The sequence below is a fragment of the Quercus lobata genome, chromosome 3 (genome assembly GCF_001633185.2).
Source record: "Quercus lobata isolate SW786 chromosome 3, ValleyOak3.0 Primary Assembly, whole genome shotgun sequence".
NCBI lineage: Eukaryota > Viridiplantae > Streptophyta > Magnoliopsida > Fagales > Fagaceae > Quercus > Quercus lobata.
Window position 1 is genome coordinate 34745167 of NC_044906.1, and position 72089 is coordinate 34817255.

Consider the following 72089-nt stretch of genomic DNA (forward strand, 5'->3'; position numbering starts at 1 on the left):
TGTTTTTAAAAATGATATAGGTATAAATAGAGTAAAAAACTAATCATATTAGAGCATATGGACTTCAAATCATTCTGCAAGTTATTTATGAAAAGACATCATTTATGATCAAAGTTAGTATGGAAGTTACTACTCATAAAATTTCATTTACAAAGAAGAAAAAAACAATGTTAGGACTACAAAAATTTGCACATCTTTTATCACAACTTGCCATATGGTGAGTTGTAAGTGATAGAGGTGTGAAACCACAAGGATCTACCATATTTTCTCCGACACTCAAAACTTGCCACGTGGAGAGTTACGTTCTGGTCAAAATAGGGTCGTCCAAAGGTTACTCTTGAGCAATGGAGCTTTTTGCAGAAGATCTTTAGGATCAAGTTGGCAGAGAGGACATGGCAAAATTTTATTGCTTTGGACACCATTCATTGGTACTGTGAAGGTCCTAAGCCTACTGCTACCGCTCATTGCTACAACAAACAAGCACACAAACATAAGTCCATCACTCACACTTTTTCCTTCAATTTCTAGTATTTTATCTAACTTCTTCTTTCTGTCTCGATGCAGAAATGGAAGATGGTAAGAGGAGAGCCTACATCCATCAGCAGGCTACTATATGAGTGAAGAAGCAAAAGGAGAAGGGCATGCCCCCAAAAGGGACGAGTCTGGTTAACCCGTTCTCTAAGAGGAAAAAGTCAGATAAGATTAACCGTCCTCCTAAAAAGCCTAAGGTAGTGACGAGGTCAACCGTTAAAGAGACCCCTAATTCAAACAAGCTGCCTCCTCCACCCCAACTTGGGAAGGGAAAAGGTGTGATGACGGGTCAGGGTCCCATCACTGAAAAGCACCCCATCCTCCTCCATGAAGACTCACGATATGTAATCAAGCAACTTTCATCCATCATTAAAGATGATGATTACGAGGACTTGGGCAATCATGCAACCGAGGCCATAGGGGAGATGGGTCTTTTTAGTTTGACACAGGTATGAATATCTGTCCTTCTCTCCCTTCCGTCTTGTTGTTACCCCTTTTTTCTAACCTTTGTTTTTAATTCTTGTAGGGGGTGCTCATGATGAAGGGTCTAATGGACCGTTGCATGTCCCCGGAGACGATGATGGGTCGTCTAAGGGAGAAGGCAGAGACCACACAGACGAAGCTTCGTGAGCTTCATGCCTAGAGGGAGGTCCAACTCCGAAAGTTTGATATGAGGAAGAAGTCTCTGGAGGAGTCAGAGAAGCAAGTCGAGGCATTAGGGAACATACTTAAGGACAAGAAGGATGAGATCTCCAAGTTAAAGAAGCAGCTCTATTGGGCCAAGAAGGACGCGATAAATGAATATCGTAACTCCAATGCCCTTTTATACGAGCTAGGTAGTTCCTTTGCCAACGGCTTCGATGATTGTCTCTGTCAAGTCAAAGCCTCCTTCCCGGATCTAGACCGTCCTAAATTTCTATTGACGCCTAAGCCCAGACTCCAACCCGCTTTACCGACCCCGAAGGCATCGATGAGTTATTTATGAACGACACCACTCCCGACCCTCAAGGTGACGGAGAGACTACTCCTTATGATGATAAGGTCAAATCCGTCGAGGATGAGACCCATCCTCTTAAGAAGGGTTAGATGGCTAAAGAGAAGGACAGAGAAACCCCTGTTTATCAATAGTAGATTTATTCGAATGTTTCTATTATCTTTTTTTTTTTTTTTTAATTCCTGGGAGAAAAATATTTATTCCTACCATCACCCATTGCTTTTTGGGCTTTTAGATATAAACATTCACCCTTCATGGGCTTTTTATCAACTGTCTTCATATCCGTCGCTTATATTTTTGTTTATATATCTGAAAATGTTTTTTTGGCTATGGGTTGTTTCTTATCTTTGAGATATATGTTTTCCCGTCCACCTTGGGACCAGTTTTTATGTTACAATGCTCCCATCCCTTTGAGGATCAATTGAATTCTTGGGATACTTGGGTGTACTCATCCACTTTGGACTTGGTACTTTGAAAGTATCCTTGGAACTAGCCTGTCCTCCTAAGGACTTTGTAATGAGCCCGTCTTCTCAGGGACTTGGCATTTTCAAAGCATCCCTTAGGATAAACCCATCCCCTCAAAGACATAATAATTTCAAATCATCTCTTAGGATGAATCCATCCCCTCAGGGACTTAATAATTTCAAATCACCCCTAGGGATGAATTCGTCCATTAAATGACTTTATAATTTCAAAACACCCCTTAGGATGAATCCTTCCACTTATGGACTTAGTAATTTAATGACACCCTTTGGGGCGAACCTGTCCTCTTAAGGACTTGTTAATTTGGAGGCATCCCTTAGGATGGACCCGTCCACTTATGGACTTTGTAATTTAATGGCACCCTTTGGGGTGAATCCGTCCATTTATGGACTTAATCACAGATGTATTTTCGTAGAGACATATACATACACAAGTCATATCTAAATAACTCTTCTTATTGTGATAAATGTGTGCACAAGTAAAAAATTGTTCTTGAAAGAATAAAAAACTGCCCTTTGGGCTTAAAAAGTACTATAAATAGTAAAAAATAACTAAAATGAAGTAATATGGAAATAAAGAGTGTTGTTGTTCAGGCCGTCATCTACTGGTAGTATCTTTTCAAGTGCTCTGTGTCCCATGGGTGGTGCAACTTCTGCCCGTCTAGCGTCTCCAGGTGGTAAGTGTCTTTCCTCTGCCATAAAGTGATTATGTACGGTCTTTCCCAATTAGGTCCCAGCTTTCCTTGTGAGGGATCTTTCGTGGCACCGGTGACCTTCCTTAGGATAAGGCCTCCAACTTGGAAATCTCTGCATCTAACTCTGGAGTTGTAATGCTTGGCCATGAGATCCTGGTACCGCACTAACCTCTATTCAACTGTTGCTCTTACTTCATCTACTAGGTCAAGCTGTAGGCGTATGGCTTTATCGTTCCTATTCTCATCATGGTTCTCCACTTTGTAGCTTGTGAGTCCAACCTCAGTTGGGATGACGGCCTCGCTTATGTATGCTAGTCGAAACGTCATCTCTCTTGTAGGTGTCCTGGCCGTCGTCCTATATGCCCATAGTATGCTTGGCAACTCTTCTGGCCATATACCCTTGTCCCCCTCGAGCTGAGTCTTAATGATCTTGAGTAAGGAACGGTTCGTGACCTCAACTTGTTTATTGGCCTGGGGGTGGGCAGGTAAGGAGTAGTGATTCTTGATTCCCAATTGTAAGCAAAAATCTCTAAACAAGTCGTTGTCGAACTGCTTTCCGTTGTCTAAGACCAAAACTCTAAGGATCCCGTACCTGCAGATGATGTTCCTCCAAATGAAGTTTCATATGTTTTTCTCTGTGATGGTGGCCAAGGTTTCAACTTCCACTCATTTGGTAAAGTAATCTATGCCGACCATTAGAAATCTCAGTTCTTTTATCACTATTGGGAATGGGCTCATGATATCTAACCTCCATTGAGCAAAAGGCCATAAAGTCATCATTGGAGTGAGCTCTTCTGTTGGTTGTCTAATGATGTTACTGAACCTTTAACATTTGTCGCAGGTTTTGACATAGGCTTGGGCATCCTTCTGCATAGTAAGCCAATAGTATCCAGCCTGAATTAGCTTGTGCACCAGCGATCGTGACCCTGAATAATTCCCATAAATCCCTTCATGAACTTCTCTCATGACATAATCTGCTTCCTCGGGGCTCAAGCATTTTAGGTAGGGGAGGGAGAAGCCTTTTTTGTACAGGACTTCTTTTATCAAGACGAATCATTCCGCCTGAACCTTCAGCTTTCTTGCGGCCTCCTTACCATCGGGTAGAGTGCCGTCTTTCAAATAGGAAACTATCGATGTGGTCTGGTTGCTTCCTGAGCCTATTTCCTACACACCGATGCCATCTATCTAAGGTGGAAGCTAAACAAAAGAAAGTACCTTACTGGATGAGCATGTGTTTTGCTGATGCAGTTTTGGCAAGACGGTTGGCTTGCTCATTCTCTTCCCTAGGGATTTAAACAAACTTGGCCTGAAAGTTGTCCATTCATCTTCTTACTTGCCCTTTGCATTTGTAGTCCCTGTTCACTTGACTTGTGACCACCTAAGAGTCACAACATACGACCACGCTCATGGCCCCTGCTACTTTAGCGAGATCCAATCCTGCCACCAAAGCCTCGTACTCCACTTCATTATTGGTCATAAGGAATTTGAGACAAACCATGCACTCGATCTCATCTCTTTCTGGAGAATGAAGCACTATACCTGCTCCGTCAGCCTGCCTATTAAACGATTCGTTCGTGTGAATACTCCATGGAGGATACTCTTCTGCCCCCTGGCCTTCCATATTGGTGAATTTTGCAATGAAGTCAACGACCACCTATCCCTTTATAGTAGTACATGGTCAGTATTGTACATCGAACTCACTCAACTCGATTGCCCACAGCGTCATCCATCCTACGGCTTCAGGATTACTCATTGCTCTTTATAAAGGCTTGTCTGTCAAAACAATCACTGTGTGGGCCTTCATCAGAGGGTATCTTTCTTCCGCGTCTCAGAGCGCTACTACAAGTTTCTACACCTTGTCTTCTTCTCTAACTAAGGCTATACTAACGATAGCTAGGGAGACGGGCAGGTAGAGAAACAGCTCTTCCCCAAGTTTGGAAGGACTTAACAATGGTAGGGAAGAAAGGTATGCCATTAAGTCCTTGAACACCTATTAACACTTGGCCATCCACTTAAAGGACTTCTTCAATGTTTGAAAGAAAGGTAGACACTTGTCCATCACCCTCAACACGAACCTGTTCAATGCAGCTACCTTGCCATTGAGGCATTAAACTTCTTTTATGTTCCTTGGTGGTTCCATCTCCAATATGGCCGGGATCTTGTTTGGGTTGACTTCGATACCTCTCTTAGACACCATGAACCCTAATAATTTTCCAACTGTCACCCCAAACACGTATTTCGGATTGAGCTTCATGTTGTAAGAGCAGAGGGTATCAAAGGTCTCCTTAAGGTTGTCTAAATGATCGCCTTCCCTTCGGATTTTCACCAGCATATCGTCCATGTAAACTTGGACATTTCTTCCAATCTGATGTGTAAACATTTTGTTCATGAGCCTTTGATACGTTGCACCCACATTCTTGAGACCGAAAGGCATCACCTTATAGCAAAAGAGGCCTTGACTGGTGACAAACGAAGTTTTCTCCTAATCAACTTCATCCAATTTGATCTAGTTGTAACCAGAAAATGCATCCATGAAGCTCAATAACTGGTGTATTGCTATTAAGTCTACTAGGATGTCAACCCATAGGAGGGGATAGCTATCTTTGGGGCACGCCTTGTTTAATTCCATGAAGTCTACGCACATCCTTCATTTTTCGTTGGCTTTCTTGACCATTACTATGTTGGCGAGCCAATCGGACTTCTTCCGCTATAGTCTTGTCTAGCTCCTAGGCGAACACTTGCTTCTTCTAACAGATAAGGGGAAAGAAAGGCGATACATTTAACCTATGCACCATGATTGATAGGTCAATCTCGAGCATGTCTTTATGGCTCTAGGCAAAGACATCTTGGTTTTCTCTTAGGAATGTCATGAGCACTTGATGAACTGGTGGACTAGTGAGGATGCCAATCCTAGTCGTTCAATTAGGCCTGGAGTCATCGAGAAGTACCTCTTCCAACCCTTCAATGGGTTCTGTAACCATCCGTTATTTTTCTATAGTCATGGTCTAGAAGTGGTTGTCCATCTCTAGCATCGCTATATAGCATTTGCGTGCTGCTACTTGGTTTCTACGTAACTCTCCTACTCCATACTCGGTGGGGAACTTGATCATAAGATGATAGGTCAAAGTTACGGCATTCCATGAATTGAGGATAGGACAACCCAGTATCGCATTGTAAGTAGATAAATAGTCTATGACAAAGAATGTAACATCCTTAGTAATCTGTTAAGGGTAATCACCAATCTTTACGAGCAATGTGACCGCACCGAGGGGGTATACTCTCATTCCTCTGAACCCGACAAGCAATGCATTGGTAAGTACGAGCCGCTCTCTCTCAAACCTCATCTGTTGGAATGTCAGGTAATAGAGGATATTAGCCAAGCTTCCATTATCAACTAGGACCCGGTGAGTATTGTAATCCCCTACCCGTATGCTAACAATGAATGCATCATCATGTGGGTGGTGGAGACGTCGAGTATCTTCCTCTGAAAACCCAATTATAGGGTTACCGATCCGTGCCATCTTTGGAACGAAGCCTATCAGTGGGACGCTCTAAACCATCCTTAGGTAAGTTTTACGTGCCTTTCTAGACGAACTGAAAGTTGTGGTGCCTCCTACAATCATCCTTATGTCTCCTAAGGGTGGCTTAAGGTGCTTATTATCTCTTTTTGCGGCCTGCTCCTATGGTGGTCTGCCCTTTCCTTACTGACAAATCGTTGTAGTTTTTCTTTTGTGATTAAGGCTTCAATCTATTACTTCAAGTCATGGCATTCAGATGTGTTGTGAACGTGATCCTAATGAAAATGGCAATACTTGTCTCTGGACCTCTTGCTGGGATCTCCCTTCAACTTGCCAGGCCACATCAAGGTTGTATCGACCTTAATCTGCATCAATACCTGATCAATCAGGCAGTCAGCAAGGTGAAGTTGGTGAACCTTCCAGTGGGGGGTTTAAAGCACTTATCCTCCCGTCGATCTCTGGTCCTAATCATTTTCCATCCTTGGTTCTATCATGCATCTTCTAAATTTTCCCTCTTCTTGGGTTTCTCCTTTTGGGCTAGTAGCGCATCCTCTATGTTCATGTTCTTAGTAGCTCGATAAAGTACATCTGACGTGGTCTTTAGGTCATTCTTGTATAAGGATAACAAAAACTTCCCCTTTTGCATACTATTGGTGAATACAACAACAAGTATCTTGTCATCAACTTCGTCTATCAAAAGAGCTTCTTTATTGAAACGTGCTATGTAGGACCTCAACGTCTTGTCTTCTCGCTGTTTGATGCTCATCAGGCACACAGTGGATTTCTTATACCTATGCCCCCTATAAAGTGCAATGTAAACTGCGCACTTAGCTCTTTAAAGGTACCAATGGAGTTGGGTGTCAATCTGCTGAACCATATCCTAGCAAGACCTTTCAATGTAGTTGGGAAGGCTCGGCATATAATCTCATCCGGAACACCTTGTAAGTGCATGAGGGTTTTGAATGACTCTAAGTGGTCCAAATGATCCTTTGGCCCGTCATAGGCTTCTATCTGCGGCATACGGAACTTTACAGGAAAGGGGCACGAAGTGACAGATGCTGTAAATGGTGAGTCCATCCAGTGGACTAGCTCGTCAAGGTCGTTTGACACCCACACCTTGAGGACGTTCATCATGAAGTCCGTCATCTCCTTCATCATTTGCATCTCTGCAACCATATGCGATGGTGCCATATCTTAGACGAATAAACGGTTGGTATCTTGTCGCTCTTGTCTGCTTGGGGCATTACTGCCTTCTGGTCCTTCTCGATCCCTCCTTTTGGCGTGGTGCCCTGTTGCTTTTTTTAGTGATTGTTGGGCGCAGCATCCCTTTAGTGCAACTGTTCCTCCAAGTCATGGTTTTGCTTTATAAGGAAAAACCAAGTCGTGGGCCCAGCATCCCTTTGGCGTAACTGTTCCTCCAAGTCGTGGTTTTGCAGTTGCTCCTCTTGCTTTTCTCCATGACCATTGGGCCCAGCATCCCTTTGGCACAGTTGTTCCTCCAAGTCGTGGTTTTCCTCCACAGCTGCAGCTAGGGTCTGTACCTATCTTTCAAGGGCAGTAGTGCATGGTTCATCTTTGTTATTATTGTTGGTTGCCATCAAGCGAGTGAGTACCATACAACTCTTTGTCTGGAAAGTGGTAATATGGCTACTATAGTTTTCTTTCCCATAGACAACGCCAACTAATGATGCCAAAAATTGTCAGTGAGCTATACAGTCCTCACATGCTCTAGACTGAACCTAGAAATAAAAACAAAGAAAACCTTGCAGAGAGTACTGATGTGGTACTGGTTAAATACCCTCCGAAGGTTAAGTTAGAGAGAATTTCTACAACTCTAGAGTGCTAGAACTAGGAGAATTACACATACCTTGACTTCTCGCTTTGGGTTTTTATAGTAGTGTAGAACTGACATTTGTTTCTTGGAGGCAAAGGCATTTCCTTATGGAGAAGATTCTCATTAATACACATATTTTGTGAGATCCTTTCTATTTAGAGACTTCGTTGAGTTAGGGTTAATCGTGGGGCACAAGACATTTTCATATGAGGTTTCTTAGAAACCACTTAGGCCACGTAAATGCCACGTGGCTTCATTACCTGTCTCCCTTGCGTCTGTTTAGTTGGAACCCATCCATTATGGAGGGTCCATCCGTCTTCCTACCCCTCCGTCCAGGATACGATCTGTTCTACCGATCGTTTCTCAATACGCCAAACTGTCCCTTTCCTTATCACCGTCTGTTTTGATTGGCTTTAGTTGAACGGATCCGTCTACTTTAAATTTTATCCCCTTCAAAAATAAAAAATAAAGTAGTCTACGTGTAGATCTCATACAAGGGTGGACATAGTCCCTAGCTCTACGATTATTCTCACATTAATTAATCCTCAACTGCCCTGTCCCTGTGTACAATTAATATGGTTCTCTGAACTTTTCTTCGTGATTCAAAAGTTAAAAAAAAGCAGAGTTTCAGCAATGGCTGCGCTTGACTTTTAAAACATGAACATTCTGTAGTCACCATTTCTTAAATCCTTACTCATACGAAAAAAACGAATCCCAGCATTTCCTCCACCACTAACCACCATTATATATATATATATATATATATATATATATATATATACCCCTATCCAAGTATCGCCTCCTCATAATTCTTTCAGCCTTTAAACCCTCTTTGTTCAAATCAATACGCAGTCCCAATTACTAACTCATCATGTATTCATCAAACCCAAGTTCAACAGAGCAGTACTCCCATGCGCCGCCACCATTTGCTCAGGCCACCGTGACTGGTGTTCCAATGAACTCGACAAGCCAATACCACGAGAATTCCCAGCAAGCTTCATTTCAAGCTCCAGTCCCTTGGTCCTCTGGCCTCTATGACTGCTGCCATGACGTCTCAAATTGTAAGATATAGCTTAACACTTTGGCGTGACACCCTATAAGACATCAGTGAAACACTGAACACTAACACTTTTTACAATTTTTTTTCCATAACATGACACAGTCGTTATATAATAAAAATTATGTCAACGATAAATCTAAATGAAAGTGATATTAGTCCCAACAAAACAACTCATATCAATAATTGTAAGAACAAAAGTTCTGAAAAATATTACTATATAAGAGACGCTCTCATTATTCATATACTTTTACTAAACTTAAATGCTACAATGTTGCTCGGTATTTTTCACAGGTTGCCTGACATGCTGGTGCCCATGCATTACCTTTGGTCGAATTGCAGATATTGTTGATAAAGGATCAAAAAGTAAGTATACAGTGAATATATATCAATTGGACGGTGATGGTTTTTGGTGGTGTTTGATTTTTAAGATGTGTGCCATGGTGATTTGTGTTGCAGCTACTGGATTTAGTGAAGTAGTTTACGCACTAATTGCCAATTTGATTGGTTGTGGATGCTTGTACTCGTACCCCTATCGCACAAAAATCAGGCAGCAGTACATGTTAGAGGAGAGGCCTTGTGGGGATTGCTTGGTTCATTTCTGCTGCGAGCCATGTGCCTTATGCCAAGAGTATCGTGAGCTTGAAGCCCGCGGATTCGACATGACCATAGGTTGAAAAAAACACACTTCTCTTCTCCTCCTCTTTTCTCTTTCTCTTTTCTTTTTTGTTTACAAGTAATTGAAAAAAAAAGTTCCTTGCAAATCTTGGACCTATGATAAGTTGTAGGTAGAAATATATAACATCAAAGAAGAAAAATTACAGTATGTTATAAGGTTTGATTATATTTTCAAAACGTAGTTTCTAAATAAGTTTCACACTCTTTTATATTGATTATTGACCCAAATGACAAATATAGTCATGCATAAAAATACAAAGGTCGTATTGCTAGTAAGTAAATTGAAAATGGTTTTATTCCTATTGTGGATGAGTGAATTAATTTACCACATTATTAATATTTTAAAAAAACACTCACACACTTAGACTGGTTTTGTAATAAAAACAAGTGTGGATATACCTATAAAAAATAAGATCAAAAAATATATACCTATGAATAATATAAAATGAAATCCAAAAAATAATAATAATAACTGGTTGTATAATATATCTTCTAGGGTTACTCTCGAAGGTGAGTTTTGATTTTTTTTTTTTTTTTTTTTTTTTGGGGGGGGGGGGGGGTGGGAAATTGTTTAGGCTGGAAAGGAAATGTGGAGCAACGAACTGGTGGAGCGATGGCTACAACAGCTCCAGTGTTCCAAGGAAGCATGAATCGCTAGAATATTGATCAAACATCGATCTATGATCTTATTGTTGATTGGCCTATTAATAATTAAGAAGATTCATAAGATTTGTGTCTTCGAGTCATGATTGCAATAAAAGACTACTGTTGTATCTGTTAAGAGCTCCATTTTTTCGTTCGCTAGTGTTGTCCGTTTGTTTTGTGGCACGTGCCACCATATGTAATAAAGATAGATGAGGGTGTGTGCTTCATATGTAACAAAAGATAGATGAAGGTGTGCTTCAGTTTTTGTTCGCATACTTAAAGTTTTTCATTTCATTTCTTCGGTCCCTTTAGAATCCACTTAAAGGTCTATTTAGAATCTGTTTATTTTGCTGAAATTGAAAATTTTTTGCTGAAAGTATTATAGATAAAGGTAAAAGTTAGTTGAAATAGTATAGTGAAACTTATGAATAATACCAAAAAGTGCAGTGAGACCCATAAATAATATCAAAAATAAACTGAATAATATTTTTGCCAAACGAACGCTTATTTTGTTGAAACTGAAAACCTTTTGCTGAAAGTACTATAAATAAAAGTAAAAATTAGCTAAAGTAGTACAATGAGACCCATAAATAGTACCAAAAAATGTAGTGAGACTAATAAATAATAACAAAAATAAACTGAATAAATAAATAAATAGACAAAAATAATAATTGTCAAACGTGCACTTCATTTTACAACTATTTCCAGGGACAAAATGGGCTTCTGCCCTTTTCAGCCAAATGAATTAACCTTTTGCCCTTCTTCCCAAACTAAATAGGGAAATGCCCCTCTTTTGAAACTCGACTTTTTCAAAATCGAGTTACGCCCTATAGTGACGTTTTCAAGGACCTATAGTGGCATTTTGTAACTTGATATCCATGAAATCGAGTTACAGGCAATTTCCTTGAAAACGTCACTATAGGGCTCCAGAATTTTTTTTTTTTTAACTCGATTTTGAGAAAGTCGAGTTTCAAAAGAGGGGCATTTTCCTATTTAGTTTAGGAAGAATGACAAAAGGCTAATTAATTTGGCTGAAAAGGACAGAAGCCCATTTTGTCCCTATTTCCAGTACTGGTCTTTCCGTCCACTTTCATAAGTACGCTACCATTAAGAGTTTAAAAAATCAAGCCTTGGCAATTGCACCTTAGGCCATTTTTTCAAATTAAAAAAAGTCTTTAAAATATATATATAGTTTTTTTAAATTAATCCAAAAAATATTAGTTGAACTTAACTCCTACATATAAAAACATGTTTCTGCTTTCTCCTGAACCAAATTTATTATCTCTTAACTTCCTCTATTTCTTTTTGCCTGTTTGGCATTAATTGGCTTTTTTGTTTGAGGTTTGTCGCTTCAAATTGCAAGAGTCTTTTCAAAACAATGGGAGTTGTCAACTTTGAATCCTAACTCACTCAGATCACACCTTCGATCGTAGGGCAAGAAGTTCAAAACTTGACTTACAGAAGGAAGCACATTATATTCTAATATTAGTAAAGGCGTCTTATATAGTATATCTAAACACGGGCATTTTCTTGCTCTTGAGCACTTTATTTTCAATATGGACATTTATGCTTTACTGACAGATTATATGGGGCCTAATCTGATAGTTAAAAGTGTCCAATAAGCCAAATTTAGCAGTTCCACTATCAGTAATACATGGAAAAATTGAGGTATTACTTCTTTCTTTTCTTTCCTTTTTTTTTAATACAAAATATCATTTTATGTATAATTTTTTAAAACCTTGATTTTTTTTTTTCCCTAAATACAACTATACTTCAGCCAGCTTTCTATAAAATGTCTAATAAATTGATATCAAATGGACTAAAACTTGTCATTCTCTCTCTCCATTACTTCATATTGGTGAAGATCTCAAACCAACATATATACGAGATAATTCTGTTAATTTTGCTAATGTGGATGTGACTTGAACTTTTAATATGGTTGATTCTACTTAGGCCAAGTATGCCATATAATTGGGATTGCAAATTAGCAAATTGTATGTGATATGCTCCTATATAATGAAATCAATTAATACAAGCATTTGGCTTTTTTAACTTCTTATTTTTTACATTATTTTTTAAAGTTCGTATTTCTTTTCATATCATCATTTTAATAATATTTTTTAATTTTGTTTTAAGAGTTAGTCAGGATTCATCATCTTTTTGGATAAAGCAACACAACATTAAACAAATTATGAATTAATTTAGATTTTATATTCCCTAAGCAAATATTTAATAAAATAAAAACTTTTTTTTTAAATTCTTTAATTTGAATTTTTGTATATTATGTTAATAATTATTAATTAAATTTTTATTAAATATAAATATTTGTTGTCAATTTTTTTTTTTTTTTTTTTTGGTGCAATACTGCGTAGATGAGCTACTGCCTACTAGTTATATAATAAAAAATAAAATTTTGTCCTACATGTCACGTGAATGACATGTAGGTCAGCGTAAATGTTCACATCATACAAGATATTTTGCTCGTGTTATCTTTAGAATAATTAACATAATTTATTTCAAGTAAAAATTTATTACAAAAATTTCAAGAAATATAATAGTATAATACTACTCTAGTCAAAATTCTATTACAATGTTTCAAGCAAGTAGCCGAAACCTTGATTTGTCAACTGGTCTTGGGTTGACAAATCAAGGTTTCGGCTTCTAATTTCATTACGAAACCTTGATTCAAACTTCTAATTTCAACAACATTTTAAGTCCCAATTTGCTTCTTTCTCCAAAATAAAAAATTTTAATAAAAAAAATGATCCCGTGTGGCTTAATTACGAGAAGTTTTGCAGGGCTGGGTAAGCAGTATATCTTGAAATCAACTGAAATGTTTTCAGTTTCCTCCAAAATACCCATAGTTTTCTTTTCATCTTCCATCAAAAGTACCAATTTTCAAGTTATTTGAATTTCTTTTTTTTTTTTTAATTTTCAAACGGACCTGGAACCTTCAGTTTAGTTGGCCAGATTTGGCATTACATCCACTTCTCTTTCATTTTCTTTATATATATATTTTGTTGGAACAGGCATCCATTCAAATGACTTATTCTTAATTGAACCAACATTTTTTAAATCCCTTCTAGATAGTTCTAAATGGTTGTTGTCATAGGGGACCTTATGCATTGGGGGGTCAGGGACACAGGGCCCCTCCAAAATTTTTTAAAATCTCTGTAATTATAAGAAAAACTAGCCCACAATCATTTTGATTTAAGAGCTGGCCCCTACAAGATTAAAAGATTGCCCCCCTCTTCAACATGTCTCTCATAAAATTCTACCCACCCCAAATCCCAACTGTACAGTCATAAAAATTAACTCATTTTGTCTTCTCTATTCTTCTCTAAAGCATGAAAGGCACATTCATATCTTTTTAGTTTTTAGTTATTCAATTTTTTTGAAAGGATAAAACTGAGATGTAGTACATTAGATTGTCTTATTAAATTCACATGTATTGAGTTTAATTGTCGTTAAAAATAATAACATTGTTTGTATTTTATTAGTCATGCTAAACATGCTTTTGAATTAAATTGAAGAACTTAATGTATTACACTTATATTATTATACTTAAGTTTTGTACTTTCTCAAAACTATTACAATATCCCCTTCCATTTTACAACCACTGAAAAGACTCTCCTCATCACCTTGTGCTCTCTCTTCAATTTCTCTTCATTAATTCTTCCATAAGATGCTCTCACATAATCACATTTTCATTAGTTTCTCCCTCATCCTTAACAAAGAGTTTTCCTATTTAAAGCTAAGCAAATATTGAGAGACACCAACTTCTTCTTCTTCTTCAGCAGTTTTGTTTGTATACTTATATTTGATTTATATGAATGTTAGTTTTTCAAAAGAATAGAAAAAACTCAAGAAAAAAAAGACTTAAGATGCTCAATTAGTTGACTAGCTTGTTAGAACTTTGATTTTTGAGTGCTAATTAGAATTACGCTGATAAAAAAATTCTAATAATAATCTTGTGCCATAGATATACTGTACTTTGAGTTTTTCATTGAAAAATCAATATGATAGTTTTACCTTGAATCTCCCGAGCAAAAATTACTTGCTACCCCCCTAGTTGTTGATGTAACTCTTTTATTTATTGGGTCTTCGGTCATACGACAACTCTTTATATAAGCTTAGAAAATAATGAGCAATTTATAGTCAAGAAATATTGGGTCCAAAAATCACATTGTTCCCTCTAAGTTATTGGGCTCTAGCCTAATTTACTTTGCCACAAGGCCCACATTTGCAAATGAGCTCATCATAAGGGAGTGCTCTTAGAAGCACTCAATTTACTCCCACAAAGTGTTTGCCTACTCATATAGAGTCATAGTCATAAATAATTCAGATCGCACACTGATCGGCATTATCTTCTTCATTAAGCCTGCTGGAGTAAAGGATTAAAAATTTAAAACCCATAAAAGATATCGTTTATTTTGTTAAAATTAAAAATTTATTGTTAAAAGTACTATAGATAAAAATAAAAATTAATTAAAATAGTATAATAGAACCTATAAATAGTATTAAAAAATACAACAAAATACATAAATAATAGTAAAAATAAACTAAATAATAAAATAATTTTAAGTTTTCAACCCTTTCTAAACACGCACTCACAGAAAATCTTCCTGAAGAGTGGTAGATTCTCAAAAAATGCTCATTAATCATATCAAATGATGAACCCAACCTTCTATCCTGTCGAAGCATTAGTTGCTTCCAACAGCTCATGCAATAATCACCTCTTTTTTTGAAGTTAATGATAATGATGTACTAAAAGTTGATTTAGTAAATTTTAAAAAAACAATTATGGAAAAAAAAAAAATAAAACAACAATATTTTTTTTTACTGCTTTTAATATTTCTTAATTACCAATAAAATTATGTCAAAAAAATTTTTAAATAATTTATTAACAATTGCTTGAAGAGCACCTCTTAATTGGAATCCTTCTAATTTTTAGTCCAAAACAACAATACATATATAGATATGAGGCATATAGACATCTAAGACAGACACCTAAGACCTCCAATTAAAAGAAAGCCTCCTCTTAGATTACATTTTAATTAAGACTTATTTGACCTTTTACCTAGATTTCTTTTATTAAAAAAAAAAAAAAAATTAAGGCTCATATTATTAGCTAATAGAATGCATTGTATATTGTAAAAAGGCACTCGCTGTAATTCAAAACACAAAAACCTAGTCTGTACTTTTTATTAAAAAACAATAGATAAAGAGTTTATAGACACTAGCCATTATCACGTGAACCCATTTGTGACTTTATGTAAATTTTTTTATATGTTAATTAGTTTGATTTTTCCCAATTCCATTGGTACCGATTTTTTTTAATATTTCAAGTAATTTATTTAATTTGTATTGTTTAAGTACATTTTCATTAGTTATCTTTTAAAAATTATAATTTATTCAGTTATATGAAAAATAAATGTTTTATTTGTGCAAGTTTAAAGTATAAAGTAACCATATCATTTGGAAAAGTTGTAATCTTACTTTTGATAAATTAGATCTATTGGTCTATACTTTAAATTTCATTTTAGTTAAATTATAAATTTCTATTATAAATTGTGTTTCATTTATTTATAAATATTTTTTAAAATGATAAATGACAACTAGAAAATATACATCTAGATATGAAGACTTTTTAAAAAAATAAAAGAAGAAAATGTTAGAGACATATTTTATGTAATGGGCTAATCTTTTAACAAAATGTACTTTACTTGTAATTGAGTAGATCTAGGATGGGTTTAGAACTTCAAGAAACATATTGTTCAAGTCAAATGTTAAAGTCATGAAGATCTGACTAAGAAACAAATGAAGAAAAGTTGTTCATTAAATCACGACAGCAATCTCAACAAAAAGACTTCTATCGAGGTTTATAGTCGAAGCTTGACAAAAGCTCGACAAAAGCTGTTTCTGTTGAGACTTACGAAATCAGAACTTCCAAATCTGATTTTCGGCCTAAGCTGAAATATTTGTATAGGGTTTCTTTTCTCACAACCCTAGACATATATAATGTTTATTTTAAAAGGTCGTCGTGCATGCAATTGAGTGCCCTAGTTCATTATTCTATCTGAAAAACTGCTGCGTCTTTACGCCAAAGGTTTTATGACCAAGGAGCTTCCTGATCTTCATTATTGATGAACTGAAGAACTTTGCAGCCAACAACCTCTTCAAGTTGTTAAAGTTAGTCACGTATTGGAATTCGTACACATTGGTTAATCACGTACTGAGATTCGTGCATCAAGAAAAAGATTACCGCTACAATACAAATCAAATTAGGTATTGAGGTAAGGATTCAACTATAAATTGGTATTTCGGGATAGGCCAAAGGATTTGGTAAGATTCCTTATACTTGTAACTACTTGTGATTGATAATAGTAGATTCTTGGAAGTGGTGACCTTAAAATCACCCGATGGGGTTTTGCGTCGGTGGTTTTCTCCATTCGTAAACAAATCACCTGTGTCAAATTTATTTTTCGTTGCATTTAGTATAATTGGTGATTTATTTGTGCTACTACGCTATTGCATGAAATTTGATCTAATTAATTAACTTTGGTAATTAATTAATTAATTGCAATTGATCAATTCATTTTAACCCAATAGAAAAAAAAATTAAATAAATTAAATAAAAAAAAAGAATATCAAAAGGAATCTATAGATAAATTCGTTATTAACATTGTAAGGACACGATTCGTGGCGGACCGTAACAGTGTCGGGTTCGCACGTGAAAAAGCCCTAACAATATCATTTGTAGAGCGTGGGTTTAGAAGGCTAGGCCTTGATCGACAGACGGTGGGTTTTTCGTGGTGTTCGTACCAGTTTAAGTTTTCCATCACCCCTAGAGTCTTTCTCCTGGAGGTGGGCTGGGAGGCTCTGGTTTTTGGCCATTTTTCCCAACCCCCCCTGTTAGTGCACCTTCCTTTTTATTATATAGTCCGTCTTGGTTGATCCTGACCCTCCACTTGTAGGTCAGGCAGGAGCTTATTTCTGTATCCATCCCATCAACCGTCCCGTCTAACTTTCTATTAGTTGCATGGATCGAAGTTTACACCGTCCAAACGTCTTTTCTCATTAATCAGCTCTGGGTATTAGCAGGTGCATTTACTGAAGAGGGGACGCATTTTCCTTGGTCCAATTTCACACCCTGCTTCCCTATGGGCCCCATTTCGTTCACATCCCCTTGAGGGGGCTATTTGGGGATTGCCTACACCATGGTGTTGGTCTTCCCATTAAAGCTCTGGAATGCCAAGGACAGGGTAAGTTCTCAGCCGTTCCCCTTACTACCTCGGCCACTGATCATTCGTCTTCGGCAAGATACCTCCTCGGCACGGGCGCTGGGCCCAGATATAGTTTGGGCCGGATTGCAGACCTCTCGGACCCACAATAGCCCCTCAAAATCCTGCTATCCGTCCCCTCGGACGGATAGGAGGGTTTTGATGACATCAGGGATCTGCCAATGCCTTGGTTCTGTCCAAAACCTAGTTTTCCTCATCCAGGTAGTTGGTTTCCCCATAGGCTTGAGTCCATGGACCATGCAATGCCTTGGTTTCGTCCAAAACCTAGTTTTCCTCATCCAGGTAGTTAGTTTCCCCATAGGCTTGAGTCCGTGGACCATGCAATACCCTGGTTCTGTCCAAAACCTAGTTTCCTCATCCAGGTAGTTGGTTTCCCCATAGGCTTGAGTCTGAGGACTATGCAATGCCTTGGTTCTATCCAAAACCTAGTTTTCCTCATCCAAGTAGTTGGTTTCCCCATAGGCTTGAGTCCGTGGACCATGCAATGCCTTGGTTCTGTCCAAAACCTAGTTTTCCTCATCCAGGTAGTTGGTTTCCCCATAGGCTTGAGTCCGTGGACCATGCAATGCTCTGGTTCTATCCAAAACCTAGTTTTCCTCGTCCAAGTAGTTGGTTTCCCCAGACGCTTGAGTCCGTGGACCATGCAATGCCCTGGTTTTGTCCAAAACCTAGTTTTCTCTTGGTGTGGGATCTTGGCTTTAGGGGAGTTAGCTCCTCAGCCAAGCCCCTAGAGTTTATCTATACAATTAACGCTACCAAGTGCCTAGTTTGCTCTTTACGGGGGACCTTGGCTTTAACGTAGCCCCTAGCAGAACTTTATACTAGAACTCTATAACCAACGGTTAGAAATAACGAAGAAACTCTATCGACCCACCTCCTATACCAACACACAAGCCTTTCCCACAGACGGCGCCAATTGTAAGGACACGATTCGTGGCGGACCGTAACAGTGTCGGGTTCGCACGTGAAAAGGCCCTAACAATATCATTTGTAGAGCGTGGGTTTGGAAGGCTAGGCCTTGATCGACAGACGGTGGGTTTTTCGTGGTATTCATACCAGTTTAAGTTTTCCATCACCCCTAGAGTCTTTCTCCTGGAGGTGGGTTGGGAGGCTCTGGTTTTTGGCCATTTTTCCCAACCCCCCCTGTTGGTGCACCTTCCTTTTTATTATATAGTCCGTCTTGGTTGATCCTGACCCTCCACTTGTAGGTCAGGCAGGAGCTTATTTCTGTATCCATCCCATCAACCGTCCCGTCTAACTTTCTATTAGTTGCATGGATCGAAGTTTACACCGTCCAAACGTCTTTTCTCATTAATCAGCTCTGGGTATTGGCAGGTGCATTTACTGAAGAGGGGACACATTTTCCTTGGTCCAATTTCACACCCTGCTTCCCTATGGGCCCCATTCCGTTCACATCCCCTTGAGGGGGCTGTTTGGGGATTGCCTACACCATGGTGTTGGTCTTCCCATTGAAGCTCTGGAATGCCGAGGACAGGGTAAGTTCTCAGCTGTTCCCCTTGCTACCTCGGCCACTGATCATTCGTCTTCGGCAAGATACCTCCTCGGCACGGGCCTTGGGCCCAGATAAAGTTTGGGCCGGATTGCAGACCTCTCGGACCCACAAACATTAAACAAGACACAACAAAAAAATTGGGTGAAAAAATAATAAATGAACAAGAAATCCATTAAAAAGATTTAGAAGATAATAATGAAAATGGTCTTAATTAAATAAATATTATTTAATTAATATTTAAATAAAATAAAAAGGCCCACTTAAAGTTTTCGCCTAAAACAGCTAAAACCCAAAATTGATTGAGCCTGCCCTGGTAAGAGGAGGTAGGAGAACAAGTTTTGAAAGGCATTCATGCGCACATCTACTCATGGGCGGCGCTAGGTAGAGTTCAGGGGGTTCAAATGAAACCCCTGAGTTGGAATGTATTTTTATATTATATAATATTTTTTATATTTTATTTTTGATTTGTCTTCCTAAAATGAAAATTTGAACACCCTAAAAAAAGCCCAACAACAAAAGTAAAAATTTGTTCAACTTAATCCTCAAAAAAAGTCTATTTAGATCTTAAGTACACATTTGTTTAGTTTACAATGTAAATCTTACATTGATAGTACAATGTAAATATATAATTGTTCTAAACTAATAGATAATTTTTTTTAGATAAATTCAACTTATGGCGTTCGCTCCTAATGATAGTTCTTTATCATCAAACTAAGACACCAATCGGTTTTTGGTGTAACCGGGAATTGAACCCCAGATCTCTTAGGTTTGTAGCTCAACGGAGAAGACGATGGTTGGCTGGGTGTGGGTGATTTTGGGTTTGTGTTGGGTCTATAGCTTAACGGAGAAGATGATGGTTGGGTGTGGGTGATTTTGGGTTTGTGTTGGGTCTGTGAGAGGATTCTAGGAAGGAGAGAGAAAGAAATAATAAAAAATGTAAAAAGAATGAATATTTTATTGAATAAATGTGTAAAATAGATAAACTTATGTGGGTGTTTTGTAAAAGTGAATGTGTAAAATAGAAAAAGTAGGTTTTTTTCTTGAAAAATAGACAAAATTTGCATGAACTGATGCGGTTGCTCTTAGGAGTCCATCCTTCCACCAATTTGAGGGGATGGTATGTTGTCAAGTTCGTTCCCCCCACCCTTATCCACCCCCCCTCCCCCCCCTTTCCTAAAAAAATTATACAACTAATCACCAACTCCTACTTAAGAGAAAAACCTATAAATACCCACTATTAGCTAAATGGCAAATTACAACTTATCCACCTGTGATTTGGCTGAAATTTAAATTACCTATCTGTTATATAAAATTTGACATTTTACCCACCTAAGATTTGACTGAAATTTAAGTTGCCTACCTGTGATTTGAAATCCCATGATGCTAATGTTCAGCTAGATTATTTTTTATCTTATTTGATCTTGTATTTTTATGTTTTTGGGTTTTTAGACGGGAGAAACATAAAAGTAAAGCAAAATCACATATATAACCATGTTTTTAACATAAATGAATTAAAGAAATCTAACTGAACTAACCTCGAGTGGGTAAGATGTCAAATTTCAAATCACAAATATGCAACTTAAATTTCGGCGAAACCACAGGTGGCTAAATTGTAATTTGCCCTGACTAAATATAAAGTTATGCTTTTCTCTATACCTCATTAATTTACAATTCTTCTCCAAAATTCTTTCCACTAATTTAACTTGTAGATTGCCTCTCTTCCAATCAACCCCACCAATTTATTCAAAGAGGTTGTTCAGTTTTTGTAAGTTCAAATCTGGTTAATTTCCACTCGCTTGTAACACTGTTTTGTTGGAATCCTTTGTTTGGTTCTCCTTTATTTTTATTTTTTTATGAATAAAAGACATTATTGAAGAAGAAAAAAAAAATCAGCCTTTTTTACAATTACATCTACAACATTGTTCAGTTGGAATCCTTGTTTTAGTTCTCCTTTATAAAACTTACCTCTACATTCAAAGAAGTAAATTATGTTGCCGATTTCATATTTTTATTCTTTTGCTTAAAAAACCAAAGATTCTTTTGGATTGAGCCTCTTATAAGGGACATGATGGACGCCAAGTGTTGTTCATTTTATTATCATTTTGAGACCCAAAAAAATAAAAGCAAAACCCCACATATCATAAGAAGAGGAAATGAAATAGATAGGTGGGAGCCATTGGACTATCAATGGTCAATGTCCAAATGAACTCACGAGGGGAATGGACTAAAGGAGGGACAAAAAGACAAAGACTCTACCGACTTTCAAAATGAGTTTCTATGGGGACCAACACCAGCTTTATCCCGCAATTGCCGTTTGTTTTGTCTCGAAACCTTAGGCCCACCTTGAGATTGAGAGAATCGGCACTAATTACATTACGAAACCTTTTGCTTTTAAAGTCTTTTCCTAACTCCGGTCCACATTATAGGATTGGTTTATAATAGCCCAAATCCATTCGTTTAATTCTAGTCAAACTTTGTTTTTAACCTTCCGATCAGGTTTCTTGATAATGTAATATACAAATAGAGTTGCGGAATATATTAAAGAATACAAAAGAATAAAGATTTAAGATAGCTTCAAAAGTTTGACAGTTGAAAGTAGAAACTAGACATTCTAGAATCTAGACTGGATTTGGTTTGACAGAAGTGTTTTTCCTTCTTTCTTTTTTTTTTTTTTTTTCCCCGTCCTAATGCTACATGAATAACATTTTTAACAGGAAATTTTAGAATTATTGAGTTGGCATGTTTTGATCCTAATCTTACCTACCACTGATACTATATTATTATTTTTTTTATGAACAAAAAACAAGGGCCTTACATATGTGATTATTGACCCATTTTTGAGAAACCCATAACTCGAATTAGGCAACTTATAAATCCGCAAATGTGACCCAATTCGGGACTCCTATTAATGCACCATGCCTCCAATGAGCTACATTAATAATTTGTCACAAATGTAAAATTTATTAGGACTCTAAACATATTGTAAGTGTGTGCCGCAATCTATATTATATATATACAAATTGTTTTATTTTTTTATTTTGGTAGAAAAATATACAAATTGTTAATCCACATAAAATATTTATTTACTATACATATATCAATAAATAAAAGTCAAATATGAAAAATAATAGGAAAGATTGAATTTTATATATATATATATATATATATATTTATATAATGGTACGGAAAGTATGAACTTTCAAAAAGTGAAATCATTAGTCCTCCACTTTTTTTTTCTTTTTCTTTTTTTCTTGGGTCTATGTTTTCATTTTCAATACACTGGTTCCTAAAGTCTGGATTGTTGACATGGATTTTTAAATGCCTCTATCAGTATATAAACACACACATGTATATGTATATTTGCTTAATGGTTTTCCTTTCTAACTTTTTAACCTAGGGTGACAAAATGTCATTGGAAATTTGAACAAAATTGTTTCTAAGATAGATTTGTAACTAAAACATCCAATCTATAATGTGTTTAAGAGGTTATTAAAGAAGGAAATTGATAATATTGTGAATCTAGAAAGTATTGAATAAAATAAAAGCGGATAAAGATGTTTTTATTTTCTTAATTTGGATATATATGAAAAAAATACACAAATCATCATTTGACTTAATATATATATATATATAAATAAAATAAAAAAATAAAATAAAAAATAAAAAGAGGAGACTACTCTAACCATGGCAAAGAAGCCATCATTCATTCCCTTGACTAAGGTACCTTGCTGGAAAAAAAAACTTTCATATGTGCCGGGTACATGAGATACCGACTCCCTTGATGAATTAGAAGACAATCCCCCCTTCAATCCAGGTTTTCCAACCACGTGCACTTGAGATCAAACTTGGTCAATCAAACTATGGTGACAACTGGCCTTTAGAGCAAGGATACTAACCCAAGCCATGTGGAGTGGGATCGAAATTGGAAATATAGTTCAGTCAATTGTGGGGAAAACGAAAAGGCCTTAAATTGGAAGAAGATCCAACCCTAACCCCCCCTCCCCCCAAAAATAGAGATCACGAGATGCTTCTTTGAGAAACCTTGTTGGATTAGTTGAGCACCTATCAACATTTAATGCTCCCAACTACCAAGAAAGGCATGAATTAAATATTATTTGACATAAAGAGAAGACTACTCTAACCATTGGTAGGAGGAGCATTTCAGCCTTTGTCACTTCAACCGACTTTAGATAGGGGGAATTGCTAGTAATCAACTTAGGGTTCTTAAGGAGCAACACCAGTCATTTTAGCTGACTTGGGGAAACGAGATGGCAAAGAAGCCATCATTCATTTTACAAACACTGGCCTTTAAGGCCCTCCTATAAATTAATACCCCATGGATTTTATCAGGTAAGGGGTTGATTACTAACAATCAAACTATGGTAACAACCGGGCTTTAGAGCAAGGATACTAACCCAAGCCATGTAGAGTGGGATCAAAATTGGAAATATAGTTCAATCAATCGTGGGGAAAACGAAAAGGCCTTAAATTGGAAGAAGATCCAACCCAACCCCCCCCCCCCAAAATAAAGATCACGAGATGCTTCTTTGAGAAACCTTGTTAGATTAGTTAAGCACCTATCAGCATTTAATGCTCCCAACTACCAAGAAAGGCATGAATTAAATATTATTTGACATAAAGAGAAGACTGCTCTAACCATTGGTAAGAGGAGCATTTCAGCCTTTGTCACTTCAACCGACTTCAGATAGGGGGAATTGCTAATAATCAACTTAAGGTTCTTAAGGAACAAGACCAGTCATTTTAGCTGACTTGGGGAAACGAGATGGCAAAGAAGCCATCATTCATTTTACAAACACTGGCCTTTAAGGCCCTCCTATAAATTAATACCCCATGGATCCTATCAGGTAAGGGGTTGAATAACTAGTATTCTCTCAACTACGCTACAAAAACTTCACACAAACACACCATTTACGTTATTTGTCCATCTCTAATTTAAGCTTCCCATTAAATAGGGAATAATGGAAATCAAAGGGGACCATGTAGCAGCCAATCAATGCTTCATAAAATAATTTTGAGTTATAATCAAGTTAGGGTTTTTATTCAACATCCAACGCAGTAATTATAACCACTACGCATCCTTGACGTGATGATCACTCCATAAGTACAAGTTATTGTAGGATTGGGGGGCAAAAACCGAGATTCAAATTTCTCAGAGGGAACTTCAAACATATATATAATTAAATTATGTTTGAGTAGGATTTCTATCTCAAATAAATAAATAAAATGTAATTATTATAATAAGCAAAACTATTTATTAAAGATGAGAAAAGATAATTGAACAAAAACATATATAATAATGTAATAGAACACAACACTTATGTAAGGTTGAATTTATTCAATCATGTGTTGGCTTTATTTCGTGTCAAATTTACTTGTAATTTAGCAATTAGATACCTTGTATTTAGGTGGGAATTATGTAAGGGTTGTGTGTGTGAGAGTGTGAAGAAATTCAAGAATGTGTGCATTTGGAGGTTTCTCGCGACTGGATCTTGTGAGTGACTCGTGACTAGCAGCTCGCCAAAATGCCACACATGTGTAGCATGCAGGAAGTGGAGGGTCACAATAGCTGGAGCACTACAGGAAAAAAAGTACAGTTTGGCCTGACAGTTATCTCACAACTCAAAATCGTGACTCATCCCACTCGCGAGACTGAGTCACCAAAATGCCATGTTATGTTAAAAAATGACTTTTCACATTCCTCACGTACACTACTATAGATACCCTTATACCCACGAAATGTAGAAAGCTTCCATAGAGAATTTTAAGAGAGAAACCCTAAAGAAAATCAAGATTGACTCATCCACAATCTTAGACATTTGATTCTCCAAATTCCTCTTTTATCACCCTCTCCATTGACATATCTTTGAGATGTACATTTGTCAAATCCTTATTTCATCATACCCATATCAGTGAAAAGGTATTTTGGTGCTTAGGAAACAGTTTGGAGATGACCAATTCACTTGGTTGATGCAATGGGCTTATTGCAGGATCTAGGAAGCTAAAGAAGACACGGTTAGGCTTAACCTTGTTGGAGCAAGAAGCTTGGAGGGCTTAGGTGCATTAGGCATATTAGGCTTGGAGGGTTTATTACTATTCGTGTATCCCAACTTTATTTTTTAGTGGATCATTTTACTGCTTGGAAGGCAGCGAAGAGGTTTTTCGCCAAGTTATTTAGTTTCCTCTTCAATAACACGTGTCGGTGTTATCTTTGTGTTTGCATCTCTCTAACCCTTACTCTTGCCTTTTAATTGTTGTTGTGTCGTGAATAATTATGGTGTAGAGTTATTTATCTGTTTGGGTTTTTGCTTGTACCTATTACTCTGCAAAACTACTGTTTGGGTATAAGCTTGTATTGGTTATGTTTGAAATTAGGGATCTAAACATTCATTAGTGTTTGTCACACTAATTGAACTTTCAACTTACATTAAAATTGTTATTATATAAATATTATTAAAAATAGTTTGCACAACAATCAAATAGGGTATGTACTTGATGAAACCACAATTTTTAGGACCCAATTTTCATTATATAGCATATAATATTTTTTTTTTTTTGGTACATTTTATCTATTGGAGGGTAAAAACTAAATAGACATTTGAGAAAAATTCATTAATTCAGCCCAATTTAAACAAAATGTATATAATAGGGGAAAAATGGAACCTGGATCTCATTTCACCATTTCATTTTCTTAAAAATAAAAAGTAAATTACTTTTTAGATCTTAAATTTTAGATATATTTTATTTAAATCTTAAACTTTTAAAATACTGTATTTAAGCTTCAATGTTTTTTAAAATGTTAATTTAAACCTTTAAATATCAATTTGTAAAAGTATCAAGGTTGCTCGACTTTTTAGAATTGCGAGCACTTGCAGCAGTGGAGCTAAATAGCTATATAGCTATTTTAGATGTGCCAAAACACAAAAAACTCCTTTGCAGCAGTGGAGCAATAGCTAAATTTTTTAGCTGAATTGCTACAGTGCACATCTATAGATAGATGTGCACTGTAGCTCACATCTAAAAATAAAAAGTAATTTTTTATTCCTCGGGTACAACTTGCTTCTTTTTTTTTTCCCACCGGTCTCTCATTCACTCTCTCTCATTCAGCTCCAGTCTCTCAACCTCTCACTCTCTCAACTCCGGCAAATCTCTCAACCTCTCACTCTCTCGACGTCACCAACACCGACACAACTCGCCACCATAGACCGCCTACATCGCCCTCACCGACCCACAAACCCACATCGTCCTCACTGACCCACAGACCCACTTTGCCCTCACCGACCCAGCCACCACAGACCCACATCGTTGATCGCCCATCTTCCTCTATTCACCGATTTTGCTCACCCAGCCGCCACAAAGCCACCTCGCTCTGACCTAAGCCCCAAGCCGCTAGTCGCTGCTGCCATCCATCTCTCTTTTCTCTTTGCTATGATTGTGTTTTTTTTATATATTTTCATATGGGTTTGGTGGCTATGGTGGTGGTGGTTGATTTTGACAGTGGGTTTATGGATGTTTTCGGTTTTTTTTTTTTTTTTTTTTTTTTTTTTTTATGTTATGTTGTGGTTGCCAAAGTAGAGTGGTGGTTGTGACCGGTGGTGGTGGTGGTGGTGGTGGTTGTGGCTGTGGTTGTAGCTATGGCTGATGGTAGAGGTGGTTGTGGTAGGTGCTTTGGATGTTTTTTTGGGTAGTGGGGTATATTATTTTATTGTAGGAGATATATTATTTTATTGTGATGTTTATATTATTTTATTGTGTTGAAAGCTAAAATAGATCCATTACTGCAGCATATGTGTAGGTAAAATAAATAAAGTAACTTTTGATAGAGCTAAAAAGCTAAATTTTTAACTCCACTGCTGTGGATGCTCTAGGGGCAGAATTTGTAAACAAATGCAACGAATGATGAGGCGAAGGACTCTCATATCAATCAAATTGTTCCTTGCCTTAATGAAAGGAGCAAAGATATACTCTCATTTAATTACAACTTACAAGAACATAGAACAATAAATAATATTAGTACCACACATACTATAAATGCTATATACATAAACTATTTTACAATATTTTCACAAATTATTGACATGGTAAATTATTACTAGTTATCATCTGGGCTTATTACTAATATTTCATTTTTATCTACTAATAACTATTTATCACATTAATTGTTTGTTAAAAAATTAGTCACTTGAACATTTTCCTACTTTTATACCTAGTTTTTCCTTGAAAATCTATAGTTAATTATATAATACTTCACATGACCCCAATTTTTTTTTTTTTTTTAACAACTCACAATCCATCATGTATGACAGTTTTGATAATGCGTACGAAAGTACGTGGTAATAAATGGCCTGTTTGATACATGTTGATGGTTTTTAGACCCCTTAATACACAATTGAATTAACCTAGATAATTAGCCAAGTTGTTACTTAGTCCAATTTAACAAATCTAGATTATCACAATCACAGAGATCATATCATGCAAAGCAGCAGAAAGATAAATAACACAAAGATATGATCACCTAAGAAACCAAACCGGTAAAAATCTGGGGAGGATTTGACCTAGCTATCCTCAAGGTAAACTTGAATCCACTATCGAGTTCATACAATAAGACTTACAAGCCCCCACGCTCAACTTCTTATTACTACCTACCAGTATAACTTACTGACACGATCACGTGCAAGCTCCGAATCCACGAACTCTTTCTTTCTTGGATTCACCACTAGATACAAGCACACCCGCTTGTGTTTCTTTAAACTTCAATGGCAGCAACTAAATTGATCATTAAGATGTAAATAATATCTCCTCCTTGAAAACCCTAAGTTTGTGTAAATAAAAGCTCCTCTAGATCTCACAAGAGATTACACAAACAGCAATATGAGCAACACTAAAACGTGGCTAGGGTTTGCTTTTTATACTTAAGACAAATTAGAAAACCCTAAACGTTTTAAACAACTAGGGCTGAGTTGGAAATCTGCAGAAAAACGCATTCTGCCCGAGAACATAGAAAAATAAATAATATTAGTACCACACATACTATAAATGCTATATACATAAACTATTTTACAATATTTTCACAAATTATTGACATGGTAAATTATTACTAGTTATCATATGGGCTTATTACTAATATTACATTTTTATCTACTAATAACTATTTATCACATTAATTGTTTGTTAAAAAATTAGTCACTTGAACATTTTCCTACTTTTATACCTAGTTTTTCCTTGAAAATCTATAGTTGATTATATATTACTTCACATGACCCCAAATTTTTTTTTTTTTTTACAACTCACAATCCATCATGTATGACAGTTTTGATAATGCGTACGAAAGTACGTGGTAATAAATGGCCTGTTTGATACATGTTGATGGTTTTTAAACCCCTTAATACACAATTGAATTAACCTAGGTAATTAGCCAAGTTGTTACTTAGTCCAATTTAACAAATCTAGGTTATCACAATCACAGATATCATATCATGCAAAGCAGCGGAAAGATAAATAACACAAAGATATGATCACCTAAGAAACCAAACTGGTAAAAACCTGGGGAGGATTTGACCTAGCTATCCTCAAGGTAAACTTGAATCCACTATCTTGAAAAAATCAAAGTTCATACAATAAGACTTACAAGCCCCCACGCTCAACTTTTTATTACTACCTACCAGTATAACTTACTGACACGATCACGTGCAAGCTCCGAATCCACGAACTCTTTCTTTATTGGATTCACCATTAGATACAAGCACACCCGCTTGTGTTTCTTTAAACTTCAATGGCAGCAACTGAATTGATCATCAAGATGTAAATAATATCTCCTCCTTGAAAACCCTAAGTTTGTGTAAATAAAAGTTCCTCTAGATCTCACAAGAGATTACACAAACAGCAATATGAGCAACACTAAAACGTGGCTAGGGTTTGCTTTTTATACTTAAGACAAATTAGAAAACCCTAAACGTTTTAAACAACTAGGGCTGAGTTGGAAATCTGCAGAAAAACGCATTCTGCCCAAGATTCAATCGATCGAGCCTAAGCTTCGATCGATCGAGCCAGGCCGAAATGCACAATAACTTCTGCATTAGCTCGATTCCAACTTTACATAAAAAAAAATACAACTTTGAGCAATACTAAACACTTCTAAACATATTGTTTTAATCATGGTTTGCCAACAATACACATTAGAGTTCTAAATACATAAATACCTAAGTCTTTAGAACCTAACACATGTGTTTAAACAATAGTTTTCAATTTTTTTTGGAAATACATGTGAGTGAAAAAATACGTAGAAATACATATAATGTTGTTTAAAAATTAAAAACAAGTGTTTAAGATCATATACCAAACAGGGCCAAAATAATGAGAAAAAGTTAACTGATACTCTAAAAGCATTTTTTTAGTTAACTAATTTAAGATAATATTTATAGAGAAAAAAAATAAAATAATTAAATATTTTGATAATTTTTTTATTTTTTATAAAAAATAATGTTAAAAAAATTTAAAAATAATTTATCATTAACGATTACTCTAAAAAACCACTTAGCAAGCCTTAAAATTATTGCCAAAAGAACGACAGTTAAATGGTAATGGGATTGTTGCAACAGAGAATGACAGTGAAAACTTAAAAGGAAAGGACACATGAGTCTGTTAAACAGTTAAAGCCACGCAAGGTTCTCGGCTAGTACTACTTTAAACTTTACCATATTTATTATTAGTGCTTTTGGACCTTCTTCTGGGACTTGGTCGGCCGTTTCCCAATAATCAAAGTAAACACTAATTTGTCCCCTCTGCCCTCTCTATGCCTTTAGCCCCAACCCCCTCGTCCATACGCAACAAAATAAACAAAAACAACGGCACCAACAAACGCATCAAAAGAAAAAGATAAAGAATAAAGAGCAAAAAAAAAACCCAACAAACATATAAACATTACGTTCGAGACCTTTGTTTCCTTTCCTTTCCTTTCCTTTTCCAGTCTCACTCTTTCTTTTTCCTCTGCGCATTTACTTTTCTTTCAAACAAATGGAACACTAAAACACAGTAGTAGTGGGAGAGATTAAGTGTGGGAGTGATGAGAGAGTGAAGAAGAAGAAGAAGCAGTGAGTGAGTGAGTGAGAAAAGAGAAAGAAGAAATGGAGGGATCAGCAGAGGAAGAGCTGGAGAGGAGGAGCAAGTTCCTCAGCAGTTTGATACAGAAGAAGAAAGCGATAGAGCAAGAAGATCAGCATGACTATCTCAACGTTCGCGTTAGAGCCTCTGACATGCCACTTGCTTTGCAAAACCGTGCCTTTCGTTGCGCACGTGACCACCTCGACTCCATGCCTTCCAAGCTCGACAGTAAACGCCTTGCTCTCGCGCTTAAGAAGGTCAAAATTTTGGTTATTCTTTTTCTTTTATTCTTCTTGGTTTTGCTTTTTTTTTTTTTTTTTCCCTGTTTTTTTTTAAGATCTTTGAGTTGGGTTTGTTTGGATACTTGTTTATTGGAGTGATCGGAGTAATGGGTAGTGAATCAAATTTAGTGTGGTGCATTTGGTCCTGCTTGGTCTTTGCTAGTCTTGGACTCGAGCTGAATGTGTTTGCCTTTTCTTTTTTCTATTTTTTCTTTCTGGGTTCTGCTTTTTGTTTTGTACTTATAGGATAATTTAATTTTGATTGTTAATTGGTGCGTTTTAGAGCAAAGGGTGTTGAATAGATATAGTATAGAGGTGGTCCAATGAATTATTTGTCTTGGTTTGAGCTGAAAAGGGTATTTTCTTTTATTCGTTTTGGTTCTGTTTTTTCTGGTGTTTATATGTGGTCTAATAGGGTTACTGGATTTATATTTGTTTTTTATTTTTATATTTTGCCTGTTTGGACTAGGCAGATTGAATGAATCTATGTGAAGGTGTAATTGCTTAGTAGCTTTAGAGTGTTTCTGTTTCTGTCTTTCCTGGTGATGATCTTTATCTTGTCAGTCTGTTTATCTGGATTGTTATTTTAAATATTTTTAGTGAGGATCTCAAATAACTTTGTGTAGGGATGGTCCAAATGGTCAGTTGTGTTAGCTTGAGCTTAAAATCTTCTCTCTGACTCTCTTTAAATTCTTTTCTGGTCATTATATTGAGAATAAACTTAATTGATTTTTCCTTTATTTGAAATCACTAGAATTGAAGTGTTCCAAATGTTTGGTACCGTCAAATTGAGCTGGTGGCTTTTTCAATTGCAATCTTCACTCTGAGATTCCAAATTTTAATTTACTGTAATTTGTATGTATTAAGTGAAGTAACTTACACTTGGTCCAACTGTTTAGTTGGATTAAGCTGAAAATATATAAGAATTCTCTCACACTCTAATGCTTTTTTATTTTGTCTTGAATAAATTTATTTGGTATCACCATTTAAATTTAGACAAGCGCAGCAATTGAGCAACTTGTATACCGATCCAATTGCTTGGTTATTTCAGATTAAGCTACAAAACACATACACACTCACACACACATGCAGTTTTCTACTATAACCTTTCTTGTTATGAACTTCATTTGTTAGTTTGAGATCAAATGCTTTATTTGGATGACTACATTTCAAATTCAGAGTAAACCACAATACAAGTGGTCCCTTAGGTTCATTGTGTCAGCTTAAACTGAATTTAATCCTAATTCATCAAGAGGGTGTATATTGAGTTGGGTTTCTTACTTGGAGTCTAGTTCTATATTGTATGGTTTTTGGATGGAGAATACAAATGCATGAAAATACAGATATCATGACATGGTTTTTAAATTAGCTATTGACCTGGTTGGTTCCAAGTTGGTCGTGTTTGAGAGCATAAGCTTGATCCAGCCTCTTAAATTCTAATCTTTTTTCTTTTTCTTTTTTTTCTTTTTGAGAAAATTCTTATATGTAACTAATTAGGCTGTATTGGTTACCCGAAAATGAACTGTCTGGCAAAATGTTCTGTTTGCTTCTAATTTAGACATTCTGTATAAGATGGTCAACATTATAGTTTTGTTTATGTCAAAAAGGCAATCGAATTTGTTCATATCAAGAAGGGAACAAGAGAGAGGGGATGTGCTGCCATAGATGGCAAAAGAGAAGTTATAAAGTTGCTTTCTTTTTATAAAGGTAGTCATAGCTAAGGTTTAGTGCTTAAGAGTCAAAGCAAAAATATGAAAAAGAAGCATCAAGGCTTGGTTTGAGTATCTTAATATAGTGGTATCAATTTAGCATTACAATACATGGTTCTAGTTCGTAGTGCTGAAAGAGAAGATTACTGACGCAGTGATGCTGGCATGTAGTTAGGCCTTGTGCTAGTAAAATTTTCTAAAGTTGTAATTAGATCATGATGTGAGAGGCAATCCTAATCATTTGTGAAGCCAACATGATATTCACAAATAAGAGGAGGAGATCTAAGGTTGGGTTCACAAATGAGGGGACTAAGGTTACTTCTTTTATTTGAGAAAAAAATATTCACTACTAGATTAAGAATAGATCCTACATGATAGAAAATTCTAATTCTAGAGAGGTGTTTCTCTTTTTGCAAATAGTAAGATGGAGGGATAAAACTCTGGAAACAAACCCCAAAGAGGCGGTAGAATGTCATCCAGCCATTAGGCCACTGGCCCTAATTTTAAGGATATGTAATGTTTTGATTTATACCATTTCAGTATGTTTTTCTGTCTTCTAATGGTGAGACTCCAAGATTTTTCTCATCTTTTTTTTTTCTTCTTCAAATTTCAGCCACATCCAGACATTATTTTTACACCATTAACCCTTAAGAATCATATCCTATAAAACCATAACCATCAATTTTCATAAGAAATCTTCAAAAATATCAAAACTGCCATTATCAGTATTATTCATGGATACTCTCCACAGCCCCCTGCATACCACCTTTTTGGTTCTCAGTTTTCTTTTCTTTTCTTTTCTTATTTTTGGACCTGAAACCCTCCATTATCCTTAAACTAGTCTTCTTAGTTATATTTAGCTGCTGTTTTTTATTCCTATATTGATTGTAGCAGAATGTTAATCCTTGAATTAAAGGTCCATCCTCCAACAGATTTGCCACTTACGATTGTGTTGGCTTGGACTTGCCATTATTCTGCCTCTAGATTGAGATTCATGAAAAATTATAGCCTCTAGCAATTCTTTCAATATAATTCTTTTCTTCTGGTTTTCTTATTCTCTGTGGTTTCTTTTCCATTCTTCTTGACAATATATGTTTCTTCTTCTCCTTCTTTTTTTTGGTTGGGAAAATATGTTATTGAATGCAACCATTTTCTTCCTCACGCTATCAAATCCCTTTGTCAGATTTTTTTCTATTGAAGTTTTTCTGCTACAATCACATTCCTGTTCCTTTCTCTCTCCCCCTCTTTCCTCACGTTCATCGTAAAAGTCATCATTACATTTTCTATATTTACTTGTCAAGTGTTAAATTGCCATTTTTTTGTCAATTTTATTTTTAGGTGAAGATTGAATTCAAACAAGATGTGTGGTGAAACACAAGTATAGTCAACCAGTTGGTTGTCATAGTTAAACTTCTTTTGCATTTATATAATGATATCTACTAAAACAATCAACTGTATGAAATACACTAACAATTTTTACCTTTTTTTTCCCCTTTTTTTAATAATCTGTCTTGCTGTGCATGAACATTAAATAGCTGAAATTATTAGGCTTGGTGATATTAGAGTATAATATAATACATATACAACAAGCTAACCTTAACATGGATCCTAGCTTAGTAGGTAATTGAGAATTATGGTACAAGTAGCAATTATAAGAACCTTGTAATTCACCTTATCAAAAAAAAAAAATGATAACTTTTTGATTCGTAAAAATTGTAATTTTAAGTGATCTGCCATCAAGCTAATTGGTTGATGATTTTACATTTTTTTTTCGTAGAAGGGTGATCTGTATTTATAAATAAATAATAAATAATAAATAATAATAAAAATTAAAAAAAAAGGGTTTCATAGATGATGTTTGAGCTTCCTTTTCTTTTTTATGGTACTGCTTTTCAAGATGACCTTAATTGGAGAAGCAAGAGCATTTGATGTCTTGATTTAAAAGAGATAGGCTGTCTGATATGCATATGGAACTGGTCTTCAATTGTGTTTTAATCCTTGCTATATAAAGCCATTGAAATGACAAGGGCATTGCAAACAACACTTGATATTAGCCCAAACATTGAGAAAGCTAGATTGCAATCAAATTAATTTTATGAGTCTGACCTATCATCATGGAATACATGGAGATAATAATGATGATTGGTATATGATCATAGAACCAAACATTGATATTTCTGGTGATGTGAGCGGAACAAGATTTGATTTTAAACCTCTATACAGCAGCTTCTATGGCAGAGTGGTGTTGAAAAGAAGGAATAGAGAGAGAGAGAGAGAGAGAGTTCTCTAGTCTAGACCCAATACTTTGATTCACTTCCTTGAATGTGCTTTTTGTGAATATATGAAATTTCATGGATTCATTATGGCCACTGGAAAATTGCTGCCAGTTCTCCCTATTTTTCCAGAAAAGTTCTAAGACCATTTACTGTTAAGGCTTCATATTGCCTTTTTTCTTCTTTTAATTTTATTATGCAGAAAGCTTCTGATTAAGTTTTTTTACGTGACAGGAATTTGATTCATCATATGGTCCAGCTTGGCACTGCATTGTGGGAACTAGCTTTGGCTCATATGTCACACACTCCATAGGGGGCTTCTTGTATTTTTCAATTGACAAGGTTTACATCCTTCTATTCAAGACTGCTGTTGAGCCTTTAGAACAGTCTTAACAATTGAGTTGTATCCACTGTGTTTTATGAAATTAAATATTTCCACGCTCAACTTGAATGTAAAATTATAGACTGCGATATACAGAAACATTTTCTATTCTGTGTTGTATTTTTTTCGTTCTATATTGGTGACTCTCCTTATACTAAGTGCATAAATGGTGCTAGTTTCTTATGATAAGCTGCACAATATTCCTATAGGTTATAGTCAATTTTGCTACATACTTTCATTCTGTAAAACATTATGCCTCACTTTTCAGATTGAGTAATTTAATTTGCGTTTCCATAAAGCTTGGACACAACTCTCTTAGTGATTGGTTACGTGTGTGTGTGTGTTAATTTCAACTTATATTTGGTGCAACTTTTGGTCGATGTCACGCCAACAAATATCTTTTTATTGGCCAAGCATTTCATCAAATATGCGGTGTTATATAGTCAGATACTCCTCAGACCCGTCAAGCTTGTGAAATATTTGATATTAATTGAAGATTAAGAAGCATCCCATCTATATATTATTCAAAAATTTAGTTGTTACTTTTTTAGAATATACTTAGTACATGAATTCATAGACTCGGTAGTGAGATAAGATGCAATTTAATAGTAGACTTGAAAAATATTAATCTAATAAAAAGTTACTGAACAGTATATCTTTGTTATGCTAGATGTGATTTGAATCTAACATGCCCTTAATCATACTTAACTACATGCTAATATTTCAAAATTTGGATTACATGTTACATTTAGTTTGTCACCATGGTAAATTCGTTCTTGAATTCAACTTTAGCAAATATTCATTTGCTTGCTAGGAAAGAAGACTCCGTCTGAAAATTCTACATACCGACTCAAAAGTCACAACTTGCACATGTGGCTTATATCATCCTAGTCTTGAAACTCTTAACTACTAAGTTTGTTGTAGTCTTTCTTATCCTTCAACCTCAAACTCTCTCCTTCTCTCTCTGCCAAGTAAAATAAAAGTTCCTTCCTTCTTCCTTTCAATTCTGATTCTGTTGCTTCCTGCAGTTTATATAACTCCTTTAAATCATTCTTATTTGAATTTCTATTGTCAATTCTCAAACCCACGGACATGGAAATTTCACATGTTGTGGAGGACAACAGAAATGAAAACATGCAGAATTCACAAACTCTACTTTCATCCAAATCCTGTGTAAGTTCCCAAAACGAGTATACACAGGAAGTAGAACCAGGGCCACCCCATGAGTCTTTGTTCCTTGTTTTGGCTTACCTTCCTTTGTTTGAGCTTCTTGCCATGAGTGAAGTTTGCATGTCATTAAGAGATACAGTGCACAATGATGTACTGCTATGGCTGAATATCATTGTTGAAAGGCCTTTAAGTTTAAGGTTGTCTGATGAGATTCTGATGAAGATCACTTCAAAAGCAAGTGGTAGGCTGAAAACTTTGGTTCTGATAAACTGTGAGAAGATTACAGATGATGGGCTTCAGCTAGTCGTAAGGAAGAACCCCCATATCAACAAGGTATGAAAACCAAAAAATTGATGTCTGATGTTTCTTTATGTTCCATCTTCAATTAATTTTGCAGTTTCAATTTTAGTTTTGGTGCTTTAATTGGATGAAGTAGTTCATATTTGGGACAGTTGATAGCCATGAATAATTTGCATTGGATTGTTAAGAGATGGCAATGGATAAGATTTGCCTGGTGGTGGGCAACTTGGGATTTCCTCTATCATAAAAGTCTGTCTAGTCTCCTCTTTCATGATACGATTGGCTCACTTGGGTACTAAATTGAGTTGTAGAGCAATATAATATATGTATGTGCTATGTATATGTTTATGGTGCGGTTCAACTCAGTTATCAATCTGGATACAAAAGTGAGCTGATCCTGCACCAGCACAACTTATTAAAAACAGTACTTCCACAGGGAAGAATAAAAAGGCTCTGTGATATGCTTTTGCCATTTAGGCTATGCATTGGCCTCTACAGCTGCCTGGACAGAGCCTTGTTCAATTGCTCCCAACAATAAACTAGATTCAATTCATAAATCAATGGAATGGGGATTTATTTGGACACAGCCCTCTGTGCACATAGTTTATGCTGCATTTTTTTTTTTAGATGAATTAGTTTATGCTATACTTGATTCCTACATTTCTGCTTATAACATCATTTGATTTACTGTATCAAGATTTTACCCCCAAAAAAAAAAAAACTTTTTGTGATCAAAATTACTTTAATTGATAAATGTACCAGAATTGCAAAAGCTCTCAACCATAACATCGTTTGATTTATTATGTCAGTTTGTAAGCATTCTGCCATCTTATAATGAAATTGATGCTACTTTTAGCATTTTTCACTGAAAATATGCATCCCATCAATGAATCCTTTCGGGGGAAAAGTGCCTTAGATTAGATTTCCCAAATAAATAGAGAGAAAAATGGGGGGAAAAATACATGCCATATCGAAACACCCTTTAACTAGTGTGATTTGGCAGGCAGAACAGAACATTTAGATCATGGTTGTTTTGCAACAATTTAGTTTTCTTACTCATTCTTTGAAGACAGTCATGTAACAAATATATATTAGCAGACAGTTTTTAACTGCATTATTGTTTTTTGCATATGGATTCAGCTCTTCCTACCAGAATGCACTGGCTTAACCCCTGAGGGAGTCATTAGAGCTGTAAAGACATTATCTGAAAATCATTACAGTTTAAAAAGTCTAAGGATACATGGCATCTACAACATAAAGAAAGATCACCTCGACACAATTCGCTCGTATTTCCAAATGAAACTGCCTCAGCAAGAGGATCAAAGGCAGCAACCTATCCTATTTCATCACAGGAATTCCCCAGAGTTTAGAAATGAAGAAAGTAACCCTATGATCGACATTGACGTGGATATCTGCCCAAAGTGCAACAATGTAAGTATGGTTTATGACTGTCCACGAGAGACCTGCAAGAAAAAGAGTTGCAAGGCATGCAACCTTTGCATTCCGAGGTGTGAAGAGTGTGGTGAATGCTTCATAGAATCTGAAGAACTGGAAGCCACTGCGTGTGGTGACAACTTGTGCTCAAACTGCTGGTTGCAGCTTCCTAAATGTAATTTCTGTAACCAGCCATATTGCAAGCTACACATCAATCACCAACACGGGCTTTCCAGCTCTAATGGTTTCGTTTGTGATGCTTGTCATGTGAAATTTGTTGCGATGTTGGGTGCTTGCTACTGCTAATGTCGAATATTGACATGCACACTCTAGTTCTAGAATGTCATAATCAACCTCAAATCTTATTTCTCATATTAGTTCATTACTCGTATATATGTACATCTTAATGAGAACTGAAGATGCATCTCACGTAACTCTTGCTTTAATGTTACTCCACTTATTAACTTTTTATTAGATTAAAAGTTTAAATTTTTCACCAATAGATTACGTGTTTTCTATATTCTTAACATGCATGTCAGAATTTCGTTTCAATTAGATATTACTTTTTTATCAATAAACTTGTTGTATATAATTTACGATTACAAATATATATATATATATATATATATATCTCAAATGAGATAGTTATTGATTTTTTATAATCTTGATATTTTGCAAACGTGTAGGATGTATTAAGAATCTAATCCAACAATGGAATTGTGTGTGCATGTATATATGTAATAGAAAATTATTTTATGGTGCAACAGTAACAAATATTATACTATGTGTAATTTGAACCACCATCATTTTACATGATGTTTGGCAAGAGTTGAGTGGTTTGAATAATAATGCTTCAAAAAATGTATTGTACCCACAACAATTGCCTCATCAAGGCCCGGTAGTACACACATCGACACCAGGTGTTATCTTATTCATTCTCTAAGAGAGAGTAGATGTGAAGGTTCGGATCAAATTCCAACCACAAGGCCTTCCATTAGTCTTTTCTCTCTCCTCTTTTTGTCTATTTTAGCATAAGATTCTACTTTTTCTAAATTACACAATCACTTTTAAAAAACACTCACATAAGATTATCTATTCTACATTCTATTTTAATTACATAATCATTTTTCATTCTTTTATATTATTATCTTCAGAGAGAGAGAATCTGATGAGAGCAAGACTTAAGAGAAAAAAAAATAATGAAATACAAAGTTACAATAACCATGTATATTTAATTTTTCTCTAGATAGATATCTCTTAGATTTAGAGTTTGTTCCAATAGCCAACCATAAGACATAAGTTCCAAGTCCACGTCAACAACGCCTAGAAAACACTCATTGGAAATTGGAGAGAGGGCCCATGAATGAGATCTTACTTTCCTTTAAAAATTAAATAAATAAATAAATAAGAAAAGCCTTGAGACGGAAGATTCTATCTGGAAATGGAAGTTGTCTCCCCCCAATTGGATTGCCACTTGAGTCTAGAGCTAATTGGTTCTCCTTGAAATGCGTTAGGGCACAACAATTAACATATCTATAATATATATATATATATATATATACATATATAGTGTGAGGATGAGAAGCCAAGGACAAGGATGAATGAGAGGAGATAAATGCCAGAAGAATACACCTCGGAAAGTAATGTCAACAAATCCTCAAGACAAATATGACAACTCAACCACAAGCCCAAGGAGACTAGAATACCCGAGGACCCCGAGGATACTAACACGTCCTCAGAAGGGCTGAATCCCAGCTACGAAAACCATCGGGCACAAACCAAGGAAAAGAAGGAAAGTTTGTCATCAAGCTAAAAAAGGAAGAGTGTAGATAATGCATCCATCACCTCTGCATTCAATGCTTTGTACTCATTTAGCTGACCGCATTAATGAAGGAATGACCCTTGAACAATGTCATCACAGCTCACAGTCTAGTAGAGAAACCTTATAGTAAGACCCTGATAAGACAAGTATCAAGGGAAATGAACCCTAGCCCTCCAAGTGGAAGGCCAAGATACAACTTGGATGACTATATAAGATAGAGAGATCCCAATGAAGAAGGGGATGAAAAGTTGAAGGAGAAAAGAAAGAAAGTAATACCATTGTAATCCAAGAACAAGTGTAAACCTACCTCGAACCATTCCCGAAAAACATAGCTTAATCAATCCAAGACTAGTATTATTCAATTTCCTCGTCTTAAGTAAATTCCAATCCTCGTCATAAGTGTATCGTAGTACTTTGCGAGGATCGGAATTTTCAAGAATGGCGTGCCAAAGATCGTGAAAATTATCAAAGAAAAGCAAAAAAAGGACTTGGTTTACACAATTATTTGGGATAATAACGGCCATTTATTGGTTTTATTGGCTATAATTTGGTGAAATTATTTAGAACTAAACCTTTTGCTCACGTAAAGATGGGTCTTATTATAGAATGATTTTTATTTATGTTATATCATTAAAATAAAACTTTGATTTTAAATAAAGGTTAATTATTGTTGTACACAACTAATTACATACAATTTTATACACGGCTTATGAAATCGTGTTTTCAAAACACGAATTTACCGTTATAACTAAAATCATGTTTTCAAAACTTGATTTTAACTTGTGTGTACTTACACAATGTGTGTGATAACCATTACACTTAATAAAATTGCTCATTAAGATTCAAAATTCTTATTTTGTCCCCTACATGTTTCATAATGGCATGTAACCAATTGAAAAAACCTTTTTTGACCCCAAACAACCAATAAGCATATCAATTGATCAAATTTTGACTTATTCCAAACAAGTAGCGCACATAAGTATTTTAATTGCAGCTGTCTAAAAGCAATAACAATCAAATAGTAAATGCACACAAATTTGGTAAGGAAGTGGAAAACCATTGAAGCACTTGTTCAAAGAAAAAATCATTGTGGATGATTTAAACACATTGAAAATCCACTTTAGAAGACATAATATTACAATAACCTATACTTGCAAAACTTTGGCAATCTTAGACTCTCTATGTAACCTCAGCAAATGGCTCGCTTGCCTTCCCACTGCAATGGCCCCAAAACTCTGGAATTCTTTTACATGCACTGTCTCCACAACTAACATCATTCGCAACAACCCTGAACTCTAATGCCTCAAGGAACTCTCTAGAGGATTCTACTAATAAACTCACCAGTAGAGGTCCAGGTTTTTCTATGTTCTAGATGAACAACATCTATGATGATGCACAAAAATCATTAGTGAGTTGATTGTCCACGAGTGCTCCAATGGGGTACCTAAGGAACAAGAAAACCAAGAACCAATAGAGAGCACAGGTGGGGTACCGACCAAAGGCCCTCTAAAGGTTAAATCAGTGAAAGAATAATCACCAAGAACTCAGTAGTGTGAGAGTTAGGGATTTTCTACATACCTTAGGCAAGAGGAGGTTAGGTGCTTATATAGTGGTGTAGGACTAACCGAGATCCCATGGATATCGGATTTTTCCTTGTATGGAGGATACGAAGTTTAATGTCCTGAGATTTCGGGGTTTCCTTCCCATATTAGGAGGATATGAGCATGTAGAAGGGTTTTTGAACGTGTTGTGCAAGTTATTGCCAAGTAGGGATTTATGAGTGGTGCGCACATAAAGGTTTGTGGGACCCATGGATCAATCGTCGAGGTTAGGGGCATCAGTTCGTCAAGCTTACATCTTTGTCCGTCGAGTTCATCTGCCTTCTATGCAAGGTTTCTCAATATTCGTCAATATGGTCCCACTTCCATCCATTGGCCTGGTCCCATGTTCATCCATCGGCTCAAGCTGATATTCTCGTTCATCGCCTACTCAAGTAGTTGCTAATAGCACCTTTAGAGACGTAGGTGGCTACATCGTCGGGGCCCATCCTTCAAAACCGACAGATCTTAGACTCTATGGGCCCACTGGAGGGAGGTACAGCCCTAAGGGCAACAAGTTTCAAAGACATATGGTCGGACAAAAATACCCTTATCAATTTATGGTATGTAAAACTCAAAAATAATCTCATGATTAAGGGCCGTGGAGAGGAACTTCCAAAGAGAAATTTGGAAAAATGCCTCACAAGGAGAAACATTTTAGGGAGAGAAATTTAGAACTATTTAGGCTTAAGAATGTTTGTTCTCAATGTAATCTTGATATGGTATTAGTAACCTCTCTTCTCTCAATTAGTGTCGCATTGTTGATTCTATATAGGGAAATCATTAGGCTATGTCGTCAAGCCCTCAAAGTCGAATTACTTTTTATTACAATTTCACTCAAGCAAACTTAGAAGGACAACATTGTTGTACCAATCTCAAATGGTCATTTCTCACTAATTTCAAATCAAAATTAGGTTAAATTGGTGTTCATTATAAATCAACGGATCTATACTTTCCAATGAAACAAGTTTCACTCAAAAAGACAATCTAGTATAAAAAGAAATGAGTAAAAGATCATCATCATACTTAAATAGATGATAACATCGTCATCTTTGAGCAGCATTTATACTTTCCAATGAAAAAAGTTTCAGTGAAAAAGTTTTTTTTTTTTTTTTTTTTTTTTTGGGTGCAAAATGATATTCTAGTGTAAAAGATATGAGTAAAAGATCAGCAATTCATCATACTTAAGCAGATGATAATCTCATCGTCTTTAAGCAGCTTCTAAACTTAACTCTAACACATTTCTATTTATACAACCTAAATTTAATGTGTTTTGAAACTAGGATTTTCCAACACATCTATGAACCCTAAGAACCCCCTTTTCATCAATTCTAAGACAAAACATCACAACACAACGACTAAATGAAATACAAAGTAACCCCATAAACCACAAATAAAACTTAGAACTACTTTCTATTACACAAGACCTAAAACCCATCTTCTTGTTAAAGGTTGTTAGTGGTGGGGCAAAAAAATGATTTCAGTGATACGTTCAAATTAGAATCAATAACAACTAACTATTTATGATTTGTTGTGAAAACGTTGTGGACACAGCACTTCTCACTAAAAAAAAATCCATATAAACAGACATTAAACTTTAAGTACAAAACAAACTCCTATAAAAATTAATTAATTAAAAATTTAATAATTAAAAAAAAAAAAAAAAAAACCAAACCTTTAAACACAATTCCAAACATACAAAACATTTCCAAACCCTTTTTCTATTAGGAAAATAGGGTTTAAACAAGAAGAAGAATAAAAAATATTGGTTTTGAGGAATGTTGAATCATTGCCATTAAAACAATAATTGTCCTTAATCAAAATAGAGTTTGTTATCAGGTTCCAAGCAAATTATCCCAATGATAAAATAGAAGTCTAAATTAATGTTATGAATACCGTTTCGGAACCCGTTTTGGTTTGTCTATTGGAATGAAATAATTCAGTACCAGCCTTTTTCGACATACCGTTTTAGACCGTTTCGGATTACCGCATATATATAAATATATAAAAAATATAATATAATTAATTTAATATATTTGCTTTTTTTTTTTTAATCTCAAATAAAGTAAGCATATGGTTATTAAAAAATCATTTGTTGCATTTTTTTTTTAATTATTGGAAAGGGATACATAAGCAAACTAAAAAGGCAATACAACAGAGAAGGGAAGAACATGAGCTACATCCAATACTATACACTATCTTCCTGGATGAGGTGTTGGACCATAGGCGAGGAGACCCCTCTCCAACATTGAGAAGCCTTATTCCTTTTGGCAAATTGTGCGAGCTTGTGTGCAACCCTGTTGTAGTCCCATTTCAAATAATTTAACTCCCAACTCTTGAAAACCTTAAGAAGACCAATGATTCCAAGATACAGGTGGCCAATTCCTCCATTAGTTTCACTAGCAGAAATACTGTGAACTACTAATAGAGCATCAGTTTCAATGATTATTTACGCTAACCCCATTTCCCGTGCAAGAAGGATGCCACATTCAACTGCTAGAGTTTTAGTTTCTAAAGCTGAAAACTAACCTGAAAGGTAATTTGCGTAGGCAGCAACTATCATTCCTTTGGAGTCTCTAATAATCACCCCCACACTTGAGTTCCTTCCATTTTCTGAGATAGCTCCGTCCACATTTATTTTAAAAACTCCAGCAGGAGGGGAACACCATCTACTACTTTCACAGGGCTTATCATGGCCTATAGATGAGGAGGATTCTTTGTAATCTTGAAGGTACCTTTTTGTAAAATTCTATATCTGATTGGGTAGTTGGCAGACTAACTCATGCACCACCTGGTTTCGATTATACCATATTGACCATACTGTGACAAAATAAGTCTCAAGATCCATAGCTATCCCTTGTACCAGAATTTCCAACGCTACATCAAAGATATCCCATTGACTTGATGGTATATCCATTGGACACTCCCGCCAGCAATTCCAAACTTTCTTGGCAATCTCACATCTCAACAAAGAGTGAGTAATTGATTCAGGTTCTTTTTCACAACATTGGCAAAGCTCACTTGTATTAATTCCCCTCTTTTCTAAGTTCTCAGCAATTGGCAATCCAATCAAGCATGCCCTCCATCCAAAAATTTTGATCTTTGTAGGGATTTTTAAGTGCCAAATTCTTTTCCATAGGGGAGCTCTACTATCCCCCAAAGAGCATTCCTCTTCATCCTCTCCTTTGCTTAAATTAAGGGCAATGTAATATGCGCTTTTCACTGTAAACTCCCCCTTTTTATTTCCAACCCAGATGATCTTATCTTCAGGCATGTTGTAATTAAGGGGAATGTTGAGGATTGTTGCTCCAAAAGGTAGAAACAATGTTCTAACTAAATCTGACTTCCACCTTCTTGTATCTTTATCAATGAGGTTAGAGACCATAAGGAAGCCATCAAAAGGCCGAGGTGGAGAGATTACTTTGTAAGTTGTGGGTGTAGGCATCCATTTATCCTCCCAAATGTGGATCAAATTCCCATTTCCAACCCGCCATCGGGTTCCTCTCCTTATCACTTCTAGCTCATTCCTAATACTTCACCACATGTATGAGGGGTTTGATCCAAGCTTTGCTTTGAGAACATCCCCATGGGGATAGTAGCGTGCTTTATAAATTCGAGCAACTAAGGAGTTCGGAATTGTTAACAGTCTCCATCCCTACTTTGCTAACATAGCCAAATTAAAGGCTTGAAGGTCTCTAAAGCCCATACCACCCCTAGTCTTTGATTTGCAAAGCTTCTTCCAACTGACCCATGCAATTTTTGACTCTTGTTGGCACTGCCCCCACTAGAATCTTTGCATCATCCCTTCCATTTTATCACAAAGACATTTTGATAGCTGAAAACAGCTCATGGTATAAGTCGGAATTGCTTGGGCAACCGCTTTAATGAGAATTTCCCTACCACCCATCGAGAGCATTTTTTCCTTCCATCCAGTCAACTTTTTCCATACTCTCTTTAATTTCTGCAAAAACTTCAGTTTTGGACTTACCAATAATAGTGGGAAGACCAAGGTATTTACTATGCCGAGAGTTCTCCATAGGTCCAAGTACATTCAGCACCTCATTCTTTAAAGCTTCAAGAGCATTACGGCTAAAAAAATACTGATAATTTATCAGTATTAACTTTCTGCCCAGCTTCATAGAGTTGGAGGATTTCAACAAGTTGATGGCATTCTTGGCTGCTAGCCTTGCAAAACAATGAACTATCGTTGACAAAAAATAGATGGGTGATCATTGGGCAGCCTCTACACATGCTTATTCCACTCAACCCCTGATTTTTAGCAGCATTGTTAATAAGAGGGAAAAGATCATCTGCACATAGCAAGAATAGTTACGAGGATAATGAATCACCTTGAAGGAGGCCCCTTGTTGCATTTTTGTAAATAAAGTCAACATGTTGAGTAATTAAAAACTAGGAACATTCTTGAAAGTTGAAATTTAACTTTTCCCATTTCCCAAACCCACCCACGTGAACCTCTCCATCTCTTTATCACCCACCCCATTTTCCTTTGTCTCACACACTTCTCAATGTTCTCATTCAAGAGTCTCAAAAGTCTGGAGCCTCAACACTTACCAGTGCTCTGTCTCTGTCTCTCCTCTATGTTCTGTTTTTCTGTTTCTTCTTATTCTCTCTCTGCTGTGTTTGTTCCTCATTATTTTTTTCATCTTGCGTTTTTTCTTCTCCGTTTTAAACAGAAACAAAGGCAGTGGATCAATATTTTTTTTTTTTTTGGGTAAGGCAGTGACCAGCGGGTCGGACATCAAATTCAGGGGAAAAAGGCCAAAGATTCATACCGGCCGAATCTTTAATCTCGGCCGGTATTTACCGAAACGCCCGGAATAGCCCGAAATTCCACCCGAGGTGGAACAGGGGTGGTCACTGTTCCAGTTTACTCACCAGTACGAGATATTAACAATGATCTAAACTGTACAGATAGCATCTTAATTAAGAATTCCGGCATTTCCTTGTATAATTTTTCTATAATAAAAAACTAAATATGATTTGTTCTTTTTTTAGGATAAGTTTGATAGCTATTTATAACAAGGAATGAGAATTTATAACAAGGAAATTATAGTTATTTATATAATAAGGAATGAGAATTTAAACCATAAACATCTATATTATAAGCCGTCGTCTATGTTATAAACACGGGTTGGGCTCCAATGCTCTTAACTTGAATATGATTATTTAAATGAAAAAATCAAAAGACGCCCATGAAAAAATAAAATTGAAATGTCACATTTGAAAAATCACAACTTTTGACACATTGTTAAAATTGTTACTAGGCATTAGAAGAAATCAACCTTCACTGAAGGCACACTTCTATGCATAATTCTGTAAAGTTTGAAGCATCAAATTGTTTCTTTCAACTCTTGAGCAAATTGCCTTTCGATTGAGCAAATTGCTGTTTTGCTAGAGGCAAGATGTTAAGCAAATCTGAAATACCTTAAACAAAAAAGTTTGCATGTCATTGCAAAATATCTTGCACGAGAGCGATCATATATGATATAACTGCCACTTCTCTCAAACGAACTTCTGATATAAATTTTGCTACTAAATATATTATAGTGAAATTTCAAAGAAGAATTCTAATTAGATTCTAATTGCATCCCAAAATATCTTTAATTAGATGCAAGTGTTTTCAGAATTTAAATGGACTTCAAGTTTGAGCCAAGTGTCAAAATATCTTTAATTTCGTAGTAGTTATCTTTAATTGTAGATACATGAATCTAAATTTAAAAAATAAAAAATAAAAAAGATTAAATTAAGATATATTATATGTAGCACTTTGAATGTGTAATAACCTATTTAAAATATTTTGAATCCACCTAAAACTACTTTTAACACGTTCTATTTTAATCATATTTGAAACCAATTCCAATCAATTTAAAACTAATCCAGATTTTCTTACCCCCAAAAAAAAAATATATATATATATTATTTCAAATATAAATTTTAATAAAAATATTTTCCATATCCTAAAAAATAAATTGGTTATTTGTATCTCATTTAAAAAATGTAAACAAAAATTAAGTTAAGAAGTAACAAAAATATTTTCTTTTCTATTTTTCTCTAAAATAAAAACAATTTGTTACCTTCACATCATATAATTGCAAGGCTTTTTAAAGAGTTAACAATAATATAAGAGAAATTCACAATATTTTCACAACATTTTCATAACAAAGTCTAAGTACCAAGTTGTTATTAATGGTTAGTGGTGGGTATAAATGTAATTTCAATGATACTCAAACTAGAAAAAATAACAACTTACCACTTTGAGTCCGTTTGATTGGGAGGATGAAAAAGTGAGAAGATAAAAAATAAAGGGAGGATGGAAAAATAAAAGGATAGAAAAGTTTTTAGTTTTCCTCATTTGTATTTGGTTGAGAGGGTAGAAAAGTGGAAGGATGAAAAAGTTTTTGGTTTGGTTGAAAATAAGGTTTGTATAAATTTACCATCATTTCTATCTTAAATAAAACAAAAAGTAATACATTATACTTTTTTTTTTTAAATTGTGTATAAATGAAAGTGGACATTTCAAAAAATAACATAAAAAATCTTCCAAAAGTGTTTTCTTAAAAAAAAAATTAAAAGTTAAGAAAAAAAAAAACAAAACAAAACAAGAAACGTTAATTAGAGATGGGGTAGTTTTGTCCAAATATTTTTCCTACTTTTCACTCCAATTTGAAGAGATTGTATTTTGAAAGGGGAGGAGAGAAAACTTGTGAACCCCACCACTTTTCTCTCCCCCTTCCCCTCTCAACCAAACAGTGAAAAAAGTCATTTTCTACCTATGGGAGGGTTTCTTGTCTCGGCCCCCAATTAGCAGGTATTGTTCGCTTTGACTTTGTTGCCTCATGAATTTGCTCAATCCCACATCGGGGAGAGACGCCTTCCCCCTGCCTTATAAGCCTTTGGCCAAAGAAAGGGTGTATCCATTTTCCCCCCTACCCTATTTTCCATCCTCCCTGTTTTCACCCCAATCAAACATACCCTTAGGATTTATTAACTACAAAACTCTATCTAGGTAAGTAGAAGATTAATATGCACTTCATTTTGTTTATTTTTATAAATACCCATAAGAATGCATTGAATGTTGAGAAGACCTCTAATTTAGTAGGAAATATAAAAATCTCAAAAACACTTGCAAGTTTGGATCCAATTATGTTAACTCCACCTTCTCATTAGTATCCAGGGTAAGATTTCACTCCTACGTATAAATTTAACCCATGCTAATATATAAAATTAAAAATTTAAAAAAAAAAATTATAGTGCTGGCAAGAAAAGAGTTGAAAGAGATAGTGAAAAGGAAGAAAAGCAGATACCCATAGTTCAGATGAACGCACTCTTTATTATTATGCTAACTAGGGACAGCCGGGTGTTTACAAATTAGGCAATCCATGATTGGAATTTGGGTCAACCATAGGGCCCATCCAGAATCTTTTGCATTGAAAGGCACTACAGAATCGAAATGTAAGTTACAGCAACATTGTTGAGAAGCGAACAACTTCCCAACATATTGGGGGACCAAATGAAGATCATCATGAACCACAATTTAAGATGGGTCAGGTCCCCAGATCACCCTTCAAAGAATACGTTAGTGGAAACCAAATTTTTGCCTCAACAAGATTAGTTACACGAAATCCCCTTCCGGTTTGTTTGTACAGAATCCAATAGATAAATCACTATCAACTAACTACTTGCCGGATATATATATGACCCTTCTAATCCTCTTCCAGAGGAACAAAACTGGGTATGCTGCAAGTTTTTTCAACAGATGCAGAATCGCATATATCTTTGAACAATTCCAACATTTGTCGAAAGAGTTGCAAACAAATGCATGAAGTTTTCACAATAAAACTGCACTCAAAACTAAAATGCCTACAATCACAGAGCTCGTGAAAGAACCATCACCATGGAAATATTGTGATAGGCAGCCAGAAGTAGTAGAATTGGAAGATGGGGCCAGTGATGTGCCATTTACGATCGTGCCATTTTTTCCAACACTACATTCACAAAACAAACATAAAAGTTCAGTGCCATAATATGTAACTTATTTCAAAACTTTTAAGATGTCAAGAGGTATAAATGGATGTTCATTGGACAAAATAAAGATTTTGAGCAATTAACAAAGAGGTAAGTAGCACAGAACCATATAATTCAAAGTTTCAGTTCATACCTTCCGGGAACTATACAAGTACCATGACCTGCAAGAATCGGCAAAAAACAAACATTAGTACTATTAAGGTGCAATTATAAAAACAAATAAAAATTAAAAAGCGTTTTCTTTGATTTATAGCAACTCATTAAAACAATGGTTTTGTCAGAACAGTCTAAGGATCAAGTTACAAAAATCTTTGCCAGTTGCTTGTGCCTTTCATTTTGTGAAAAATCCAAAAACACACCTTAAACACCAAGTTAAACTATATGTTCTTTCTTGAAAATTGGGTTGGGGGGGGGGGGGGGGGGGGGGGGGTGTGGTGGGTGGTGATTGGGGGAGGGGAGGAGATACATGCATGGCACTTTGACTGTTTAGTTTTTTCCCCCTGTTTTGGAGGCATGGCTTTCATTCTTGATGCACGCACTCTACTATCAAGGTTATTAACTTGAGCTCACATATTAACCCATCTCTACAACAAAAGACAAAATACAACACTTTAACCAAGTCAGAATTCCATACTTGGATCTGTTGTAGTGATGGTCGCCACCCCCTTAAAATCACAGGTCCCAGAAGATTTAGCCATCTGCTGAAAATATGCATTGAATGCATATGTTGCATGTGTCACAACATTATTAGGTTCATAACATGGTTGCCCCTGCAACAATGGTGAGCAATCCACCTTCCCTGGCCCACAAGCCCAATCCAGTGCTGCCTGTAGCATTTTTGGATCAGCGCCATCCTTTGCAACACAGAAGGTTTGGTTTGTGGTGTCATTGGCCAAAACAGTCCCCGCACCAGTCAAATGTAAGATATAAACTGGCATACCATTAGCATTGAAAAGTCCCCAGTTCTTTTCAGAGACTGAACCAGGTCTCAAATCCTCATTGTAAAGCTCATAGATATAAGTACTAACTGCAATCCCAGGATGCTTAGGAGTCCCTGTGTTGTTAAGCACATGCCTGATCAAGTTACTGTTGTAAGTGTTGGCATTTTCAACGGTTGCATCTGGCTCAGCTGAGCCACCCTTGGATGGCCAACCTGACTCAGTAACTACTATGGGGACATTGGTGAAATTTAGATAGGACATTGCAAAATAAGTTGCATCAACAAGAGCATCAAAGACATTAGTGTAATGAAGGAGCGTGTTAGCATCCACAGCTTCCTTGTTCGGAGGAAGGGGGCGGAACAATGCATAGTCCAATGGGATCACTCCATTGGATTGCATGTAATCATAATATGGGTACACGTTAATCATAAGGTATGATCCTGTAGATTGCAAAAATTTGAGCAAGGGAACCATGACTGGATCCCATGAGCGGTTAAAGAAGGCTTGGGAAGGTGGGAACGAGTCAAGGATAACGGAAGAAGAGTGCGGAGTGGAGACTTTGATTTGGCGATCTAGATTAGAGGCAACAAGGGCAGAGTGGATGAACTTTAACGCTGAGACTAGGACTGGAGCAGCATTTGGGAGGGTCGTTAGGACTTCAGATCCAACAGCTATTGCTGTAATGTTGGTAGCAGGGACATGAGCTAGAACATTACGAGTAACCCAGTTGGCTGCAGTGGCATTGGACTGACCAATCCCAAGGAGCTGGTCATTGGGAACAGCAACAGTCACCTGGATGCCTGTTTTGGCAAGGGCAAGGAGCATGGCTTGGTCAGCATCATAGAGCCTGACATGTCGAATATTCTGCGCTTTAAGAAGGGCCACTACCTGAGTTGGGCTTGGCATGTTAGAGAGGTCTGTACCAAGATTTACTCCAATGAAGGCATCTGCAAAAGGAAAAACAAGGTTGAAGGCTTAGACATATACCTTCTCCATGGGAAACAGATTATGTTCCATATTCAATAAAGCACAACACTTAAATACAATCCTTTGTGCAACAAAGCCATAGTTTAATGTGGACAAACAATCAAACATGTATGCATTATTGAGACGAGTAAAAAGAATCTAATCATTCAGAAGACTTTCAATATCATCAATTGGCCTTCTTATAATATCGACTTGATCAAATGATCATCACCCATTCACATACTTTATGATCAATCACAAGAAGTAGATTTTAAGCTCTAAGTTTCAAGGATAAAGTTAATTATATTCCAACAGAAGATTCTCGATATCATCCTATAATCCTAACAAACTGGCTATTAAAAAAAAAAAAAAGACTGCAATAACACTAGTTACCGTGTGATAGTTTAAGCTACATGAGGTACAAAGAGGTAAACCCAAATGATCATCTACCATTCACATAGTTTCTGAATAATCAACAAGAATATTTACGGTGTTAAGTCTCACCAGTAAAGCTGATGATATAGCCAACCACAAATACATGATTGATCAAACGTAAACAGAATATATAAACTCAGATATTACCAAACATCCATCTACTCTAAGTGGGTCTAGTTTAACACCTGGGTAAGACCCAATCCAATCAGACCAATTCCAGTTAAGAATCATCATAAAGCAATGAGCAAAATTTGTCACTCCAATACTTAGTTGGAAGGGATATGTTATGATCAGCCCCTAGATTATGGGCCTCATTGTCCCTCCGAAGTCAGATACAAAGCTTGAGGACTAATTTGATCTTAGATATCGCAACACTTACTGGAACTAAAGTTAACAGTCATTAAATTATAGAAATACACAGGACACAAGAGGCATTATAAAATTCTGAGATCATTGTATGTCTGCTACTGGAAAAATCTGATGGATGACAATAATTTACTAATCTTGCTATTGAGATCGGGATTTTTATGTTTTCCTCTTCTGTTCAAGACATAAAAAATTATACAATCAAACAGCTAGGATGGGCTTCCAAACGAGTGACAACTAGAAAGAGAATGAGCAGCCAACAAAATTAAGGATGCTAAATATCTGGGCCATACTTGGGTTGGTATATATACATACATATATATAACACTAGAATGCCATCATCAGAAATCACAGTTTTGGCCATCTGTAGCACATTCATACATCAAAATAGTGGAGCTTTGCTTACCTCTGATTGTTAATCAAAGAAAACAGAAAGTATCCTAGTGTTTAGATGCTTCTAGAAAATAACAAACATTAACTAAGAGCACAAATTGCATGGTCCCACACATGAAAAATTCAAATTTATAATCCCATAACTTTTTTCTTTTTTTGAGAAAAACACACACACAAGGGAGAGGGAATGGAGTTGTAATCCCATAACTTAAAATGTATATAAACGATTTAAGACATCTAGACCAAGCTTAAGAAACCACACAATTTCCTAGGCGGAAAGTTATGCGGTGCTCAGTTGCTGCTCACCACCTTAACACCTGGCATTCATTCATGACAGACTTCAAGGTCATTCACAGCTTGTTCCTTCCTAATACATCAATAATATTTTGGCAAAAAAGATCCAATGTATACGTTAGAACAGATTCATAAATGCATATCAATAAATTTTTGGCAAGAAGGTACAAATTATTAAATGTTGGCTGGCTTGGTCGGTGAGCATCACATAAGATTTGTAGCATTGCTTCCAACAAATTATCATATAAGGAGGCCTGCCACACCAAAAATTACGTGGCACTTTGTACATAAATCCAAGAAATAAAATTTTAACCATTAAATAGAATCCTGGAACACTTTTTTTTTTCTAACTGAAGATACTGCATTTTTTTTTTTTTTTGAGTGTGAGGTTGTGGCCTAATGGAAGTGTTTGATTAAATGAATTAATTCATCATTTCCTAAGCTTTTGGGACAATCAATCATCTATCTTGGTATCAGAGCATGAGGTTTTGGGTTCAAACCTTGTCTCCATCTTGCCTCCTATAAATATATACATACATTCCCACATGTTGGAGCCCACTTAATAAGAGCAATTCAGGTGAAGGGAGAGTTGTTAGATAAAATGATTCTTGTGAGACAATTTGGTCATTTATCAGGGAGAAGGAAGGGGAGATTCGAACTAATGACCTTTGCTTCATGAACTGTGGTCCCCAGCCATAATTTCCTAAGATACAACTCCCTAAAAAGTACAATAAAGAAAAGATAACTAAGACCATACCATTACAATCACCCCACCTGGTTCTATAAAATAGTTTATAACTTTGTACTCTAAAATGCCCTAAGATTTAGATCTGTGTCATTTAGATATAGCCAATTCCATATTCAGAATGGTTGAGGAAGGTGTGGGCTTATGCACATAATACAGTGGACCAACCGTCCAGTATATTAGATTCCAGAATCAAAATGACAATACTACCCTTTTTTGGAATTAGAACTACATGGAATTCATACACCCCACCGAATATGGTTTGGTCCCACATTTTCTTTGGAAATGTAGTATAAGGTGCTAAAGCGCTGACAAGTGAGCTGGGAAGCAATAATGTATAGCCCATTAAAGAGCCTTAAGGACAGATCAGAGATTTTAAAATAAAAGGGAAAGATTTGCTACAGAAGCTTCCTGCTTTGGCCAGTTGAAAGAAAGATAACCACCAAGACCAGTCTACTTCTCTCTCTCTCTCTCTCTCTCTCTCCAACAAACTGTTTGTTCAAATCACTCAATAGTTATCCAATACATTATACAATTATAGAGGAAAATATGAAAAGGGGCATTTCACATAACTGAGTTTGAATCAATGGGACACATAAAAAGAACTACTACTTCACCCAGTTTAAAAATGAAGGAAAAGAAATTGCTCAGTTTCAACAAAAGTTATATGATACCCATAAATAGAGGCAAACCCACATAGAAAACACATCAAGCATACATATGATGCAACTTGAAGAGGGAAGGAAGAAAAGAAAAGGTTATTAGCAGATAGTACATCAAAAATGGCATAAGGGAATGAGACCCATTAGTTTTAAATCATAAAATGCTAAACATTTATAGAATAATAAAGCAAGATAAGCCATAAGTGAGCACACAAAAGCTCAGTTTCAGCAAAGAAAATGGATAGCCAGAAGTTATAATACAAACAAAAAGACAAAGGAAACAATGAGAGCAAAAATAGAAAGAAAGAAGCCCACCTTCATCGGCAGAAACCACAGAGACTGCTAGTAGGAAGAAAAGCAACAGCATAGCCATTGAATCCCAGTATGAAATCCTTAATCTTCCAAAACAACAACACAAACCCACTTAGACCAATCTCAAAGAAAGCAAGAAAAAGGGATATCTGAACCAACCCAAAAGAAATAACCAAAAAATAAATAAAAAATTTGGAAAGAGAGAGAGAGAGAGAGAGAGAAAAGGGAGCTCCTTTTGAGGTGTGAGTAAAAGTTGAAGAACTATATATAAGCAGAAGGGTTTTTGAGCTCCCTTTTAGTTTAAGTTTCGTTTAGTTTAGTTGGGAGCTGTTGGGTTTTTTAAGGTGGGAAAGAAAAAGAAGTTTATTTTGACTAAAATCGAACGGCTGAGAGTGACATGAGGGTGCATGGTGAGCAGTGAGGAGTAGCACAGAATAGAAGAAGTTGGGGCGTGGGGTTTCACTTCAGGGCTTTTAAAGTTTAAACTATGTTTTAGGCTTTGTATGTGAATCCAATGCGTGTCAGAGGGTCACGATCCACGAGGAAGCCAGTGTATGACGTGGAATTGTAGCTGGATTCAACGGTTACATTCCGGACACAGACATATTTTATTGTTTGTTTTTTTTTTTTGTATTCTACACAACTAAGACAAGGGTAGCCCCACGAGGGGCAGGGAAAGAGTTGTTTGCATGCCGGGAGTTTAGAAGAGAAGATCTGGGACCATAATTTTCTTTTTCTTTTTCTTTTCTCTTTTTTTTTTTTGAGCAAAAAATGGTTAGATAAGTTGATTAGTGCACCTTCAATATCAAGTGATTATTATGGCAGCACCCTAAACACCCTTGAGCTAAGATCCTACACTATAATCATCAATGATCTAGGTGAACAACTTATAGGTGAGGTATCATACCCAAAGGCATGTTGGCCCAAGTTCTTACCTAGCAGAGTACCATAATTTTCTTTTGTCATAAATTTAATATGATAAATTGTGAGTAGTAAAAAAGAAATATGAGAAATTTGTTATGTCCAAAATAGGTAATTACTTACCATCTGTCACGTTAGAATTATGATAAAAATGTTATGGTAATAGAATAACTTGAAATAGAAATAATGAAAGGGAAAAAAAATGTTGCAAAGATGGAAATATATGAGTGGGGATTAGAAGAGGAATTCATTGTGGGTACTCGAGGACAATAAAAGGAGTAGAACAAGTGCACAAGGTTTCAGACCCGAACCATTTATTAAACCGTAAAAGGGAGAGGTTCAAGGTTTTTGAGGTCGAATCGGGGTCGAACCGTGATGACATCATAATTAATTTAATAATTATTTAAATATAAATAAATATATTAAATTTGTAAATATTAGCAAAATTTACTAAAAATATCTTAAAAATTGAAACAAAATACATAAAATAGTACATTATAAGGTTAATGAAAAATAGTACAACATAAATAAGCATAAAAAGAAATTTTTATAATAATCATTTAAGAGAAATCATTTCAATTAACTAAAAACAACTTTTAAAATAAATTCATAAATTGCATAGGTATTATTCTTAAATAAAAAGTTAATTTAGTAATATTTAATATGTTGAGAAAGATGACATAGAAGTTTAGAAACTATAAATAACGTAAACTTAATATAAATTTAATAATATTGCATATTAGCTCCCAAGAAGAGCACTTGATCTGTTGGTCATGGCTTCAATCTTGCTTACAAGGTGTGAGAGCTTAGGTTCAGATCTTGGCAGCCGCATTTTTCTTTAATTTTTCCCTATTCCATGACCAGTTGAACTGGCTTACGGTTCGTCCAGTTCTCCCACAACTAATTGATACCCGGTTCTTTAGATTTAAAAAACCGAATTTCAGTCCGATTCTCAGTTTTCCCAATCGGACCGCCCAGTCCAATCTGGGTTTCAAAACCTTGCAAGTACAAGGTTAAAAGGGTTTTTTTTTTTTTTTTAGTTCTTAATCTTGCAATGTGCAGAGTTGAGAATTGGAGGCTTAAAAAGATGGAATACTTATTAAAAATTTGACACTGACTATAGTAATGGTTGAAGGGACCTTATTCATAAGCTTCCAACTCCATCGAAGAATAAGCATCTTAGTGAAGAGCAAGGCATACGAATATATATTGTTCACATTTATAGTATTATATTGTTTACTACTCTTAACAATTTAATTTTTATTTTATGGGTTTTGTCTTGTGTTAAGGAGAGAGTTGGATAGTCTATATGTGTTTAAATTACTTTGAGAGTTTTATAGTGGGGTTGAGCTTACACCTATAAAGTCTTCATGTACCCCTCTATTTCCCCTTTGTAAAAGAAAATGAAAACCCTTTTAAGGGGTCTATAGACTTTGACTCACACTATTAAGGAAGAAGTGGGTGTTAATTTTATAAGTCCCAAAGCTATCTTAGGAGATTTAAGGTGGACTTGTAACTTACATCTATAAGGCCTTCGTCTACTATTCTTATTCTTCTTACTTGGCAAAAGAAAATGAAGCCCTTTAAAAGATCCCACGGGCTTTGTCCCACAACGCTAAGGAGAGAGTTGGAACTTATACCTTATTTGGATGTTTTTTTAAGGGAGGAGGGAGAGGGATTTGGAGAGATTCTAATTACTTCTAACCCCTCATTTTTAATTCCCCAAAATTAGAGAGATTTGGAGGGAGAGTAGAACATAGAAATTTTTGACCAAATGAATTACTAAATTTACCCTTACCATATAACTATGAAAAGGCTAATTATTCCCCTCCCCCTTGCTTAATTTTAAAAACATCTAAACAAGATGGAGAGTAATCATTCCGCTCTATTCTCCTCCCTACTACTCTCCTTCCCTCTACTCCCCTCCATACTCCTCTCCCTCCAAACTTCCAAACATAGCATAAGGCTGCGTTTGTTTTGGTTTCAAACGATTTCAGGAAATCCTTTTACACCTTTCCTTGTGTTTGGTTGCGCATTGAAAATAGAGTTTTCTGGAAAATCATTTACTTTGACCGTAAAATAAGGCCTTTGACCCAGAAAATGAATGCAACTTCTGTTTTACCTTCAAATCATTTTCGAGCTCACAAACGCACAAAGAGAGAGAGAGAGAGAGAGAGAGAGAGAGTAGAGAGAGTGAGCTAGATCACGCCCCAACCCCGACACACCGTGGAGATCGTCCCGCTGAGACCACACCACCCCCGAGATCGCGCCGTCGAGTTTGCACGGTGGAGATCGTCCCGCTGAGATCACACCACCACCGAGATCGCACCCCAGCACCGACGCCACCATCTAGATCGTCACCACCCAAGACCGATCCACCCAAAACTGATCTCGTTCTCAACCCAAAGCTCATCGACGCTGTCGTTCTCATTTTCATCCTCGACCCAAAGCTCATCAACGCCGCCGATCTCGTTGTCTCAATCTCATCGCCCATAACCAATCTCGTTGTCTCGATCTCGTCACCCATAACCCATGACCGATCTCTCTCTTTCCCTCAGTTTTCAATCACTCTTTCTTCCTCGCTCTCTCAATTTGACCAAATTTTTTAGTTTAATGAATTGTTTTGAGCAGATTTTTGTTTCTTTAAGTGTATATATTGAAATTTTCTGTAATAAAATTTGTTTGTATGCTGAGAAAATGTGAAAAATTTGTAGGAAAATAGCATTTTTAGAATGTTACCAAACATCGAAAATCGTTTTCCAAACTATTTTCCATTACACAACCAAACACCAGGATTTTATTTTCCTTACGAGAATTCACTTTCCCCTGCATTCATTTTACACTCGGAATTCGATTTACATTGAATCAAACGCAGCCTAAATTACTTTTCTGCCCACCCATAACAACTAACAACCTATCACCCATGATTTATTGTGAAAATGTTGTAAACATAACCTTTCTCATATTTTAAACCTTATTTGAATTTCATCTTTTAAGGAGAACACTCTCCTATCCATATTTTTCTTTTTGGTAGGAGAGAGAAGAAAATACATCTTAGGGCCTGTTTGGATTTAGGGGGGAGGGAGGGAGGGATAGTGGAGTAAAGTTGGCTGAAAATGGACTAATTTTGGGCCAATTCCACTCCACTCTACTCTACTCCTCCTCCTCCTCCATTTCCCTCAATCTAAACAGACCATTAGTTTTATAAATGTTTAAGTTTGGTAGGCTTTGGGGTATAACTATAAGGCCGTCATCTGCTTCTACCATGCTCCTTACTTATTTACCCCTTGAACCAAAAAAAAAAAAAAACCTTAATTTATTTTGTGTCATTACCAATAATATTGTTTTAAGCACATTAGTTTCTTCAAGAATTCTAGCATTTTGTTTATTTCGCCACAATTTGAGGTTTTTATTTTTGTTTCCCTCTTACAAACTTAAGCTTCAATGAACAATTGAAGGAAATAATTGATTCGTCAAGCTCCTAGCCATGCCAAGTGATATTAGAGTTAAAAGAGATCAAACCCCGACCAAAATGGTTATCTGAGTGACTTAATGAGTTGGAAGCTCGAATGGTAGTTCAAAAAAGGCAAACATAAATCATTGAAAAATACAAAAATGTGGTTTTTGAGGATGAATATCATGATTTAAAGAAATATAAATTCTTTCATGTTGCTTGACCCATAAAACATGTGGCATGAGGTAGATAATAGAGGATGAACAAGTTAAAAGCGTTTACTCATTACTGTGTAGATTGAGAATCTACATCAATTTACGATCTCTACCTTAATGATGATGATTGACTGAATTGAGTGTTTCATTGCATTTTATATATATTTAAGAAAATAATGTACATCAAGCATTTGATGCAAATCTTAAGAATATTTTCTTAGACATGGAAGGTTTGCATATACATGTAAGGTGGATGACGTCATTTTATGTTTGTGATAATGTTATTTAATACTTAAAAAAAAAAAAAAGATAATGTTATTTAATATTTGAGCAAACTACTATGCAACAAGAACTTAATAATTAATATTAACTAGTCGCTAACCCATATGATGCATGGAATAGTTAAATTTAAAATCACATATGTGGGGCCCAATAATTTAAGGGCCAAGCCCAGTTGCTCCTGGAAGATCCGAAGGCCCAATCCGAGGAGAGCTGTGGCCCAAGCTCTACAATACAGAGCCCAAAACAGTTTTTGGGAGGCAGCCGAGGACAGTTTAGTCCTCGGCAGATCCAGAATCCCATCGGAATACAGGGGCAAAACTGGTATAGGGACGAATTTGCAAAAAGATCCAAAAAATCTTGGGAAAGTTGTCCTTACTACCCTTCCAGATAAGACCCAGCGCCTGACGGAGCCGTACCCTGCAGCTTTATCAAACCATCCCCAACAATTCTAGGATTGGACTGATGGGACAAATGTCAGTTTTTGTAAAGATTGACCCTACACGTGGACGAAGGACAACGAATGTAAGCTAGTATAAAATAAGAAAGTAAGTAAATCTGAAAGGGGAGGAGGGCCATCCCACCTCAAAAGGAGAGAGACTACATGGGGAAGAACCTCTCAACGACTCCGGACTTCACTGAAGAAAGTCCGTCGTGGGGTAACCGGGAGAAGGCCTCAATAGTCCTCGGATCAACTCCGAGGAGATCCATGCCATAGGGCGCGACACCTTAGGGCTTAAATGTTCAAACCCAGCTCCTATTTTTACATGAATTCCTCTAAAGCCATGACCGGGCATCGCCCCTTGACCAGCGGCTAGCTTTTCAAGCCCACTCTCTACAAATCATATTGTGAGGGACCTTTATTGTGTGAGCCCAAAAATGTTAGTGGGCCGCAAAGGAATCGTGTCCTTACAACATATATTTTAAAAAAACAAATAGAGAGTCTTGTATGAAAAAACCATTAATTAAAAGTTAATAGAAAAATTATTTTATAATTTAAGATAGTTTTCCATAGGTATTATATAGGTATCAACCAAGTAGGATGCATATTTTAAAATTTTTTTTAAAAAAAAAAAAAGACCATAATTGTGGACGATGACTGCTTTTGTTATATTAATTATCAAAAAAAAAAATTTTTTTTGATAGGATATGAACATATAAATTGTAGTAGAATTTGAATAGTTTTCCATAGGTATTGTATAGATATCAACAAAATAGAATGCATATTTTAAATAAATAAAAAAGACAAAACTTTGTCTTCTAACTCTCATTTGCACCAATACTTCACTACCACCATATGTATAGAGGTTATTACATGCCCTTATTTAGTTTCTTTTCTATGTGAATTGTCACTTTTAATATGAATAATGCACCTCCTCCATATTATTCTACTAATCAATCTAAGATTCCAAAGTCAAGTAGGAAACATCTAAACCATTCCCATATAGACTATACTTCTCCTTTTTCCTTTTCTTTTTTTAAATACCTATGGACTATATCACAACATTAATATAAAATTGATTATTGATGACAGGAAATTTGTGGTTTTAATGGTCAGGAATAAGCTCTTCTTCTTGTTATTGATGACAATTTTTTTTTATAAAGTGATTTTTCCAAGATCATATGAGGATTCTGTATATAACATACATAGTAGTACAAATTACACCAATGTTAGAGAAAATTTGATTGATGAAATTGTTAATTATTAAATCAAAATACGATTAAATCTAATATTTTAATTGTAAAAACAAATTTTTACAATTAAAATTTTCACATGTAGATTTTTATACTAATAAACTCACTCACAAGTCACAACAATAACAATATTATAAAGTAGTACTCATAGAAAGTTAGAGTATGAAAGATGGCAACATGTCCTTACCTCTGCATTTACTCTGAGCAACTCCATGGATACAACGTTACAAAGTGGTCTCATGAAGTCCCGTACCCTCTTTGCAAAATCTTCAATTTGTTGTGTGTGTTTTCTTTGTGAAAATTTGAGTGAGTATGAAGGATTTCGACCTTGGCAGGGGTTTATATTTGTTGAAATTTTTGTTATAGAATTTTAGTTGAAGTAGAATTTTCAAACTCTTGAAACATATATCTAATAAAGTTTTACTTAAACTAAACTATTGTAACACTTGATAAGATAATTACACGTTGAAGAGAAATAATAAATATATAAGATATAAAACCTAAAATAAAAAGAATTTAAAATAAAAAGAAAAATAAAATAGTGGTGACGTGGAAAATTGTGGGAGTTTTAGAGGCTTTGGTTTTATATATATAAATATATATATATATATATATATATATACTAGTATTATACCCATGTGATGCACAGCTTAATAAAAAAAATCATATGTAAATTAAATGCCTTGATAAAAAATCATATATAAATTAAAAAATATATTGTGATGTTAAATATAGATTATAAAAAATGAAAAATTATTTTAATTAGAATTGAATGTAAAAAAAAGGGGGGTTTTATGAAATACTCTACTAATTAAGTAGTGAGAAACTTGAAACTCTAAATTAATTATTCTAATACATAATATATGTAGTGTGTTTGAATAAAATATATTGTACATCATTAGGTAACCACCACAGCATGTGTGTATTTGTCTCTCTTTCTCTCTCTCTTTATATATATATATATATATATGAGAATTATCTATCAAAAGAAAATAACTCATGATTTAGAAAGCAAGCCAACATATGGATCTACCTTTCTTAAAAAATTTGTCCTTCCAAATTCATAAAATGCAAGTTCTAGGCTTCTAGCTCATAATAAGAGTAAAACAACACAAAATATAGAAAGCAAAAGGTCCTATAAACAATATAAGATGCAATATATATATATATATATATATATATGTATACACGTACCAAAGACATTCACTCATAGAAAATAGTAACATTATAGATTTACCTAAAGTCACTATTTATTATTATCATTGAATTGATTGCTCCTTACTCGTGAATTAGAATGTAGCTTTGTGAAAAAAAAAATGGGAAAGAAATGAAAAGAAATACATACCTATGTGGCTATAGGAATAGACATTTCCTTGGGGATTTAGGGATTCACAATTTGGTGTGAGTTTTATTCCACGAAGATGAAGATATATTATAGAAGAAGAGGATATATTATAGAAGGAGAAGATAAGAATAAAGAAAAACCCTATTACATATAAAACACTATTTATGTAATTACATATTTTTTTTCCTGATAAAATTATATTTGTGGTAGTAGTGTTACTTCATTATCTCTAAAAAAATTTCATATCCACGATTAAGCTTTTGTATTTATCTAAAAAATTAATAAAACAATACAGAAAAAGTTGATAAGAATATATATATATATATATATATATTTTTTTTTTTTGAGAAGGTTGATAAGAATAATTAGGTTGTGTTGTTTCTATCTAAAAAAATTACTGCAATTTTTTAGTTGATTGAGTTTAACTTAAACTCAAACTTATGCCTTCCCTCTCATATTGTACGTTTAATTTTTTAAAATGTTTTTAATGTAGTTTTTTTAGGGGTTTCTTTTAATGTAGTTTAGGTCCTTTAGGATAGTTACAAAGCTATCCCATAAAAAATGAACTATACACACACACACACACACACACACACACACACACACACGTGAAAAGAGGGGAAAAAAAATTAGGTTGTGTTGTTTCTGTCTAAAAAAATTACTAAAATTTTTTAGTTGATAGATTTTAACTTAGTGTGCATTTGCGTACAGAGTTTTCCGCATTTTGCATTTTTTTAGTGGGTCCCATGGGTACTGTTCACGGACCACCAAGAACTAAAAAACGCAGCCATGAGTTTTACTACAGTATTTTGCCTTTAAAAAATTATTTTATTACAATGTTTTCAGTTTTTAGCAAATAAGCGGTATCCAAACAGACTCTTAAACTCAAACTTATGCCTTCCCTCTCATATTGTATGTTTAATTTTTAAATTTTTTTTTTAAATAGTTTTTTTTTTTAGGGGTTTCTTTTAATGTAGTTTAGGTCCTCTAGGATAGTTACAAAGCTATCCCATAAAAAATGAACTATATATATACACACACACACACATGAAAAGAGGGAAAAAATTGATATATAGAATTTGGATTGTAATCAAATTAAAATTTTTATCAACTTAAAAATTATAGGAGAAGAAAAATTATATATATTTTAAATCTAAAAAAAAAAATTGCAATTTGGTGAAACTACTTGGCGCAACCACGGCATCTAAACTCAACTTTTATTATATAAATATTGTAAGGACGTAATTTGAGTCCCTGGCCCAAACGATAAATGAGTTTAGGCCCAAAAAGCGTAATATAATGAATTTGTAGAGAGTGGGTTGAAAAACTGGACTTCAATGAATTAGTCAACAACTAAAATAGATTTAGATGACAAGAAAATGTAGATAAAGTAGTTTGATCTAAAGAAAATTGTTATCGGCACAGTCCAAGGAGATCAGTTCTTATATATTTCTCTCAGTTTTCCAATCCACTCTTTACAAATTCATTGTATTGGGCTTTTTAAACCTAAGTTCATTTATCATTTGGGCTAGGAACTCAAATTGCGTCCTTACAATTGGCGCTGTCTATGGGGAAAGGTCTAACAATATCCAAGCCCCATTGAGCGAACGGCTAAAGGCTGGATAGAAGATTAAGGACCCCTCTAGGTTGATGGATATTTGGGGCAAATCTTTGGAACTGGTCATACTTCTTCACATATTCTTATGCTTCCTTCTGCATGTTCGGCCACCAATATCCCTAAATAAGGGCTCTGTGAGTCAGGGATCTGCCTCTCGTGGCTTCCACAAATCCCTTAAAAATGAAAAGAGAAAGACTATAGCAATCAAGAACTAAACTTGTAATCAACTTTGAGAGAAATATATAAGAATTGATCTCCTCGAACTGTGCCGAGTACAGTTTTCTTTAGATCAAACTACTCTATCTACATTTTCTTGTCATCTAAATCCATTTTAGTTGTTGACTGATTTATTGAAGCCCAGTTTTCCAATCCACTATCTACAAATTTATTGTATTCGGCTTTTCGGATCTAAGTTCATTTATCGTTTGGGCCAGGGACTCAAATTGCATCCTTACAAATATAATATATGATATATATATATATATAAATATATATATATATAAAGAAATCAGCAATGAATTTAAGTTCAAGTGCCTAACTTAAGTCCCATCTATAAGAATTCTCTACTACTACAACTTTTTCTTTGTTATTTCTTTTTTAATTCTACATTGATTTAGTTTGGGTGGGAATTCAAATTGGCAAATCTAAGAAGTAGTTCGTAATATAATACTTATTAATTTGACATTTAGTACTGGTTTTCATTTACTTAATATTAGAAGGCCTACACGAAACAAATTTTATTGGTACATGTCATCATTCATTTGACTCTTTGGAATTTTTTTTTTTTAAATTAATTTGGGTGGCACGTGCTGCCTCCTTGAACGAGAAAATTAAGATAGACCTTCTAATTGAAGAAAAATGAAACTATGTACTTAAACTGAGAGTAACTATTTAATATGGGTATTTAGTTGTCATGACGGTATTTTAGAACTTATTTGTTAAAGGTAGTATCCACTCACTAAAAACTTTTAAGAATGATAACAAATATCATCTTCTTCCGACAATAAACAATTGGGTTTTGCTAAGATATTATCCAAATATTTAAATTTTAGCAATGATTGATATCATATACTACAATTGAAAGTCTTCTTCAAATACTTGCAATTATCCACAATAAAGATTTTGTTATTCATACTTCCTTTTTTATTATCTTATATTTTATGAGTCTAGTTACGATATTTAGCTTACTTAGTTTTTAATAAACACCCTTTTAAGTAGGAAAAAAAATGATAACAAAAGGCATGTGTCATTGAAGTTTTTTTTAGATAAAATTTCAAGTCTAATATTTAAACCCAGGAAAATCAATGTCCTCTAGGTAACAAATAGAATGCACTATATCACCATTCCAACTTTTCAAGTATGACTACCACATAAAACTCAAAGGACAAAACTAAGGAATAATACCTAAGGTACTGTTCTTTAGGTTCTCATTTTAAAATTTAGTTAAGTGGTTTTTTTCTTATGGGATGAAAGTGTGTTTTTAGTTAAGTAATCTTATGGCTGAATTTTAAGAAGGGAACCTAAGAAACAACACTTAAGTAATGTACCTAAGTTTTGCCCAAACTCAAAATACATGGAGAAAATTTTTGGGATATTAAAATTTAGTGGGAGTATTTTAGACATTATACAATGGAACATTTTATGAATCAAAAGATTTCAAAATGGTTTAATTGAGAGACTAGCAGTTGGGGGTATATGCTCAGTTTTAAAGTTTAGGGAGAAATGAAACTACCCTAAACTTAAAGGGCCCAATTTTTATTTTTTACTTTTGGTGTAAAACTATCTTCTTCTTCTTCTTCTTAACTTTAAATTGTAATAGAAAATTGAGCGTGAAAAAGTGAATTTTAGCTTACCAAATTTGACTAAAAAAAAAGAAAAAAAGTCTAGGAACACAAAAAAAATATTACAACATTTTCACAATACCTCTATTTTCAACTGTGGTGAGTCTTAATCTAATATTATATTATCTTGTTTTGACCTATAAGAAACTTACACATCAGTAATTGTGAAAATATTATGATAACAACAAAATATTACGACATTTTCACAACACAATACCTTTATTTTTAGTTGTGCTAGATCTTAGTCTAATATATATATATATATATATATATATTTGACCTATAAGGAATTGACACATACTTTACAACATTTTCACAATATCACTATGTATACATTGTACTTACAATCTAAATTTATATTGTAGACACATAAAAATTGGCAAATGTTGTACACATTTGCCAAATTTGTACAATATTTGTTTTTTTTTTTTTTTTTTTTTTTTTTTTTTTTTGTAAATGTGTATAATATTTGCCACTTTTGTGTGTCTACCATGTAAGTTTACATTACAAGTACAAAAGTAAACAATCCTTTAAAAAAATTTCAAACCAAACTAGGTACTTAAAGGAGAAAAAAATAAATAAATAAAAGAAAAAAAAAAGGGCAGCTCATCAATTGACTAAACCAAAAACACTGTTCATGAGCCAATTGGCTTTTTTTTTTATATAGTTAATAGAAATTGAAATAGGAATTAGTTCATAACCTAGGACGCATTTTGAACTAAAAGAAATGAAACCTATTTGTTGCAATTGGATGAAGGAATAAGTACTAGCATCACTATAGTCGGGGATTCTAGCATTTTGTCCTTATTTTTTAAAAAATTTAGCAATATGTCCCTGTTTTGAAACTCGATTTTCTCAAAATCGAGTTTCAATGAAAAACTCGATTTGTAGAAAATCGAGTTATGCCCGATCAAACTTAAAAAAAAAAAAAAAAAAAAAAAAAAAAAAAAAAAAAAAAACTTGCATGGAACTCGAGTCAACTCGAGTTCCATTTAAAATGCCACTATAGGACTCCCTGAAAGCAGCTATAGGTATGGGGCAATCAAACTTAATAATAATAATAATAATAACAATAATAATCAAATTGCATAGAACTCAAGTTCATGGAGCTCGAATTCCATTTAAAACGCTACTATAGGTCTCCCTGAATGCAACTATAGGTTTGGGGCGATCAAACGTTAAAATAAAATAAAATAAAATTTGCATGGAACTCGAGTTCCATTTAAAATGTCACTATAGGTCTCACTAAACGCAGCTATAAGTATGGAACTTGAGCTCCATGAACTCGAGTTCCATGCTTTTTTTTTTTTTTTCTTTTTTTAAGTTTGATCGGGCATAACTCAATTTTAAACCAATCGAAACTCGATTTTATTAAAATCGAGTTTCAAAACAGGGGCATATACCTAAATAGTTTCAAAACAGGGACATATTGCTAAATTTTTTAAAAAATAAGGGCAAAATGCTAGAATCCCCCACTATAGCCCACCCCAAGGACCGAACCCTTTAAAAGAAAAAACAGTAACAGCATTTTTTAAGTATATCCACATTTAACATGTGAAATGGATGATGTGTGCGGATAATGTATACTAATAAGTGTGCAAGAATTAATGCCAAGTAATTTGGTCTAAGTTTACGATATAGCTTTGTTCAATGATGAACACTTTTATTTTCCATCTCCATCTCCTAAATAAAATTTAGAACATCAATTAGCTTGTAATTAAGTTTGACAAATATATAGTACTATAGAAATGAACAGAGAGTAAGATAGGAATCATTCTTTTTTTGCAAATATGCAATTTCAACCTTCAACATTTCATGTTGTTGCAGTGAACAAGTAAGAGAATCAAACTTTCTTGTTTACTCAACCAAATAAGTAAATAAATAAAGTAAGAGAATCATACAACATTACAAGGGAGGAAAATCAAATGACATATGCCTATTGAGTGTCAAATTGGCACCGCAAGTGTTCCAAAGATACCTCATTCAAGCTAAGCCAATGTATGAAAAGATATCGATGAAGAGTGTGAAAGTTGAAAGATTCATGAAAATCTTAGGTTTTGAGCACAAAGAATGATCATGGAAGAATGTTTGCATGTAAAGTTGCTCCAACCTACATTGAAGTAATAAAAAATATTTAGTATTTTCAAAAATAAGGAAAAATCATTTATAGCTTATTCAAGCCGATTTTTTTCTAGGAAGAGCTAATTGTCAAGAATTTTGCACGTTGAGTGAAAAGTCATCAAAATTCACGATAAGCTTTTGGTGCAGGGAAGTATGATGGCATCTGATATGATTTAGAACTAGATGGAAAATGACTTGCTTAGAACAATTGATAGGTGATTCGGGCAAAGAACACACGTTTCTCAAAGGAAGCTCTTAACTCTTAATTAGATCAATATCCAAGGACTTGTTTACAAAGTGCTTACATTCCAGTACATACTTGTAAGTTTCTCTTCCAAGCCCAACTCTAGGAGACTTATGTTCATAGCAATGTCAGCCTTTTTGGTTTAGGTGGCATATAAGAATATGTCCCTCAAGACAATACCAAAATAGGTCATTGTTAGACACCACTTTTGAACCCATTTTGTACAGGATATGGTGGAAGTTTGACATCAAAATTCTCCTCCTCACTCATTTCCCACGAGAAAATAGACAATATAGATGAAAGGTTTTTTTTCTTTGACATCACAAATACAAATAACCTTATATTGCAGATAGTTAAGATATGTGGTATTAGTAAGCAATACGTAGTAAACAATCTATCATGGCTTGGAAGAACAGCATGTTCTTTGGTCAAATGATTACATATTATATAGGATTTGACAAATGTTATTAAATTGTAATAGTAGCAAAGTAACAAACCTTTACAATGGTCAATTATCTCAACCAGGTCAAAGTTGTTGTTCCTCAGATAGCTCAATGATGGTAAACCACCAACAAATTCTTGAATAGAAATAAACATTCACTACCCAAAAAAAAAAAAGTTTATTGCAATGAAAAAAATCATTGCAATAACATTAGAGTCATTGTAATAATTGATACGAGGTGCTGTAATAAAATTTGAGGTAATAGGTTTGTACAACAAAACCTATGAAGCACGGGTGCGGCTCTAGGGTCGTCGCACCCGCACCCCATGCAGCATATGATGGTCGATGCTGCAAACCGCGCATTCATGTCGTGTTTTTTTTTTTTTTTTTTTTTTTTTTTTTTTTGCGGATTCGGCACCAACTCGAGCCGAACCAGGCCAATTCATGCTGATTCAAGCCGAATCAGACTGTATCGATCGAAACCAGCCAAAACAACTGAAACTGGCTTTAAATTAGGCCGAAATTCTAGTATTAAAAAAAAAATTATGCAAAAGCAAAACTCACCATTTTGAACATTGGAAGCAACTTTAAAAAAATAATAATAAAAAAAAAAAAACCCTAATACCTCTCAATTCCTCTCTACCTCTCTTATTATCTCACTAGGGGTGTCAATTTAAGTTAGCGTGTTGAGTTCGTATCGTGTCGAGGTAGGAGTATTCGACTAAATGGCTCAACCCTAATCCAACTCATTTAATAATCGTGTAATGATCCTTTAACCCTAACTCGACCTATTAATAAGGTGGGTTAACCTGACCCAACCTATTTGACCCGCTTAATAAATGAGTTGTGTTGGGTTTACATGAATGTAACACAATCCATTTCAACCTGCATAATATTAAATATAACATCCATCTAGAAATAATTTTTTTACATCCCAAAAGCAGTGCATACATTTCAAGTCTTCAACCCACGTTCAAAATAATATAGTTCAACAAAAATATAACATTTATCTAGAAATAAGTTCTTTACACTCCAAAATAAGTGCATACACTTCAACCCAAATTCAAAATAACATAATTTAACAAAAATAAAATAACATAGTTCAACAAAAATATAATATCTTTGGAACTCGCCAAATGCTAAGTATTAATATTGAAAGAATTGGAGAAAATAGTAGGCTAATCCTGACTATGACTACGATTATCATCCATAGATTCTAGTTTATAAACTATCTCAATAAACCCACTTGTAAGATATGCAGACATTGTCCAACACTAATACAAACACCAAAAAAAAAAAAAAAACACACGGCACAAGACAAAAGCTACAACCATGGCCTTAATCAACAATTAATATATCTCATATATTAATAACAGCACATGGGTTCAAAGTATATAAAACAAAAACATTATGTAGAAAAAATTATTGCAGAATTTTGAAACACCAAGAAAACGGTTTTCTTTAATTCTAAAACTCACTAAACACATTAGAGAGAGAGAGAGAGCGCGCAATAACCGATTTGAGACTTTGAGTTTGAGAATTGGGCGTGAGACTATAAAATAGTAAAGTGAGTAGTACGGCTGAAATAAAAAAAGATATTTATAAGAAGGTTTAAAGATTTAGGGTTTGGAGATCTAGGGTTTGTAAAGTTTTGATTTCCAATTATATCCCTTATAAGTTTTTGTAATTACTCACTTTTCTTTTTAAATTTAAAATATATGTTGGATGTAAAAGGTATTTGACAAATCTAAAATAAAATGAATATTTATTTGTTATACAAGTTAAACGGGTTGTGTTAAGGGGATCATTTCAGATTGACACAAATAAATTAACGTATCAAACATGCCTATTGTATGTTATACGGGTTGACCCACTTATGACACAGTTATTATCGTGTCGCTTTCGAGTTGACCTGTTTATGACCCAAACCCATTAAAGCCCAATCCTGACCCGCAAAAACCAGTGTCGAGTTCGTGTCATATTTGCAGGTTAGGTCGAATATTGACACCCCTATATGTCACTCTTCATCTCTATGTCTCCCTTCTCTCACTCCCTAACCCACGACCACTCACTCAGAATCTTAGAATCTCTCATTTTCCTCACTGCTCAAGCTCTCTCATTCTCAATCTCTCCATCTCTTGATCTCAAGCTCATTAACCCAAGTCGCAAGCTCACTCAAGTATTTTGCTCTCATTCTCACCCCCATTATACTCTCACATGCTCTATTGCTCATTCTATATCTGTCCCTCAATCTGTATCTATTATCTGATTTTTTAATTTTTTATATAAGCTATAATGTTGAGACTTGGGTTGATCACTTGATTTCTTATTTAGTTATTATATATTTGTCAAATTATTTGTAGGTTAAACGAATTAAGTTTAAATTATTGAATTTTCAATAGATGAAGCTACTAGCACAAAACCTTCATCAAATGAAGGTCCTCTTTGGAAGTATGTAACTAAATTGGAAAAACCTTCTAGTTCTACTTCTAAATCAGGTGGAAACACACAGTTTAGGTGCAACTATTGTGATGGAGTTTTTGTGGGATCCTATTCTAGGGTTAATGCTCATTTATTAAAAATTAGTGGTAAAGGTATTAAAGCATGTAAGAATGTGACACCAGGACATAGATTGGAAATGCAGAAAGTGCATGATCAGGTTGAGAATGATAAGTTAGAACGAGAACGCAGTAGTCGAATTCCCTTACCCCCACCTCTCTATAGGCCTATTCCCTCATTCCGGAAAAAGGAAAGGAATGGTAGTACAGATGCAGTGGTTGATGGTAAGAGGAGGAAGGTGATTGTGAATTCTCCTTTGGAGAGAGCATTCCAGAATAGTGCTTGAGCTGAATTGGACAGTAGAATTGCTAGGATGTTTTATACTGATGGGCTTCCATTTCACTTTGCAAGGAATCCAAATTATCGTAATTCCTATACATATGCTACTACCTATAACATTCTAGGTTATGTTCCTCCTGAATACAATGCCTTGAGAACAACACTTTTGCAAAAAGAAAGAGCTAATGTTGAAAGACTTTTGAAATCAATTATAGACTCTTGGCTTGCAAATGGAGTAACTATAGTTTCTGATGGATGATCAGATCCACAAAGGAGGCCTCTTATTAATATTATGGCTGTATTAGATGGGGGTCCAGTGTTTATAAAGACAATTGATGGGTTAGGTGAGTTCAGAGACAAACATTTTATTGTTAGGGTGTTGAAAGATGCTATAAAAGAGAATAGACATGAAAAAGTTGTCCAAGTCATCACTGATAATGCTAATGTGATGAAGGCTGCTAGAGCTCTTATTGAAGGTAAGTTTCCCAAAGTATTTTGGACACTATGTATTGTCCACACTCTCAATTTAGCTTTGAAGAATATTTATGCAGCAAGAAATACTGAAAAGAATGAAGTTA

General features: G+C 35.0%; 4 protein-coding genes across 6 annotated transcripts; 3 read left to right on the top strand and 1 right to left on the bottom strand.

Moving 5' to 3' along the window:
- Window positions 1-8925: 8925 nt before the first annotated feature.
- Window positions 8926-10447, top strand: LOC115980808 (protein PLANT CADMIUM RESISTANCE 3-like). Its single transcript, XM_031103020.1, has 4 exons — window positions 8926-9115; window positions 9406-9477; window positions 9571-9783; window positions 10365-10447. The coding sequence occupies exons 1-4, from the start codon at window positions 8926-8928 to the stop codon at window positions 10445-10447; spliced, it is 558 nt and encodes a 185-aa protein (XP_030958880.1).
- A 19647-nt stretch (window positions 10448-30094) lies between these two features.
- Window positions 30095-35203, top strand: LOC115981555 (dynein light chain 1, cytoplasmic). Its single transcript, XM_031103773.1, has 2 exons — window positions 30095-30626; window positions 34867-35203. The coding sequence occupies exons 1-2, from the start codon at window positions 30393-30395 to the stop codon at window positions 35023-35025; spliced, it is 393 nt and encodes a 130-aa protein (XP_030959633.1). The 5' UTR covers window positions 30095-30392; the 3' UTR covers window positions 35026-35203.
- Window positions 35204-35797: 594 nt separating this feature from the next.
- Window positions 35798-38394, top strand: LOC115981554 (F-box protein SKIP28-like). The gene is made up of 2 exons (XM_031103771.1): window positions 35798-36517; window positions 37625-38394. Exons 1-2 carry the CDS (start codon window positions 36107-36109, stop codon window positions 38222-38224), a joined length of 1011 nt encoding a protein of 336 aa, XP_030959631.1. The 5' UTR covers window positions 35798-36106; the 3' UTR covers window positions 38225-38394.
- Window positions 38395-48669: 10275 nt separating this feature from the next.
- On the bottom strand, window positions 48670-54936 carry LOC115981808 (glucan endo-1,3-beta-glucosidase 3-like). 3 transcript variants are annotated; one of them, XM_031104170.1, is made up of 5 exons: window positions 54502-54936; window positions 52795-52852; window positions 50019-51272; window positions 49518-49545; window positions 48670-49344 (listed from the first exon to the last, which is right to left on the bottom strand). In XM_031104170.1, exons 3-5 carry the CDS (start codon window positions 51229-51231, stop codon window positions 49188-49190), a joined length of 1398 nt encoding a protein of 465 aa, XP_030960030.1. In that variant the 5' UTR covers window positions 51232-51272; window positions 52795-52852; window positions 54502-54936; the 3' UTR covers window positions 48670-49187. The 3 variants fall into 3 exon arrangements, with proteins under 3 accessions (XP_030960030.1, XP_030960029.1, XP_030960028.1); XM_031104169.1 differs by having other exon boundaries at window positions 52792-52852; XM_031104168.1 differs by lacking the exon at window positions 52795-52852.
- Between the last annotated feature and the right edge of the window lie 17153 nt (window positions 54937-72089).

Coding starts and splice junctions, on each gene's coding strand:
- LOC115981808 (XM_031104168.1), bottom strand. CDS start 54,559: ATGGCTATGCTGTTGCTTTTCTTCCTACTAGCAGTCTCTGTGGTTTCT. Junction 49,546..50,018: donor CATCACTACAACAGATCCAA/GTATGGAATTCT, acceptor CGATTCTTGCAG/GTCATGGTACTTGTATAGTT. Junction 49,345..49,517: donor ACTTGTATAGTTCCCGGAAG/GTATGAACTGAA, acceptor TTGTGAATGTAG/TGTTGGAAAAAATGGCACGA.
- LOC115981554 (XM_031103771.1), top strand. CDS start 36,107: ATGGAAATTTCACATGTTGTGGAGGACAACAGAAATGAAAACATGCAG. Junction 36,518..37,624: donor AGAACCCCCATATCAACAAG/GTATGAAAACCA, acceptor ATATGGATTCAG/CTCTTCCTACCAGAATGCAC.
- LOC115980808 (XM_031103020.1), top strand. CDS start 8,926: ATGTATTCATCAAACCCAAGTTCAACAGAGCAGTACTCCCATGCGCCG. Junction 9,116..9,405: donor CTGCCATGACGTCTCAAATT/GTAAGATATAGC, acceptor TATTTTTCACAG/GTTGCCTGACATGCTGGTGC. Junction 9,784..10,364: donor CGGATTCGACATGACCATAG/GTTGAAAAAAAC, acceptor GAAATTGTTTAG/GCTGGAAAGGAAATGTGGAG.
- LOC115981555 (XM_031103773.1), top strand. CDS start 30,393: ATGGAGGGATCAGCAGAGGAAGAGCTGGAGAGGAGGAGCAAGTTCCTC. Junction 30,627..34,866: donor TTGCTCTCGCGCTTAAGAAG/GTCAAAATTTTG, acceptor TTTACGTGACAG/GAATTTGATTCATCATATGG.